Raw genomic sequence first — 72,089 nt, forward strand, 5'->3', positions numbered from 1 at the left:
AACATTGGTTTGAACCCAGTATTCAATTCAAGGGTTGGTTTTAGGTTAAGTTTTGGCCTACTGAATGGAAATACAATATATAGCTGAAACTAACCGAACTGTTCCCAGTGTTTTTTTGTTCTAGTTGATGAATATTAAACAACTATCATGTCAGATTGTAACCATGGCTTGTTTCTGTCAACGCAGGTATCTGCTGGAACAGGACGTCCCGGAGTCGTATAGGGCCGGAGCCCACCACCGACAGCTTCACCGCTATCATGCACGGAGACATGGAGGGACTCATTCCTGGAAATGCCCTGATAGTAGATCCCAACAAACCCTTCCGGAAGCTCAACCCCTTCGGAAACACCTTCCTCAACAGGTGAATAGAGTCATACAGGCAGATGTTACACTGAGCCGCTATGTACGACATGACATGAGAAATGAGGGTGGGTTGTGTGGAAGAATGTGTCGACTGATCCGTCTGCTTACTCTGGGCACGCAGGGAAGATAACAGAAACAGTGTGTTCGGTTTTGCTCTATGGAATTTCAAGCGCCCGTGCCAAATTTCTGAGGTAGGAGGGACTTTCCTTATTTGTGGAAAACTTGTGGAAGGAGCAGTATCACATGAGAGGGCAACGAGCGCTTATGTGCCTAAAGCAGAACTGCAACGTGAGATTGTTTAGAGGAGTTTGCAAAGTTTAAAGAGAATGCCGTGTTTCAAAGTTGTCTTTACATAATCAAATATTTATGAGTTTTACATTTTATGATGAAGGGATTTTTGCATTTTCTGCAGATAATGTGAATGGTCCTCCTTTACACTAGATTGTAGTGGATGGTTGCCAGAGCATTGCTATGAGGTTGCCAAAGTTTTTTATTTATTTATTTTTTTTTTAGCTTATTGCTATGCAGTTGCAAGTGTGTTGTGTTATTGCTTATTAGCTTTATGACACAAGTAGCATTCATGTAGCACACATTATATGCAACAAACGATCAGAAAGTTTTACAGATCTCAAGTGTAACAACTAATTAAAAGAGTGATAACATATTTTCCTTACAGTTTGAAACAGATTTTTGAGTATACATGTAAATCATTACTTTCTAATGTATAAATATGGTTTATATTAAGTAAATAAGGTATGGTAAATAAGTGTTTGCATGTACAAGTTGCATTTCTATTGCATTTTCTTTTTATCAAGAGATTTGGACAAAACAAAAAGAGCATTGACCCTAATATTAAGAACTAATTTCTAACCCTCTGAACATTATTAATTTGGTGAATGCGATGAGCACTGCTGGCTATTAAAATAGCAAACATTAGTCAAACAGTGGGAGGAAAGTAAGCTGTAGTTCAAGTCCAGGTCATCTGAATACCTCAGTCATCTCCTTAACCTTGCCAAGAGAGTTTCAACATAATTAGCTTTGCAGTTGTCTGTCAGCACCAGAGGCGGCGCTGTTTTCAGGACCAGGGACTCTTTATCAGATCCAGTTATACCCTGGTCTCTTCGGGTGTATTTTTTGCGAACATGTTTTGAGAACTTGTATTCTCCTACTTCCTGCCCAGGGAAGCATTCCACTCGTTAAACTCGTTTAAAGCAGGAAGAGACCGTGTTTTTCTATGCCGCAGATCATTAGTGACAAGTATTGTTTGATTTTGGCAGCGCTGGTCATTTTCCCTCAGGAAGCCCTGTGTGTTTCAAGCACCACTTCCACACAATGGCTCGGCCTGGGACGAGTGACGCTAGAAGTCTGCTTCTTAGATCACACACAGCAGCTGTGATACGATCATGGATCTTTTTTTTTATTTTTTTTTAGCTTTTCTCAGGGGGAGAGTGATTTTAACTAAAGAGCTCCTGCATGTTTGATAATTGTGCTGCGCCCTTTTAAAGAATCAAACCGCAGCTGTTTTGTGCATAACATGATTAGACATACAGTGCCTCTGAAGCATATATAGACAGTGTTGGACACTTATAACTCTTACAACATTAAGCTTTTACTTCACTTACCCATTCAACCATGAGGAATAATTAACTTAAAGCTTGGTTCGATCAGTGAATGCAATATAAAATATGTTTAAACCTCATCTCTGTCTCTGACAGATTCCAGTGTGCTCAGATGCCCAACCAGGTTCTGGAGAGCATCAGCATCATTGACACCCCGGGCATCCTCTCCGGTGCTAAACAGAGAGTGAGTCGAGGTAAGCTGACTGGAAAGTAGGTGGAGAGGGGTTTGGAAGTATTTTATACCAAATTTCAATCCATTCCTAACTTTAAATTATTATTATTTTACTTAAACTGATCCTACAATGTCTCTTTAATTCAATGTTAAACATTTATTATTAGCCTTTTTCCCAAGTCCCCTATGAAAACTCTATAATACCCCACAATATGCCTTTCAAACTTTTTCTACTGGTAAAATACTTTCGGTTTAAAGAGTTAAAACTGAATGAACCCTGTAAAGACCCTCTAAGAAACTTCAGGTATGAATCTGAGACATGTATCTGAGACATGTTTCAGCGTAAACAGCAGACGATCAGTCTCTAGGCTCTCCCACGGAGAACATCGTTGGGTAATCTTAGTTTATCAGTGTTGCACCTCTCTGGTCGATGTCTGCTTTTCCTCACAGATTTCCCAGCAGCTGAAGTGACGCACAGAATGGGAAAGTGAGCAATTAAAGTGTTATAACAGGGAGAGGAAAGGGAAGGAATGTGAAGGAATTACATGTATGTAGGAGGCTCTGTATGATTCAACTGTTGTCATAACTATTACAGCATATATTGTCAATGTTCAGATGTAAACAAGGACAGTTGCTGCCCACTCCCAAACAATCTGAATGACACAGGCTTCTCCCCATGTGCATAAACTACTTATATATTTGTTTTTGAATCATCAAATATATTGTATTTTATAACTGTAGCCAATAGTTGTATATTGTACTGTTGGTTGTAATTTGATTTTATCATTTGCAATGCTTCTTGGAGTTCATTCCCTTATTAGATAATTAAAGTAGTTTTTGTTTTTTTTAGATTTTCAAATACTTGCTTCAAATCAAATCCGAGCTGCTGGGTTTGATCACCACAAACTCTTTATTGAAGAGTTTAGTCTGTTTTTTTTTTCAGTTTATTGATTGTGTTCTACCTCTTCTCTCATTTTGTAGGATATGACTTTCCAGCAGTTCTCCGCTGGTTTGCTGAACGTGTGGACAGGATCATCCTTCTCTTTGATGCTCACAAGTTGGAGATCTCGGATGAATTCTCTGAGGCCATCGGGGCTCTCAAGGGCAATGAAGACAAACTCCGTGTTGTGCTGAACAAGGCTGATATGATTGACACCCAGCAGCTCATGCGGGTGTATGGAGCTTTAATGTGGTCTCTGGGGAAAGTGTTTGGTACTCCTGAGGTTCTGAGAGTGTACATCGGATCCTTCTGGTCTGAACCTCTTATGGTGACCGACAATCGCAAGCTGTTTGAGTTGGAGGAGGAAGACCTGTTTACTGATATCCAGAATCTGCCACGCAACGCAGCCCTACGCAAACTTAATGACTTGGTCAAGAGGGCCCGTCTTGTGAGGGTAAGTTAAAACATCACTTTGTTGACGATGTCAGAAGTTAAAACTGATCGAATGCAAACACTTGGATTGTTTCGTCCGAGGGTTTGTCACCATTTACTTAATGCATGTTGTTCCAAGCCTGTATGGCTTTCTTCTATGGAACACAAAAAATATATTTTGAATAATATGAATTGTGTGAATGCAATGAAAGTCAATAGGGACTACGTATGCTTCACTCACAGGTGCATGCCCATATCATCAGTTACTTGAAGCAAGAGATGCCGTCTGTCTTCAGGAAGGACAATAAGAAGAAGAACCTGATCTACCAGCTCCCGGTCATCTTCTCCAAGATTCAGCTACAGCATCATATCTCTCCTGGAGACTTCCCTGATTGTGCCAAGATGCAGGTTAGTACAACCACCTGGTCCTTGTTTTGAGGGTAAAACGTAATTCCCGTCGCTTGAAAGAGTCTTTCTCGACTTTCCTAGGAACAGCTAATGGCACATGACTTCACCAAGTTCAAAGCCCTGAAGCCCAACCTGATGGCTATGCTGGATGAGTTGTTGTCTACTGATATTGCCAAACTCATGCCCCTTCTTAGGCAGGAAGAAATAGAGGCTGGGGTCCAACTTGGGGTCCAAGGTGGGGCTTTCTTGGGATCCCGTGCCGGACCCTTTGTGGAAGGCGACCCCTTTGGCGAGAATGCGGCTGAAAATGGTGAAGTGGGTGAGGAGGATGAGGAATGGGTGGTGACAAAGGACAAGCCCAAGTATGATGAGATCTTCTACAACCTAGTGCCGAACGAAGGCAAACTAAGTGGCACCAAGGCCAAAGATTGGATGGTGAGCACACGGCTGCCAAACTCTGTGTTGGGCCGCATCTGGAAGCTCTCGGATGTGGATCGCGACGGCATGCTGGATGATGAGGAGTTTGCTCTGGCCAGCCATCTGATTGAAGTGAAACTGGAGGGTCACGGGCTGCCCCCTGAGCTGCCTGCCCGTCTCGTACCTCCATCCAAACGCCGACAAAAAGGCTCTGATGCTTAGACAATTCGCCCACGTGGCTTCCAATGATCCTTGTCTGCACTTCCTGCATTCTGTCCAGCTCCACAGCAGCTGCAGTGCATCTCCGTTCACTGTATTTTCGTGTCATTTTGTACTCTGGTCATTTTGTAACATGCAATTAATCTCTTACTTTGTATTCTTGGTTCAAATGCAATGATTCCCAGCTGGAAGCCAAAGAGTGTTGTGATAAACCAAAGACTGGTCTCAGTAATTTGGAAAGAATGTTGCATCTGTCACCATTCTTTTCCTGACGGTAAAATCATATGACATCGCATCCAGAAATGCTACACAATTATAATGGCTCCCAAACTAAGGGATAGCAAGACAAAAAAAAAAAAAAGACTCTTGTAGATAACTGACATTTACAGTATTTTCATCATTGTAAAAATCTATAGACTTGGCTTTTAATGTAGTCAGCTAAATCAGAATGTGAAGTCAAGGCAAGCACTTAAAACTCTGAAACTCTTTGGACAGCAGACCCAAGGAGGCAAGTGTGAAAAGCCTTTCTGAAATTTCTTTTTGGAACATTTAATTTAGTGCTGTCAAACAATTAATCGCGATTAATTGCAATCAAAATAAAAGTTTTTGTTTACAGTGTACTGTATATATTTATAAAATGTATATATATAAATACACAAATGTGCATATATATATATATATTTAAGAAAAATATGTTGTTTATATATATACAATATATTTATAAAAATATACAATTAGAAGAATATACATATATGCATGTCAATACATGTAAATATTTTCAAAATATATACATGCATGTGTGTGTGTATTTATATATACATAATAAATATACACTGTACGCAAATATATATTATATAAACAAAAACTTTTATCTTGGATGTGATTAATCGTGGTTAATCATTGATTGCACTAATTGAAATCAGTTTACTAGCATGTTGCTGTCATTGCTTTAAAATCAAAAATGAGGTATGCTTATATGTGATTGGTTTTGTTTTTTGTCTTTTTTATAGAATGAGCTTTATGCATACTATGAAAGAATGTCACTATATATATATATATATATATATATATATAATTTCATACGTTAAAGCAAAAAAGTGGAGATTTCTTACTGACTACTGTAAACAGTTCCACTAACTGCTTCATTTATCCAATGTTTTCACAGTAAATATATTGAGCTGAATAAAGACCCTTTGACTGTACCTTCTTGATTTGAGAATACATTTTTACATCAAGAACTGCACTGTAAAAGCAAAACACTGATATGTAAAATGTTGAAGAAGAAAAAAGAACAAACTGTACAAACTATAAACCAACACTTTATGCCAAACTAGCCGAACTAAGTTTGTTTTTATTTCCTTTTCATTATTATTTTATGTAATGTTTGTGTTTATGTAATGTTTATTGCTATAAAAGAACAAAATTCCACACCAAATATCAAATTTTTATCCAAAGCGACTTACAAATGAGAACAATAGAAGCAATCGGATCAACAAGAGAACAACAACAGTATACAAGTGCCATGACCGGTCTCAGTTAGTCTAGTACAGAACATGTAGCCAGGGTTTTTTTTTTTTTTTAATGAAAGACAAGAAAAGAAAAACTGAATAATATTTAATTTCACATCCCTGGGTTGACATTTCACATTTTCTCATTTCACTCAATGATAAAAACTGACTTTTTTTCAGACAGTTTAAAAAACGATTTGGTATCCTTTCAATGGAAAGATCCTTTTACTAATGTTGAATGTTTGGGAAAGAAAAGCTGCAGTCTTGTGCACACATATGCTGTGGAGTTGCTCTGTGACAGGCCTGATAAACAGTGAGTCACAGATCTCCCTGCCAAAACCCCATACCAACATTTTCCATCTTCCAGCACAACCACCCGATCCTCTCTTCTCTTATACTTTCCAGCTCTTCATCATTCCAGACGCTGCTTTATAACTTTTCTCACATCTTATAAGATAAACTCATTGCCTGTGTTGTTCCTCTTCTCTCATACAACCCCACAACCTGTGAGGGCATTGTGTGTGTGTGTGTGTGTGTGTGTGTGTGTGTGTCACTGTGACCCTTTGGGTTTGTGAAGAAAGAGAGGAAGGGTATCTCCCTGTTCCTAAATTTTTTAGTGGAAAGAAACACAAATGAGAAACAGAGGCAATCCACCCATCGCTCCATTGCTAGCTGGTTTATATTGTGACTCAGTGGTGAAGAATGTGGTGGGATGGCCTTGAAGGAGGTATTAATATCTTTTCCTCGGGTCCGTTAAGTTTCCTAAAGTCCAAGTTCAGGATTTGACGCCATCTCTTTATGGAAACCGTTAACATCTCCCTATTTGGCCTTTTCTTCAGGGCTGGTTTCAATCCTGAATCCTGAGAGTTTGTATGTGTGTGCGGTGACTGTGGCTGTGTGAACATACAGGCATTTGAGATCCACCTCATAAATTGAGCAAGTAAACATAAATCATTATAATCATCAGCAGTTTTTTTTTATACTGAAACTCCTAACAATTTTCTTTAAACAAAACCGGGTGCTTAAAGTAGTCTATATGAAAAAAAAAAGAAAAAGAATGTGCATATTTTCTAATAAAAATAGAAAAAGAAAAAGAAGCTGCATATTTAGACACTGTGTCAGTATAACAATATCCCCTTAGGAAATAATGGCATGTCATTTTCCACAAGCCTCTTACCAAGGATCTAAATGTGTTCACATTGTCTCTCTATGCGAACTATGATACATTTCGTATTTTAAGAAGGAAAAAAAGAGTTACATAAAGGCACTAAACACGTGGCAGTCTCTTGACTACATGCCATGGCAACCACAGAGACGAGAAAACATGCTCAGTGTTTGTACATGTTGTGGACACCGCCTCCACGCAGGGATTCCCTCTCACAGACCAGCACTCAGGGGTCCGCATGTGCGTCACGTGACTACATGGGGAGTTCCTCACTAGATGCCCACAAACGCGGGCGTCATCTCACACCAGCAGAGCGCGTCCTCTGGTGGATAATTACAGAGGCCGCACTGTTTTACAGCAAGAAGGAAATTTCTGCTGATGAAATGTTAACTTATTTACGTGACCCTGGGCCACAGAACCAGTCATAGGTAGCACGGGTATATTTGTAGCAATTGTATGGGTAAAAACAACAACAACAAAAAAAAAACATTATAACGAAAATCATTTCGATATTAGGTAAAGATCATGTTCCATGAAGATATTTTGTAAATTTCCTACTGTGAGTACATCCCAACCTAATTTTTGATTAGTGATATAAATTGTTAAGATGTTCATTTGGACAATATTAAAGGCGATTTTCTCAATAATTGTGAATTTTTATTTTTATTTTATTTTTTTGCACCCTCATATTTTCAATCAGTTGAATCTCGGCCAAATTTTTTCTTATCCATACAAACCATACACCAAAGGAAAGTTTAATTATTCTTGATGTATAAATCTCAATTTCAGAAAAAATTTACCCCTGTGATTGGTGGATTTGTGGCCTGATTAAGTGATTAACGGATTATTTTTCCACAACTTTTGGAAGAAAATAAAACTTTTTTTTTTTTACTAATATCTTTTCATACTAAAACAATTCAGTACCATTTATCTTACTTTCAAGAGCTTAACCTTATGAATTTCTAAAGCCTTTAAATTATTAACATCAAAACTTGAAAAAAGCCCACTTCCCTCTGATTAGCAGTTCACACTTTTTTTTTTACTAAGCAAAAGGCCTTTTAGCAGTCCCTTGGGGATGAACATAGATACAAGCTTGCGCACTTGGTCAGATTTGGCAGGCTTCTGGGTCTATATGGGACAACAAATAATGTACAAGAACAGAAGCGAACAGGGAAAATGATTCAAATGGAGCCAAAAATAAACAAACAGAAGGAGACCATTACAACAATAAAACTACAACACTTTGATCATAAAACTAAGCATATAAATATCATTATTGTGAGGAATAGAGAGACAACTGATATTTACATGGATTTATGTTCAAATGGTCTGATTTACTCCTATTAAATCTCCTTTATATACACATCTAAGCTATCAGAGTTTCAACTTAACTTTTGCCCAAATAAATAAAAAGACACAAAATTTACATGCAATAAAATCAAGAAACCATCATATTCTCAATATATTATACTGTATGAGCCATAAAAGCCTGATGTATCAGATATAATACAAAACATAAAACACACACAAACTTTAAAACAAATTATAAATATTTTGTCTGAAGTTTCATTTTGGATTTTTATTGACTATTATTTAATACGTCAGGCTTTTACTTTAACTTTCAGTTAACAAAATATCAAGTTTTTTTTTTTCTTTATACAAACAAGTTGTTTTGGATAAAAGTCATATGAATAGATAAATAAGTACAAAACTTATATAAAAGTTTTTATACAAATATATATAAATTTCATATTATTTATAGTAATTGTTGTTTCTTGCTATTATTTTCAGTATGTTTTTATTTTTGTCCAAGCGCAGCTCGACTCTTATTTTGAAACGAGGCAGCAGACGGACCGTTTCCGGACCTACACGGCCGTTTCCGCTGAGCTGTGTTGATGTGGCTGGACTCCAGAGTCTGCTGCTAAAGCTGAACTGTAAACAATACTCATGGATAACTCCGGGAAAGAAAAAGAGGCCACAGCTCTCATGGCTGAAGCCGAGAAGAAAATGAAGTCCTCGCAGTCGTTCTTTGGCTCTCTGTTTGGGTATGTTTTATAACTTTAAACACACTGCTGACAGGCCAGCCGGGGTAAACAGAAAGTTAGCATGCATGCTAGTCAGTTAGCTGTCAAACACGAACTTCATAAAAGTGATTATACGAGTGCGAAATAATGTCTAAAACAATTTCTCTTGCCAAATGAGATTGTTTGGATGTGGAGTGTGAAACCACATTTAATATTAAACGTCTGTAAGTTGAATTTCTCGTTGTTTTCCAGATGTGAGCTCTTAATGTATGTCGAGCAACGACTAGCTACTTGTAATAAACCTAACTTAAACCTTGTCATCATCATAGATCTTGTGTCTGTATAAGTCTGTACTTCTATTTTTATATTGTTAAGGTTGAGATCTAGTCATGTGATCTGGCGTAAAGCTTTCCTAAAACTGATGATGAAATAGTCATGAAATGTATCTAGACTTGGCCAGGAGTCAGCTGACATCCAGTTGAGCCAGTTACAACATCACTGGACCTCCATAAACACAGGAACCTACTCAGACTCTTGGAACCACCGTACCTGTAATAGCTGGAGAACCATAATCAGTGTTGATATAATGAAAAAATTTAATATGTGTGTTTGAGTGACCCGCCAGCTGCCAGTGGTAGGTCATGTGACCTGTCAGTAGGAATGCAAGGATACAATTTTTTTTCAGAATCAATGCCAACTCAGTTTTTTTTATGTAGATTTTCTATACTATTGTGTGTTCACCTGATCATCAGTTTTGTGTGTTAAACACAATATACTAAATATAAACAACTTAATTTTATTGAAAAATAACAAATGAAAAAAAAAAAAAAAAAAAAAAAAATATATATATATATATATATATATATATATATATATATATATATATATATATATATATACATTAGGAAAGCAACATTATTTTGTGGGCTACATATAAAAGTTAAAGGGGGGGGGGGGGGGGGTTGGGGGGGAAATGCTCGTTTTCACTCAATATCCTGTTAATCTTGAGTACCTATAGAGTAGTACTGCATCCTTCATAACTCCAAAAAGTCTTTAGTTTTATTATATTCATAAGAGCATCTAAGCATGTCGTTTCATTTTTACATAAATATATCTGTTACGCTTTCACTCCCATATTTACACATTTTTACTAGGGGCTCTTCAAAGATGGAGGATGCTTGTGACTTGTATGGAAGGGCAGCGAACATGTTCAAGATGGCAAAGAACTGGAGTGGTAAAGACATACACTCAGCTTCAACATAAAAATCAGTGTACAGATCTACTTGTCATTTGGTCCTCTTAATTTAAAGATGTGAATGGAACAACTGTGCATTTGATTTTAACCTGAAGCTTACAGGTTATGTATGTCTATTGCACATCATATTTGTATTTTATAATGTTTATGATAAGATTTTGTTGTATGTGGCTGTCAGCTGCAGGAAACGCTTTCTCCCAGGCGGCGCTCCTACACCTGCAGATGCAGAGTAAACACGACGCAGCCACGAGCTTCATTGATGCCGGCAACGCCTTTAAAAAATCAGACCCTCAAGGTATTCCTCTGAATTTCTTGCTGTTAACAAGTATGCACTGCTCTGCTTCGCATTTTTGTGGAAATCGTCAGGCAAAAACATTCGAAAGGTTGAAGTTTAAACAACAGCAACAACAAAAAAATTAAAATCAAGAAGTGCCAGTAAATGCATTTATAATTCTACTAGATTTCCATTTCAAATCAATTCTGTTCTTTTGAATTTTCTTTCTTTCTGAAACAAAAAAAATAATGAAAATCATGCTTTACACAAAAATATTAAGCTGCTTGTGAATTAAGGCTGAAGTATTGTGCAGAAAACAGTTATATGGAGGTGGTCTGGGTGTGTTTTATGCCAGTGGCTTACTTTAGATACTTGGTCACTCTTTTGAAAATCTCCATGTTCATTAACAGTATGCAGGTGTTGTGAATTATCCTGTGCATATAGATACAAATAATGCACACAGTTATTAGTGAATGAGACCCATTGTTTTTTATGCACCAACAAAAATTAAATAAAAAATGGTTGCGGTTCAGTCAGCTGTCTGTCATTCTCTCCACAGAGGCCATAAACTGCCTGAACAGGGCCATTGAGATCTATACAGACATGGTAAGAGTCTTTCTGTCATCTGCGAGGGCTGTAGATGGCGTTTTAAATAAAAGTTGAGCTGCTTTAGTTGCACAGAATCATTTTGACACTTTTCATCTGTTTCTCTTTTTGCGGTGAAAACTTGTTTTGGAAATAGTTTGACAAATTCAAAGTAATTTTTCATAAAACATGCTGCTCTTGACTTGATACACCACTAGAGGGCACTGTAACACAAGGAGAAATATTCATTCAAATAAGAGCAGTCAATCATAACTTTAGGACTTTTAGGAAAACATAGTAACTAATTAGTTTATTGATTAAGGCAAACTGAATATAATTATTATGGTGTTCCTGTGGCTCAGTGGTAGAGCATTGTATTAGCAGTGCTAAAGGTCATGGGTTCAATTCCCAGAAAACACACATACTGAAAAAAAAAATTGTATAGCCTTAATGCACTGACAATCGCTTTGGATAAAACGTCTGCTAAATGCATAAATGTAAATGTAGAATTAGCCATGGGAATGTAGCATGTGTGTGTTACTCTCTTATTTTTATGAGTTGCTCCTAAATTTCTGCATTAGGAGCAACATTTACTCTTAAGATTTTTTGTGATTGTTAATATATAGTATACGTTTTTGTTTTTCCAAATAGTTACGTATATCTCCTTCCCACTGTCTACCTGCTACACATCTCTACCGACCATAACAAAAAAAAACCATAAAAAGTGACATCACCCATAGCAATGAAGTCAACCCCACCTCTTATATTACTAGTTCCTTAAGAGTTCTATCAATAGGTTTTAATCTAAAACTCCTAGCCAAGAACTTTTAGGAGGTAAGATCAAATTCTTTGTGAATACGGCTACAGAGCTCTAAACGTTTAAGGTATTAATCACTCTGAAATAACTGTAAAATGATAAAATGATTTCCCACAATGGCCTATGAATCAACAGTCGCAAACCTTCTGACTCTCTTGAGCTGTGATGAAAGACAGAATTCATCTTTCTTTCTTTCTTAATTGGTAATTCATGATATTTCTAAAACCTTGAATAACTGATTATTAATATTATAATTATTTTGTTTTGTAAATGTAAATATTTTGATTGCAGGAATAGTTTGATCAATATAATCTGCTATTTCGGTTGGCTTTTAGTGGAGGAAAATGGGCAATTATTTTCAGCTATAACTAACCAGCTGAACTTGTCAAAGAAATCAAACCTGTCATCAATATCAGTGATTTTATCTAAACTATGCACTTAGTCATGCCTAGATTGTAAACCTGATACTTTTTGTTTGTCTTATAGGGTCGATTTACTATCGCGGCGAAACACCACATCACTATCGCTGAAATCTATGAGACCGAACTGGTTGACATTGACAAGGTCAGATTTATTTTAGATCATTATAATCATATTTATTCCGAATCAGAGAGTAAGGTTTATTCAAAGTACTTTATAACCTTTTCCTCAGGCAATAGCTCACTATGAACAGGCGGCAGACTATTATAAAGGCGAGGAGTCCACAAGGTATGGCAGTTTTAAGCTCATTTTACCCCTATTTCTCAAGACTTCTCAATCTTAAATGATTATGCAGATAAGACCAGTAGAAAATAGGTTACCTATAAAGTTGATTACAGTATCAGTACGTAATGCATAGCAAGTATGTTTGCTGAAGGTAAAACCCTTGCCCGGTCTCACATTTACGATACCATTATTGTCACCTTCAAATGCAACATATGACACATGATCCTTTTGGTCTTAATCACATTATCTTCCTTTTTTTATCACATTATCTTCCTTCTTTTTGTAATTGTAACCATGTCATGCTCTAGAACTGTTTCTAACCTGTTCGCTCTGTCTCTGATGTCAAAGTTCAGCCAACAAATGCCTGCTAAAAGTTGCCACCTACGCAGCTCAGCTGGAGCAGTACCCTAAAGCCATTGAGATCTATGAACAGGTAAAGCAATCCACGTCTGTCTGGTTTCAGTACACCCGAGCCCCTAGAGGAGATGCCATATGAGCTCCTCCGTCTGTAATCACAAATATTTCCTTAAACCGAGTTAGCCTCTGTGCAGCCAACATAGATTTTTGGATATGTAAATACAGGTAGCTGTTAAAAATATACCACTTTTTAATCCTGTTATCATTCATTTCCTCAAATGACAAATCTGAGGGTTTCATTATCTAACAAACGGATCCTGAGAATACAGTCACATTTACTCAGAACTGACTATTTGTACTTGCTTATTAAATCTTAAAGTGTGTTTTTAGCTGAAACTCACCAGATGTACTTGTGAAAAATGTAAGCAGTTTTTTAACTGTCAGGCCTTTTCACTATCAGTCAGTAAGGTCGCTCCAAACAAGAAGTCTTTGCCCCCCCCCCCCCCCCCCCACACACACACACTTTTGCATATGTAAAGATGGAATTATTAAGTTGTTTCTATATTTGTGTTGGTGGCTTTCCAGGTTGCAACACATGCGATGGACAGCACTCTGTTGAAATACAGCGCAAAGGACTATTTCTTCAAGGCAGCTCTCTGCCACTTCTGTGTGGACATGCTGAATGCTAAGGTATGAAAACACCACCACAACCATCATTTAACATGCCGATGCAAAACAGCTGTCGTTTGCCGTTCCCTTTCTTATACTTTGTCCTTCATGCTGCCTTGTAGCTTGCTGTCCAGAAGTATGAGGAAATGTTTCCAGCCTTTTCAGATTCACGTGAATGCAAATTGGTGAAGGTAAGGTTTGATGTCAGCACAAAATGTCAAATTACTGATAAAATATACAGTATTATCATCATAACCGTTATTATCATTTGTAATTGAACCCCGCCTTTTCAATGTGTCTCTCTCTGTAATGTCTTGTGTCCAGAATATTTTAAAATAAATCCTAAAAATATCTTATTAAATATATTATACATTTTGAACATTTCACTGCCCATACTGAGGAATTGAACAAACCCGTTTTTTATTATAATACTCTATAGATGTTGTTGTTTTTTATAGTAAGTTTTGATCATTGAGTCATTGAGGCTGCTGTATTTTTAGCTTGTTATAAAAACTTTGACCACTTACAAAGTAATTAAGGGTCTGTCATTTTTATGGTAGGTTTATTTTAATGTATAGAGACAGAACACCAACCAAAAAGTTAGAAATTGATTTGCATTTCAGCGAGTGAAATAAGTATTTGATCCCCGAGCAAAACATGACTTGGTACTTGTTGTAGAAACCCTTGTTGGCAAGCACAGAGGTAAGACCAGGTTCAGAAACATCTCAGGAAGGTTTTGGTCCACTCCTCTTTACAGATCCTCTCTAAATCCTCAATGTTTCTTGGCTGTCGTTTGGAGACCGCCTAGGCCTCTCCTTGACCTTAATGTGCCTCTTCTCGAGCCACTCCTTTATTGACATTAGCTGATATTAGCAGTAACTTCTTAAAGTGACAGGACTCATCTATGATCCACATGGACACATAACCTGTCTGCGTGAGCCAGAATTCTTGCTGGTTGGTAGGGGATCAAATACTTATTGCACTCACTGAAATGCAAATCAATCTCTAACCTTTTATATAATGTGTTTTTCTGGATTATTGTGGTTGGTATTTTATCTCTATCCGATAAAATAAACCTACCGTGAAAATTACAGACCCTTCATTTCCTTGCAAGTGGGCCGAACTTACAAAATCAGCAGGGGATCAAATAAATATTTTCCCCACTGTAGACCACAATCATTCTGTCAGTGAAGCGTTGGAAATATTCATTGTGCAAATTGTGTTCCTGACGGGAGATGATGGATGATTATATGTGTAACATGTTCTTTTTTTTTTTCTTACAGAAACTTTTAGATGCCTTTGAAGAACAGAATGTGGATGCATATACTGACGCTGTAAGACAAGCACTTACTCGCCCTTTCTGTTGTTTATAGAACCCCTTCTATCCAATTCAATTCTAGAGAAGCATAGTTTCACTACCACAGCTTCCTAGTTTCACAAAAAATGAGTAAAGCGACCCAGATTATGTATCATTGGCCAGATATTAGGAACAATAGCAGGGCTGTTCTTCCTTTTTACTTATTTCTCTCTTGTCTTTCAGGTAAAAGAGTATGACACCATATCACGGCTGGATCAGTGGCTGACCACCATGCTGCTTCGTATTAAGAAATCCATACAAGAAGACGAAAGTGACCTTCGCTAAGATCCTCTTCCTCCTTTCTGTCCTTTGCCGCTCGCTCTGCCTCATGCCTTTAACACCATGACTTCAGTGTGATGTTCGACTAACGCCCTGTTTTACCACCAACTCAATTCTCAGTGCCTTAATGCTCTCGCTTTACCTCTCTCTCTCTCTCTATATATGACACAGCCGAACTGCCAGACCTCAGAGAACACTAAAGAAAGGAAGGCTGGTTGTGTAAATGAGATTTGAGGGAGTGTTTTATGAGAGCTCAAACCAGCTACAGTAATATTACGGGGTGCTGTGCACACCAAGCTTCAGAAATGCCTTGAGCACCCGTATTACTGAGCACAAAAACCTTTCTTAAGTGGTGGCATATGCATTTTTATTCTTATCAGAAGTAGCATACCTTGTATCTCTGCTTATTTTTTGCTTGCTGATTCCTGTGTAGACAAATCTTAAAAAATTCTTTGAAATGTTATTTCTTGTTTTTTATTTTGATGTATGTAGAAAGAAAAGAGTAAAAAGAACTGATTCAACATATATAGTGTGGTTTTACTTCCCCCAAGGGGGAAACAAGTATTGGCTTGTTTCCTCCTTTCTGTGAAAAGCAGTTTTTATGACACATCAAAAATTTTTTAGATTAAAATGCTCAACCAATTGTTTCCTGGTGAATAATTTCTGGTAAAGGAATATTCGAATCGCAGATGTTTTAAATATGTATTTATATGGTATCTGTTGATTTGTAACATTTTAAAAACTTTTGGAGCTGCTCATCTTGGCCAGGACAATTCTGAAAAAGAGACTTTTAGTCTCATGAAGTTTGTTTCCTGAATAAATAAAAACAAATAAAATTAAGGCTTATTACCACTGTTTGGTGGATTGTGAGCTGTGAACAGGTTCGTTGAGAAAAAAAGTAAAACGTGTATTAAAACATACATTTATTGATAATCAAGATTAACATTAATATTAACATTATAATACATATATAAAATCTGGTTTAAAATATACATGCATGTAAATTGCCTTGCAAAAGCATCCTACACTCAATACACCATAATGGTAAAGCAAATAAATAAATAAATATGAAAAATAAAAATGTCCATTTCCATTGCATAACTATTCATACCCTTATCTGGGACAGTTGAAATTTAGCTCAGATATTGCTTGTAGATGTCACTACACTTTGAGTTAACCTGAGGCAAATTCAATTGAATGGGTATGATTTGGAAAGGCACACACATCTTAATTAAAGGTCTAACAGCTGAAAATGGATTGAAATGGGATTGCGCCGAGCCCCATATCTGAAGAAGAGTTCAGGAAAGAAAATCTGCTTCATTGAAGGTTCACAGAAGCATGTAGTGTCTGTTGACTTTAATGGAAGAAGTTTGAAACAACCAGAACTCTTCATAGCTGGACATCTGTTTAAACTAAGCAACTGAGGGAGAAGGGCTTTGGTTTGAGTGATGACCAAGAACCTGATGGTCACTCTAGTTGAGCTTTATGATCATATGTGGAGATGGGAGAAACTTACGGAAGGACAAACATCACTGCAACACTGCACCGATCTGGGCTTTATGGCTGTGTGGCCAAACTCAATCCTCTCTTCAGTTAAGACACATGAACATGACACACATCACACTTGCAAAAAAAGCACCTAAAGGTCCTTCAGACGGTGAGAAAACAAGATTCTCTGGTCTGATGAACCTCAATCCTAAGCATCATGTTTGAAGGAAATCAGCTCTGCTTATCAGCTGCAGAGTAGCATCCAAAAACTGCTGGTAGCAGCCTCATGCTGAGGGCCTGTTGATCAGCGGCAGATACTGAAGGACTCGTCAGAGTAGATGAAAGACTCAATGCACCAAAATATTGAGATAGCCTTCATGAAAACTCAGTCCAGAGCATTCAGAACCTCAGACTTGGAAGAAGGTTCACCTTATAACAAGACAATGACCTAAACACACAGCAAGAATGGCAGAAAAAATGCATCCAACTTGACAGAGCTTGAGAGGTGAAGAAGCGAGGATAAGAATGGCCAAAATTTGCCAAATTCTGATGTGCAAAGCTTGTGACTGTAAAGATGCTTCAGCTAAATATTTAGTTAATGGTATGGATATCCAGCCATGTACTTATTTCAAGTTGTGACAGTTCTGTTATTGTTTTGTCAATATGCTGTATGGAGTGTAGAATGATGTAGAAAAAAAAGTAATTTAAAAAAGTTTAACATAAGGCAGCAACATAACAAGATGTGACCAAAATCCACACACCCTCACAAACAAATATCTATTTGATCATCTGTAATGCCCATATATTTTGTATGTACAGTTGTGTGGTGTGCATCCTGGTTCAAATTACTCCAGTGGTAAGAGAAATTATACTCTTTGAACAGAACAGAATAAGTAAATGTATAGATTGGTTGTATGATGTATATATAATGCTAATACTCAAAATCACTAACTTAGAAATATGCACAGGGGTAAAGCAATGAAACTGCAACACCTGGTTTTAGACAGTAATTATTAGTATGGTGTAGAGATTCCTTCCACCATCAGTTCGTTGGGAATGACAGACATGAGTGGTTAACATACCAGAAGGGATTCGGAGCCATTCATCCTGTAGAACATGGCCAGGTCACTTCCTCACCGTGGCTCAGATATATTCAGATCTGGTGCAGGTCATGGGATATAAACTTCAGTTTCATGCTCCTCAAACCACTCTGCCACCAGTCGTGCTGTGTATTGGTGCGTTATCAAGCTGATACATTGCACCAGTACAATGTTTGAACCACATGGTCCTTCAGAATGGCTGGGTATTCCTTAGCATTAGCACAAGTGACCAAATGTTTGGCTATTGATTATTGACCTCGAGAAACTGAATTTGCACATAATAGACCTGCACATATAATTGTCAATTTGCATATTGTTATTTATTATTTACTTCTTCAAATTTATATCTGTCGCTGTCATTCTGTTGCACTGTGGAAGCTTCTGTCATGAAAACAAATTCTTTGTATGAATGAACATTACTGGCAATAAAGCTCATTTTGATTCTGATCTGATTCTACATGGTGGTATGCTGAAATTAGTCTGGATACTGTAGCTGTCTTTACACGTGCTGTTCAGATGCGCCACAAGACGTGCACCAACAATTGAAACTCGAATATGTTGTGTGGATTGCAGTATTTTATGCAGAACTGTGCTATTGCTCTACTGATTCAGTGAAGTTAATCAGTAAAATCAGTGAAGACTGGCCTGACAACCTCAAACCTCCATTACTACTGGCCAGTGTTTCAGTGTTATTGTAATGTTTGGGGTTTATTACTATTATTATTATTATTTAAATCTAAGGCAGTGGTTTTCAAACTTTTTTAAGAGCGACCCTTTATTTTTCTATTTAAGTTAATGCGACCCACATATTAAACAAACATTTACATACATCAAGTCAAGCATACCCTTGTGAAAAAGAATAGAATACTTTAAAAGAAGAACTTAAATGTAATATTTCCACCGTTTAAGTATTGTATTTGTGATTAATTTAAAATGTATCACATTTTATAGCTACATGAAATGCATTAAGTTGAAATTTTAAAGTTTTTTTTAAAAGTTTTTTTAAGCTACTTACGTCTGACTTTTTAGTACATCTTTAGAAGGCACTAATAGTAGTGTTTTTTAACCTAAAAAGGGCAAGACTAAAAACGTTTTACATTCTTCAAAGGATGGGGGGAATGCATACTTAAAGTAGCTAGGCTAGTAAAAGGCGAGAACTCTCAGTTTTAAAGATTAAATTATAATAGTCCTATATATATCAAAACACAATTCGCCTTAAACACTCAAGCAAAGGTTGTAAACATTCGAATGATAGAAAATCGCTTCCGTTTGAGAAAAAAAGAGCCTTCATATTCGACAATATAACCTTGATTAAGTTCTCAGGTGTGTTGTCTGATGAGCACCAATCACAGACAGACAGCTGCTGATGGAAAAAGAGACATGTCGACGTAACGCTTTTATCTACTAGAGAGAAACGGCGCTCAGTCTGTGGTGGTGGGTGACAGCGTGGTTTCCTTTAGTCAAGATGAGCAGATAGGACTAAGAATGTTAACAGACGCTCACACGGTAAGAAATGTTCTGTTTTTCCTCATTGTTTTGTACAAAATCTTGCGAAATTGTTCAACGTTAATTTCTTTTTCAATCAAACTGACAGTATAGCCCCCGTAAGAAACTTGCAATGGTAGCTATAGTGCTTAATACTACAGTAACCTCAACTATTAGCCTACTGTGAACTACATAGATAGTAGGCTTTAACCTAGATACATTCGTGTGTTCAAACCTCACGTAAATTGTTAACAGAGAACCTCTATGCTGCAATTGTGAAATTCAGATTTCTTTTTCTTTTCCAGAATTAGGCGTTTTAGCACAAACCATGCTCTATTCAAATTAACTTGTTAGTTTCTGTCCCCAATACAAAATCCGCGCAGTTTCTAAATTAGTTTCATAGTGCGATCGTTTCAGAAATCTCTGATAAAAAAAATAAAAAAACGGGCTGTCGCAAATAATGCTCTGCCTTTTGATTTGCATGAAGGCTAGTCTAAGTAGGCAGCTTACAAACCTGTGAAAAGGAGTAGCTGCTAGTAATGCTGTGTTATATGAATACTGTTTAACATAAAACGATAAACAAAGCAGCAGGCATGATTTCACATGGATGTATTTACTAAAGGAGTATCTATGGGTTAGTAAGACCATAGTGTACACTTTCTCTCAGGTGCTGTATATCATCTGTCCCTGAGCTCAACACAGTGTCCTCATGGGGCTGAAATGTGCTTCATTTTAGAACCTGTGCTGATTAATTAATCACTTGGGACCAGTTTTCCAATAAATTAAAATGGTTGTTTAATTTTAGATCCACATAATAAAAAGTCTTAATTATGCTAACAGTAAGAACAAACTACATTTGCATTGTATTGGCATTGACAAGGCTCTATCACCAATTTCAGTCAGTCAGTTTTATTGAAGGGGTATAGTTCACTCAAATTTAAATGGTCATTAATCACCCTCCTGTTGTTCCAACCTGTATGACTGACTTCTGTGGATTTTTGAAAAACGCTTTGGTTTCTTTTGTCTATATTTATGAAAGAAACAAATGCATGCAAGCTTTGGACTAAACATGAGGTTTAGTTAATGATGACTGAATTTTAACTTCGAGTGAACTGCACCTTAACCGTTAGCCAATGTTATAGCAAGTCTTGGACTGACAGCATTTCTCACCCACACATCTCACACAGGGGATTTTATTTGGTGTGCTGTGTGGTGTTTTTCATATAAATAACTTAAAGTTGTATACACCATTGTTTAATCATCACTTTCTAGTGTGCTTTACTTTCGTTACTGTTTCTTGTGTCTGCTAGGCTCACAGCTGAACTTGACATCAGTGGGAATGTGATCGAAGAAACTGAGTTCAGTTGGAAGATGAATGTTTAACACCAGTGTGTGGTGTCAGTCACCTCACCATTTCCTGTAGAGACCAACATCCTTATTTGCTTCTCTAGAGTACGCTGCTTCTAACAGAGCTGTTGTAAAATGAAAAAGAAGTATATGAAATTATTAATCATAGCACTAGCTAGTAGCTTTTGCATTGTCCTCTTTTCCAAGCTAACGGATGTGGAACACAGCCAAAAGGACTTTGCTAAGATCCACTCGGTTCCAGCTTCCACGCCTAGAAAACCCACAACTGTAGTGATGAGCACTGTGAAAAAGAAAACCAAAAGTGCCATGCTGTATGAGCTTCCCCCACTAACAATTTCTGAGACTTTCAGAAAAGACGTTCCCAAAAATGGTGCCTTCTGGAACCGGAAGCTTCATTCTTTTCTCCGGCAGTTTGACTCCATCGACAATCAAACGCTCAAAGACCCACGTGAGAAGTTTCACTGTCAGCCTGAGAGTTTTGAGTTGCTACAAACCAACATCCAAGATATTCAGTCGTACCCTCCACTTTACGGAGACTTCCTTCGAGGCATGGAGTGTCGAGACCCACTGCTTCTTATCGATCAGCCTAACAAGTGTGCATCAGAGAGCGGACTGGATAAAATTTTCCTATTTTTTGCGATCAAATCCATTCCAAAGAACTTTGAGATGCGCCAAGCAGTCCGAGAGACCTGGGGAAGAGAAGGCTTGTATGAAAACGGACTTAAGGTACGGACTGTCTTTCTGCTAGGCCGGTCATCCATGGATCATCCCAATCTCGACAAACTGGTTTCGTTTGAAGCTCAGCAGTTTCAAGATCTCCTCGTCTGGGATTTCCACGACTCCTTTTACAACCTGACTCTTAAGGAGCATGTGTTCTTCAAGTGGATGCTTGATAACTGTCCTAGTGTATCTTTTGTTTTTAAGGGTGACGATGATGTTTTTGCTAACACTCAAGCGATACTGAATCATCTGCGGTCTCTGGAGCCAGAGCAGGCAACGGCGTTGTACACCGGGCAGATAATTTCTAATGCCGGCCCATTACGGGACCCTAAAATTAAATATTATGTTCCTGAGTCTTTCTACGAAGGTCCTTACCCTCCTTATGCTGGTGGCGGTGGCTTCCTGTTTTCTGGAAACCTTCTTCCGTCTCTTTACCATGTTTCCTTTTACATACCCTTCTTCCCAATCGATGACGTCTACAATGGGATGTGCTTCAAGGCACTCGGAATCACTGCAAAGAAACACGAGGGTTTCAAGACCTTTGACATTCGGGAACAAGACCGAGAGAACCCCTGTGTACACAAAGACCTGCTCCTGGTGCACCAGCGTGACCCTCAGCAGACCATGAGACTGTGGAGAAATATGCACAGTGAAATGCTGACCTGCTGATGCTTGTAAACTATTAAACACCATTGAGTTCAGCTGTAGTGCTTGATCAAAACCCAAGTTGGAAAAGATTAACTTGGTGAAAATTTCTGGGAGGCAACATGGGGGGGGGGGGAAATGCTGAGCATTAAAGTTACTGCTTCGGAGACTCTGGATGAAGACTCATGTTTTCTTTGAATATTATACTTGAAAGAAAAGTGGTGAACAACACCATCTCCTATGTTTCTGTGCAATTGAGCAAGGCTGGCTTTAATAGGTAACTGATTTCATCATTACTCCTGTCATTCCAAACTTGTACAGAACACATTTTGAGGAATGTTTCAGAAGTTTTTATTTTTATGAAATGTAGTAGAATCCATAAAGGTAGTGTATAGTGAAGTATCGTCATGATGTTATATGCTGAATGGATTTTAATTTTAAAGTGCTCTATTTTATTTACTCTCAAATCAAAACAAAAAATAACATGCACGGAAACACAAACCAGAACATTTTAAAGGGACCGTTCACCCAGAAAGTCAAAGTCGGGTACTCTACTCCATGAAAGTCAGTGGTTACCATTCTTCAAAATGCAATCTTTTGTGGTTCACAGAAGGAAGTCTTACAGGTTTGGAGTTGCATGAGGGCATTTTGATGCAATCTCATACTGGATACATTCACACTGCAAAAATGCAGGCCAAGGTTTTTTTTTTTTTTTTGGGTGCTCACGTGACCCAGGTTGTTTTATTTCATGGCAGTATGATCTGCACATCACATGAAATCTGATCCTTTTTTTTTTATGCAACTTTCATATGTGGTTCTAAATCTATTCAGGTCAGATGTTTTGCAGTGTGACCAGAGTCTAAATAATATCGGAGGTTATGTGACTTTTACATCATTGATTCGGATTGGAATCTGATAATGCCCACATTGCACAGTGATTTTTACCTTAGGATATGTAAAACTACTAATGCTGATAGATTTATTCACACTACCTCTGTAAAGTATGCTTTATTTTGGACATATTTTAGAGTTAAACCTTGATGACTTGATGAGCATTCTTCACAATGAGTTCTGTGAGAAAGACAAATAGACTATTTAACACGTTGGAACATGTGAAATGAGTGGTGTGAGTAAAATTCAAGGGCGGGAGTATTGTTTGAAATAACTGTTCTTAGCAACCACAGTTCTTGGAACGTTAGCATTGTGCAAGACTAAATATGTTTATTTTTAAATCAGGCATAATTTCTCAGATTAGTGATCTGTGGTAACTGTTGCGTGACTACCATTGTTATCTGTGACATTTTCATACCTATACGAGTGCCTTGTCTACTAAACCTGGGATAAATGTAAAAAAAAAAAAATGCAGCAAAGTATGAGATGATAATCTAACAAAAAGTAAAAAAAAATTAAATAAAGCAAGACTATGGGTGCTCCAGAGAGGGAACAAAAAGTTAAAAACCAAAAGTGGGTCCCGTTGCAAGAAACAAAAAACAAACAAATGCACTTCCAGGCATTCACAATTTAAACTGCAGATACAGGTGTATAAATTAGGCCTCATGTTTTTAAATAATATAAATTATTTTTAAATAATTGAAAACACGAAAAAAAAGGTCAATGTGAAATTTAAACCCGCCGGTGACAGCAAGTGAACGTTAATGAGTGAGTCGTTGAGATTCAACAGATTCATTCAAACGGCTGATTCATTGAGAAATAAAGCATTTGACTGTGGTAATGAGTGAATCACTGAATCATTTATGCAACAGATTAATTCAAAAAGCTCATTAATTCAATAAGTAGACATCTATCGCTCAGAGACGCAAAAAAGGGCTGTGATCTTTGTTTGGAACTACTTTTGTTGGCAAAATTGAAAAAAAAAACAAGCAATATTATGTCTAAAATGGAAGTAATTTATTGCTTTATTGAACTTTCATAAAATTATTTAATCTGTTCATGCATCTTCAGAAAAACGGTACTATTTGTATGATATAGATTAAAGGGTTAGTTCACCCAGATAGCAAAATTATGTAATTAATAACTTACCCTCATGTTGTTTCAAACCCGTGAGACCTCAGTTTATCTTTGTAACACAGTTTAAGATATTTTGGATTTAGTCCAAGAGCTCTCAGTCCCTCCATTGAAGCTGTGTGTACGATATACTGTCCATGTCCAGAAAGGTAAGAAAAACATCATCAGAGTAGTCCATGTGACATCAGAGGGTCCGTTAGAATTTTTTGAAGCATCGAAAATTTTGGTCCAAAAATAGCAAAAACGACGACTTTATTCAGCATTGTCTTCTCTTCCGTGTCTGTTGTGAGAGAGAGTTCAAATCAAAGCAGTCTGGATATCCGGTTCGCGAACGAATCATTCAGTTCACCAAATCAAACTGAATCGTTTTAAACGGTTCATGTGTCCAATACGCATTAATGCACAAATGACTTAAGCTGTTAAATTTTTTAATGTGGCTGACACTCCCTCTGAGTTCAAACAAACCAATATCCCGGAGTAATTCATTTACTCAAACAGTACACTGACTGAACTGCTGTGAAGAGAGAGATGAAGATGAACACTGTGTTCCAAAGATAAACGGAGGTTTTACGGGTTTGAAACAACATGAGGGTAAGTTATTAATTACATAATTTTGCTATCTGGGTGAACTAATCCTTTAAGTTAACTAGGCCAACATTAAATTATATAAATATAAAAAGTATACAGAACGTTTTACCGTTTACAATTTAGAATGCCTGGAATTTTGAGTTTTAATAGACTAATGAATCAATGTGCATGCACTCTGTGTGGTTGGTGATATTTGGTGGCACATCATTACAGCAACATTGTACCAATAACTTACCATATTATCGCAGACGATGCTGTACCCCTGTCTTGACTTGAGTGGGAAATGAAGTCATCCGCGGTTGGTTTGCACGTGAGCAAAGGTGTTTTTATGAGTCTAACTTTCAAACGCTAAACCTGCTTTCCTGCAGTCTGTGTTCTTCTGACTATTTTGTAGTAACAAATATACTTTATTTATCGGATTTAAAGTATACATTTTAATAAGGAAATGTAGTGGAGTAAAAGTTGCCTGAAATATAAAACTCAAGTAAAGTACAGATACTCCAAAAAATACTTAAGTACTGTAACAAAGTATTTTTACTTAATTGCATTACAGCACTGCACTGTATTCTTCTTGCTTTCTAAAGGGATCGTATGATGCGATTTCAAGTTTTCCTTTCTCTTTGGAGTGTTACAAGTTGTTCATGAATACAATCCCTAAAAGTAGCAAAGACCTTAGAGATGTTCTTTATAAAAGTTAAGACTCATCCAAGCCCTCCTAAAATGCTAATTTAAACACGCCCCCACATGTCTACATCACTGTGTGGGAAGATTTGGATAGCACCGCCCATATGAAGATTTTTGATAGTGGGCGATAAAAATGTCTCCATGATCTGCTTTTAAAGAAATATCATTGTATTGTGCTGCAGTGCACGAGACAATGCACTTATTCACAATTTTATTTTTAGTTTTTTGCATCTGCTTTAAAGCCTTAGTGGTTATTTACATTTTAAATTTGTGTGATGTTCTAACATGCGTTTTTTTCTGAACAAAGCGCGGCACAAAAACGAAAAAGCCCTTCAAACTGTACCTGATTACTTAACTAAGTTATGATTTGTGCTAATACTGTCAAATCACACAAGGTTTTATGTATAGACTCAATATGCATGTCTGTATATTAGATGCGTGCAGGTCTTAAAGGGACAGTGGGCTTCATGCTGCCGAAAGGTAGAGTGATAGTTCACAATAAAATGTAATTTCTCTCATTGTTTATTCACTCACATGTTGTCCCGAATCTATATTAACTTCTTTCTTGTGCTGAACACAATAAAAAAAAAAGTTGCTGGTTCACATTGACTTTGATAGTTGGAAAAAATAGTGTTCATGTTTAGCAGAAGGAAACTCAGGTTTAAAAAACTTTTGATTGAATACATGAAGGTATAAAAAATATAACACTATTTTAATTTTAGCGTGATTTATTCCTTGATGTTAATAAAACAACAAACACAAAGAGAAAAATCACTCCGTACTCTTGACTGAAAAACATTAATACAGTTGCTTTAATAGGAATCAATGTATATAGTGTTTTATTTTTATATTTGTTTATTAAATTTTTGTAATGCTCCTGCTAAATACACCTGTAGGCTACCTGAAAATAAAGCACTTTATTTTACTTGTATAATATTCAATTAAATTAATTCAAGTTTATTTGTATAGCGCTTTTTACGATACAAATCATTGCAAAGCAACATTACAGAAAATAAAGTTTCTGCAATATTTAGTAATAGCTTATCAGTGGTGACCGTCAGTTTATGTGCGTATGACAGGAATTTTCAGAAAAAAGACATAGTCAACCAGACAATGAACATTATTAACAGCAATTATTATATGATGCAATCACAAGTGTTGCAATATTCATTAGTTCTGTATGTTGTTTCAGGTTAGCATCATCTGAGGTCCCCTTAGGGGTCAGCATCATCTCCTCTGAGGTGTTTCTGGATCCAAACTGGAACTTGTGCAAAACAGAGAAACATAGAGACATAATTAGCTGCTGTTCCAACCAAGTTAAATAAATTAGTTTAACACAAGCTAAAGAATAATATTGCGGATTTTGATAAAATAAAACTGCAGTCACAAACTAGAATTAAAAGTTAGTGAACTAACTTTGATGTTGGCTTGGCCATCTTGGCCATGGAGCAAAAGAGCCAAAGTACTTGTGTGCCCAACATTGAGTTGCCCCGCTGCAAAATTAATACACATAATAATGCCATAAAAAAATACACCTGCAACAGTCTTTTTCCATGCTCCCTTGCTGTTTTCTTTTTTTTAATAAAAAGCCTGGGCTATGATAACAGCTATGACAGGGTTGTCTAGCTGGATGTGAAATAAGTCATGCCTATTTTTCTCGTGTATGTATTTCACAGTCCTGCCACCGTTGCGTTGTGGGCAACGACACACAAGATTACTGAAACAATGCATTTTAAATCAAGGAGATCATAAGGGGTCCAAGCACAATGGTTTGTATAGATGATACAGTTACACACTGTTTAAAATTGTTTAATTTGTACTGTATGTTCATTCTATTTATTTATTTGTGCTATTTACATAATGTTTACTTTTTTAAGTTTGTTTTTGTTAATGTAAAATAGCACTGCATAGTCTTCACTGTAAGATAAAATACACAATCAAACCAAAATGTATTCAGACACCTTCAACATTTCTCACATAATCACAGTTTATTTGCTGTAGTTTAGAAACTGGTAATAATATATGACAATAACTCAGAACAAATTCATCTTGATAATTTCGGATAACTTTGATAAAAAGATATGTAATGGAATCAACCAAAACTTCAGACTGTCAGTATGACAATATTTACACAACTATCAATACTTTGTTGAACAGTTACCAAGCAAGAAATGCTTAATTTGGTTCAGTCTGTGGTGTGAAAAGGTTGCATTAACAATTAAAGAAAGAAACACTTAAGCAAAACATGGGCAGGTCCTTAATTATTATTTTTTTAAATCAATTTCACTGGTAGCCTACTGTATGAAGAATTTGTGGGTATAATATTTCACAGATCACTATTTTGCCATACTCACTTACATAAATGAACTAGTGGCCTGCACCCACTAGTAAAACAATTCTATCTTATTTTTGGATTGACTTTGGATAAATTCTTGTACTACAAGGTAATTCAGTCAAGAGCAGTGAGTGATTTACTTTCATTTTCATACATTAAAGACTCTGACAGCAGAGCTAGTAAATTAGGCGCGGTCCCTTTAAGAGACAAACGCATCCATTATGAGGATACACATCCGATTTTTTTTTTGCAAATCTTTACTTTCACTTAAGACATAACCACATACTTATTCGAACACACTTTCCAACACGGGTATTTCGACATATTTTGTATGTATTTGTTGTCGGTACAAAAGCAAGAAGACTTTGAGACGCGTCTCTGCTTGCTCCCTGAACAACACCGCGCTGCTGAATTGAGCTCTTTTGCTTTTCGCTCTTTTTTCTGTTTATTTAAACTGCGATTTGAATTTGTTCGTTCAGGTCCAGGAGGAAGTGAACGTCCTGAACTACAGCTCTGTTCAGTGTTGCTGTCCCTGTCCGCGATACGCGCGGCTCTCTCTCGTGCACACGCGCCATCAGCTGTTCAGTTCAGTTTCCCGCAGCGCGGGGCTGAAGCGCGAGCTCACTGTGACGTTCCGCCTGATGATTCAGTTAGAAACCAGCTAAGACCAGCGTGACAGTGGCCAAAACTACTTTAAAACCATTTAATATATTATTCTAATTGTTTTGTGCCGTTTCGCTGCAGTGTTTTAATGTGAAAGGCTGTAAATTCTCTGTGGACTTCAAGTGTTCAGAGAAATACATTGCCAGCTCGCGAGCAGTTGGCTGCCGCGAATATATAATGTTATTACTTTAAACAGTTCAGAAACATCTGAATTTAGCTCTTGGTGTGTTCTAAGGTGTGGATTGCGTGCAATCGCGTTTTTAAAAGGTCTTAAATAAGAATGAATTCGCTCGTTGTGAGCTCCTTGTAGACAGCCTGGGCTGAGCAGCAGTATTTTTAACCAGTTTAAAAGTGAAACGAAACCCGACTCCGCCCCTAAATGTCATTGCAACTGTAGGGGCGCAATTTTTTTATTTTTTTTTTACATTTAAAAATTAATTAAAAAAAAACTTTAAGTCTCATCACTCTGAAAAGATATAGCACACACCACCGCTCTATCCCGCAGGTGTCTGCCAAGTTTGGGGCTTGTGGCTTTAAAGCCCTAGGAGGAGTAGCGTTCAGAATTTTTTTCTCAGAAGAATAATAATAATAAAAATAAAAATAAGTTTAAATAGCATAACAGTATGTTGGCTTGTTGCCAAGCCAACATAATTATGAGATGCATTATTCGAATGCTTGGGGAAAGAGATGTTTTTAATCTACATGTTTTATAGCTTGGCAATGTTTCTAAAATGGAATAATGCTGTTTTTCTGTTTTTGTAACATGGGAAATATGGTTTTCAAAAGTTGCTGTCTAATATAACACCCAGATTTTTGATCGTAGAGAATGTAACAGTACATCCGTCTAGTTGCAAACTGTAGTCTACTAGATTCTGTGTACTGTTTTTTTGGTCCAGTAAGTAATATCTCTGTCTGTCTTATCCGAATTTAATAGGAGAAAATTATTGGTCATCCAATCTTTTACATTTTTAACACACTCTGTTAGCTTAGATAATTGGGAAGTTTCATCTGGTCTCGTTGAGATATATAGCTGAGTATCATCAGCATAACAGTGGAAACTAATCCCGTATTTTCTAATAATATTACCAAGGGGCAACATGTATATTGATAATATTAGAGGACCTAGGACAGATCCCTGTTGCACTCCATATTCTACTGGCAATAAATGAGATGACTCCCCATTTAAATAAATAAAATGGTAGCGATCGGACAGGTAGGATCTAAACCATCTTAGAGCCTGCCCTTGAATACCCGTATAGTTTTGTAATTGATCTATGAGTATGTCATGATCTATGGTGTCGAACGCAGCACTAAGATCAAGTAAAACAAGCAATGAGATGCAGCCTTGATTTGACGAAAGAAGCAAGTCATTCGTAATTTTAACAAGTGCAGTTTCTTTGCTATGGTGGGGCCTAAAACCTGACTGAAATTCTCCATACAGATAATTTTTTTGCAGGAAGGAGCACAATTGTGCAGACACAACTTTTTCAAAAATTTTAGACATAAATGAAAGATTTGAAATGGGTCTATAATTTTCCAGTTCACAAGGATCGAGTTGTGGTTTCTTAATAAGAGGCTTAATAACCACCAGCTTGAATGGTTTTGGAACATGACCTAAAGATAAGTTAATGATATTGAGAAGCAGTTCTTCGGCTACAGGTAACAGCTCTTTCAGTAATTTAGTGGGTACAGGATCTAATAAACATGTTGTTGGTTTAGATACAGTGATAAGTTTATTTAGCTCTTCCTGTCCTATGGTTGTAAAGCACTGCAGTTTATCTTTGGGTGTGATGGATGAAACTGAAGTGTTAGACGCTGTAGAATCTACATTCGCTATTGTATTTCTGATGTTATCAGTTTTATCAGTGAAGAAATTCATAAAGTCATTACATTATTAAATGTTGATGGAATATTTGAATCAGGTGGAGTATGGTTATTTGTTAATCTTGCCACTGTGCTAAATAAAAACTTTTTTTTTTGGATTGTTTCTGGATTGTTTTGTTTTGTTCAATGAGTTTGTGGATATGCCCTGGCAGTTTTTAGAGCCTGTCTATAGCTGGACATACTGTTTTTCCCTTCCAAGTTAGTTTTTCTCCATTTGCACTCAAGACTATGAGTTTCTTTCTTGAGAGAGTAAGTATTACTGTTTTTACCATGGAACAGGTACGTTTTTCTCTAACCTTTTTCAATTTGGGCAACAGCTTCTAATGCATTAGAGAAGATAGTGCCCATGTTGTCAGTCATTTCGTCTAATTCCTGTGTATTTTTGGGTACAAATAGCAGTTGAGATAGAACAGGCAGGTTATTTGCATTGGTCTTTGGTGACTGGAACAATAGTTCTGCCCAGACGGTAACGCTGAGACATATAGTTAATATCAGTGATACGCAGCATGCACGATACAAGGAAATGGTCTGTAACATCATCAACAAGATCGATTCTATGCGATATAATTAAAATTAGTGTATGATTAAAATGATGAGTGGGCCCAGTGACGTTTTGTTTGACTCCAAAAGAGTTTATTATGTCAGTAAATGCAGGATTTAATGCATCATTTGTATTATCAGTGTGAAAATTAAAATCTCGATTAGTGCCTTTTCAACTGTAATCAAAAGGTCTGAGGAAATCTGCAAATTCTTTTAGGAATTCTGTATACGGCCCTGTATACATTCGATTTATTTTGCATGTCTGACAGTGTAACATTAAGCAGAAGTGTTTCGAATGAGTTAAACCTGGCTGTATCCTGTTTTCTGGGTAACATTGAGAATATCACTATATATTGTAACAACACCTCCCCCATGACCAGTCTGACGGGGCTCATGCTTATAACAGTAGTTTGGTGGAGTCGACTCATTTAGACCAATATAATCATTTGGTTTTAGCCAGGTTTCAGTCAAGCAGAGTACTTCAAAATTATTATTTGTGATCATTTCATTTACAATACCTGCTTGGGATGTGATTGATTTAATGTTTATGAGGCCAAACTTTTTTATTTTTGGTTCATTTATTTTACATTTTTCAGTTTTTTTTTTCTTTTTCTAGATCCTACATTAAATGTATATTTTGACCCCACTATTCGGGGAACAGACACAGTCTTAATGGAGAATAATAATAATATCTGTATTTATAATGTGTATCTGTGTTCCCATTTTTTTAAATAACAAAGATAAATTAATGGCAAAGCTTTTTCTCTTCACCCATGCACTTTGGCCTAAATATCCTCCATACTTTTTCATATTAACTTAAAAGGCTTTATCTTTATAATAGGGAAATTAGTTTTGGAAAAGGCTGTCATGCTCAAACAGCTTGCAAAAAAAAAAAAAAAATTATTTATCCATTCAAGCATGTTTAGATGCAAAAGAGGACTTAAGTAATAGTGCACTATCTGAGGTGCCGGTCTATAAATTGAAGTAATTTTTGCATCTTCTTGCTCAGTTTAACGGTTATAAATCGCTTGAATGCTAAACCTGACAATACTTGAAAACAGTTTTCCAAATGTGGAAGGTTCTTAACACTGATGTTTGCATTACCATTCCATATCATTCTGTACTTGCTTCAGTCCCTCCCCCTTCTGACCCAGGGGACGGTGTCAGGTATTCCCATAAGACTCATTATTGGCAGCGATGTGCAGAGGTTCCTCTGAGACAGAGACTCAAACAGCCGCGGCTCGTCGGTATGGACAGTGCTCCGACAATATACATAGACCTCTATATACAGGTAAACTACACCAATAATACATCGAAAACATGTTCCACATTCTGTAGCAAATATTTTTTCTGAAATCTAGACTATTTTAAGTAGAAGGTAAAGAGAAAAGAGAATATATCAATATTTAACACATGGCTTTGGCAGACAAATTCTCAAATGTGGTCTTTGCATTTGACCCGTTGTCTACTCATGTGATGTATTTCCTGTGTTTGGATCAAGTGTTCAATTGAGCATGAAGACCACAAGTGTTTTTGTCTCACAATTTATTTCCTGAACATGATGCATGATGGGAGCATAGGTTTAGTGTGCATGAAGGTCAATTTTAAGGCCTCTCTCTCTCTATCTCTCTCTCTATCTCTCTTTCTCTCTCTCTCTCGTCATGAATAGCTGATGCAACTCAGTTCATGAAGAATATGCCATGGCACAAATGACATTTGCACTTCTGTTTGGTTCTTTAACTTGCATATACAAAATCAAGAAAACGTTTTTATTTATCGCATTTAATGTATAAAATACGTTATATCATATTTTAAACCTAGCAAGATCCTACCTTCTGTAAGTCATAAGAAAAAGAATTGCAAAAAGTGCAAATTTAAGCAATAACACAACTGCCAAAGTACAGTTTTCCTCACACACCTTGGCTCATTTTTATTTTTTTTAATGTTTAACATTTAAACTATAAGTGCAATTGTCACAGCTGTTTTGTGGGACATCACTTTTTTTGTCATGTCATCATGTGATCTGTATTTATTCCACCAACCCTGGAAATTATTTGTTATACAAAAATCTATTTTATCCCCCAATTTGGAATATATTCTATTATATAGTATTACTGGATTTCTATAGAAATTTAACAAATTGGTGTCTTCTTCAGTAAAGTGCTGTATTAAGTTAAAAAAGTAAACGTGCCCCTTCGCTCATAGTTACATGGAGTTTTGCTGGTGATTGTGTCTTAGAGAGAAAAGAATGGGATATTTGAAGTAGTACTGAATGTATTTTGTGCCAAAGCAATGGGTAATTATCCACAGTTTGGCCCACATGCTGTTGTGCTTCTCTAAAGTATTGAGAAATGGGTCCAAGCAGTCAATTAAAAAGAAATCTTGAGATAAAGTATTATTCTAGAACTGAGCCAAAATTATTTAGTATAACTGAAGAGTAACAATAAATGATGGTGAATAAATAATATTTTTTTATATGCAAAAAGCAGAAGTAAAATGTGATTCTCGTTTATTTCAAACAAGCTGTTGAATATATTTTATGCAAAGTTTTACTGATTACAACTTCTCAAGTTATTTATTGTTATGCTTTTTTAAATGGATCTTTATTATCCATTTTAGTTTGCATTTTTAATTTTAAACTGTTTTCATCTAAAATTTTTAGCATTTTAGGCTCATTTTGACTACATCATTTTTTTACTTCAAACCGCTGCTTCCTCTTTCCATAATATTGTTTTCTCCAGTAAAACATACGTGTTGTCTTGATTATGCCATGCTTAATGACGTGCAAAACCTTGTAAATGTTACTTAAATCAACAGAGAAAGCAGAGATATAATTTGATTTTATGTTTAGTAATGGCACCTGGTGGCCGAGGTTGGTACTGAACGCTGATGCTAGCCATCCGTTTGTCCTCTATTGTGATGCTTCTTGGGAGGAAAAATGTTTTTGCTGACAGGAAAAAAAAAAAATGCAGAGAGAGAAAAGGCTAATCATAGGATTTAGGAAACCCTTTCACAAAGAAAATATATTTCCTTGTGATTATGGTTTTGTGTATGGTGTCCACAGGTCAATTTTAAAAGGCTTAAAATGTTATTAAATTACGTTTTCCTAATATAAGGCCTTAAAATTTCTTAAATTCGGATTCGATGGGTCTGAAATATTTTTGGTCACGCTTCCGCTAAAATATATTCAGGACGGACCTAAAAACAGTTTACAATCATTGGACAGTATGAAGATTTTTTTTCTTCCTTTTTGCTTGTTTTAATTCTGATGGTTATGACTTGCAGATTAGGAAAATAAAAAAATCAGTATCTCCAAAAATTTGAATATTTCCTTAAAGATCAATCAAAAACAGTTTTACAAAACAGAAACATTAGAGATCTCCAAAGCAGCTATAATTATGCACTCAGTACTTTGTTGGGGCTCTTTTTGCAGGAATGACAGCTTCAGTTCGGCGTGGGATGAGGGTGATCAGCCTGTGGCACTCCTGAGCCATCATTGAAGCCCAGGTTGCTTTGATAGCGGTCTTCAGCTCCTCTGTATTTTTTGTCAGATGTTACTTATCTTCGTCTTCACAGTACCCAATAGATTCTCTGTGAAGTTCAGGTCAGGTGAGTTGGCTGGCCAATCAAGCACAGTAATTTCATGTCAGCAAACCATTTGGAAGTGGTATGGAACTGTGTACAGTGGACACATATGTGGGCCCCATGTGGGTATTTGATGGGCTTTCAGTTGGGCCCAGCATGGGCAACCCAAATGGGACCCGTACATTTTTGTCTATCGGCTCCACATGGGCCCCCAAGTGGGTCCCAAATGGGTTTTAATAACTGGGGCCAAGGTGGGCCACATACAAAACCTTTATGGGGCCCAGATGGGTGATTACACTAGACCCACAAATTGCCCTAATATGGGGTTTTAGTGGGACCACTGTGGGTCAGAACTGGGCCCCATTTATATTTCGTTATTAATTCCTCTGGTTAAACTTAATGTGCTAATATCCAATAAAACTCTACATTAAAATGTTTTATTTACCTAAAAAATTGGTTCTTAATACATTTTAAATTACATGTTAAAATATTTCAAATGTGAAGAAAATGACTCAGAATCTCTAAATCAAATGTTTTATTAGGTAAAACAAAATAAAACAAAACTGGATAAAAACTGGATAAAAATACTGTAACACTTCCTATGAAGTACATACACATAGAAATATATTGAATTATATATATTTCTTAAATTTTGTAATTATTTACATTAAACATATTTCATATAAGCTATAGCTAGTCAAATTAGCACAAGCACACCTCCATGTACAAGAAACTATCACTGTGCTGAAGAGTTCACATTCACCTCTTTTTTACATGAAGTAACATACGTTTCAGTCTTAAAGGTTTTCAGCAAATCGTCAACCTAACCACAGTCTCTACTCTTCAGTACTCAACTCTTCATAAAATATTTTGTTATGGTTGAACTTGATTTTGTTTACAAAATAAATGCTAAAAGATATAAAGTATGCATCATATATGTGATATGTTACGAGAGAGAGAGAGAGAGAGAGAGAGAGAAAGGGGGAGAGTAGAGCCCCAGCAAAGAGAGATTGCCAGGCAAGAAAAGAGACAGAGCAACAGTTACTAGGCCTATCACTTCTTGACCATGTGACTAAAACCTCAATGTGAGACATTCAAACTGATCGATCAGCATAGCACAGCTTCACCCACTGAAGATGTGACAATTAACAGACCCCCTGTGTCACACGTTGGCTTACAGTCCTTGATCAAATCAACAATCAGTTCTTCTGATCCTTTAAAAATTCCAAATATCCCTTTTGTTACAGATGTTTGAGACAGGAAAGCAGAAGTCCCTCAGTGATGAGGTATTGGAGAATTCCCATTCTTTGAAAAGAGAAAGGAAGTAGCAAGGATATGGTTCTGAACATATATATAAATATATACTTCATGAAAAACATATGGCAGAAAATATACTTACACTTCTGACTGGTTCTTTATATCTGCATAAACCAAGACAAGAAAACATTATCTCAATGTATAAAATATGTAAGAAAAAAAATCTAGCAAGATCCTACCTTCGGTAAATAATAAGAATAAGAAGTGCAAATATAAGCAATAATACAACTGCCAAAATGGAGAGGAAGCCAGTGAAGGATATGCCTGCAAAAACAAAGAAGCAGCATTAAAAATTGTTGCTGGAACTCCTGTGCCAAAAAAAAAAAAAAAAATCTCAAATATTATGTTCTTGCCAAAAATAATTTGCTGTTGCCTCTAGTTTGTACAGTATAACAACCTTATACCCCTTCAGTAAAGTGTTCATAAACTTCTCTGTACAGAAATTGCCTTGGTCAAAGTTACCAAAGACTTGCTGATGGCATCTGATTATGGCTCAATTTCTAATCTCATTTTTGTTATCTCCACGCCACTTTCAATACTTTTGATCATAGTCTTTTACTTGTCTTGATAGTGAGATTTGGTGACAGCCTTTAACTGGTTCAAATCTTATTTTACTGACCACCGCCAGTTCATTTGGGTGGTTACAGGTCTGAGGTCAGTTTCACATTTACTGGTGTTCCTTCTTTAATATTTATTTATGACCACCTGGGCATATCTTACCTCTATAATTTTTACATTGATCTGTATACACTCAAAATCTGCTGAAAATCTTGATGCTTGCTTATTTTCTTTTCTATGTTTCATGGGTCTGGGAACATTTCTGTTGTGTTGCATGTAATTAATGACAGAATTTTCAGTTTGGGGTGAACCAACCCTTTAAGTTTTGAGAAATGGATCCTAGATCAAAGTTTGGTTTGAACAAGAAACTAACTGTTAAGAAATCTAAACTTGTTGAAAAAGTGTTCTGATTCGAGACATGGGCCAAAGTGAAGTGTAACTGATGAAACTCTTCAGTCTCAAGCTCAGACACACCTGGGACAGTGATCTGCTGGTTTGTGGAGTTCATTGCACCGTATCGATTATGTGCCTCACAAATGTATTCCCCAGTGTTATTTTGTGCCGCAGTGAAGGAAAACACATGTGAGACGTTCAGTTCTTCTTCTACACCTGCTCTCTTCAGGAACCACCTGTGGACCGCAGGAGGGTTGGCATTACTTTGACAGGTGAGGGTCACATTATTACCAAGCCAGACCGACCCTGAGACAGAGATCCATGTTTTCTTTGGAGGATCTGTGGGCAAAAAATGAAAGAAAATGTGTATTTTCAAACAAAACAAAAAAAGCTACAAACTTTGTTGGGTTAAAATCTCACACTCCACACTGAGGATGACGGTCTTGTGGCTGAGCAGGGGTCTGTCATCTCTGTGTAGAGGATGAATGGAAACACAGTTCACTTTCAGCTCATGATGGTGGAACGACGGGATGAATTTCAAGATGGCAGAAAGACTCTGAGTCCCATCAGCGTTCATCTGTGTCCTCTGTGTTACATCACCACCTAATGCAGGAGCCCAGTTTACATTTGGAGGCTGACTGGGGCAGGGAGCTGGAGCAGTGCAGGTCAGATTCACCTCCTCACCCTCCCTGAGCACCGGCACAGTTACATCCGGCTCAGCCAAGGAATCTGTTTGAGAGGAGAATGTAATGGTATTCTTTTATAGAAGTCTTATTTCCAAACAGTCTTGATATTCTCTAAACTGTAAGTGAAGTTCCCACAGCTGTTTAATAGTAACTTTATTGAATATCTGCATTAAAACTAATTAAAAAGGTTTTAGTTATTGTTTAAGTTGTACTGGTTGAAATGACTTATGCATTATGAGATATAAAGTAAAAAAAAAAAAAATTACATTCAGTTTATATTCAGCATTTCAGTTTCACAGAAGCAGTTTGCATTGGAAAGCCAAAATTCTGGGCTACATCTTTCAGCTACTCACCTAAACTACTGTAACATGTTAACATACTGTATCATAATAAATGTACAATTAACTCTTGAATAGACAAAATCAAATGCTGCAACTGACCCCAGTTGGTTGCAACAATCATTAAAATACGCCTATATCTCCTTGGAAATTAATTTAAATTTTTTCCTTTACTATAGAGCCACACACACACACACATATCCGGTATTGTCAGTAATTCACACATCCAGCGTGTCACTACACAGAGAAGTACACCTATCCACCACATTTGCCTATTTAAGTCTCCGTGTGAGGATTACAACAAGTTCAATCATCTGTTTGCACCTATCCTCTTTTCAAGTAGACATTTCCCTGAAACTATTGGGACTTATCCGAACTGAGAACTATCATTGCACGATTTAAGTATCTCTGTATCATTGAATCCTGTCTGTGCATATTTTATTTTGATGGTTTATTGTTGCGCAGGCCTGCAGTTTGTTTTATTTATATGAATGTGTAATTTTATATATGGGATATACAAGTGTGAATAATCAGTACAGTCTTGTGAAAACAATACATTGAGTGAATCCTAATATTTGACTGGCCTTTTACTCTTTCAGTTACTGGGCATTAATAGCTATTCAGCCTTCTAAAGTGATTGGTCTCGCAGTAGTAATCAGTGCAACATACAGTCGCTATTACAGTTAACTTTTGTAAAAAGTTACTAAACTAACTTAGCCAGTTGCAACATAGTCACTATGTTAAGACTGTCTTTAAGAACTAGTTTGGCTAACTAGCAGTGAACCAATATTGTAATCAAGAAAAAATCAAGAAAAATCAAGAAAAAAAAAAAAATCAACAATCAAGTCTTATTTTTCAGATACAAATTAGAAATTTATGAAACTGACTTTATAAGTGTACGTGTGTGTGTGTGTGTGGATGCCAGTGTGCATGTGAAATATACGTGTGTGACAGAGAAGGTGTGAGAGAAAGAAATTAGTCCATTTCTGACTGATTGTTTAATGCAGCCGTTGTTAGACCATGAAGTCCTTAGTGCTCGACTTGAACGGTTGATTTGTAGTACTGTATAAATTGGTTTAAGTCCTATCTAACCAATAGAAGCTTTTCAGTTCCCCTGGGGGAATTTTCATCATCGTCTTACATGTGGGATCCCTCATGGATACAGGCCAGTTTGCATGTTAACACAACCTCTTCACTTAACCGCAAAACAGGCGAGGGGGGAAGCATGCCGTTGCGCTCATGCACCTCCGCGGACATCGTACACTGCTACCAGGAATATTTCTTTCCACTTAGGGTTCACTGTGCAACAAAATGGACGAACTTCAGCTTCTGGTAGGAAAAAAAAAAGACTTTTCTTAGTCTTTTTTTAACCAAAAAAACAAAAGTGACCTCCCCAAATACAGACAATCTATCAAATGTCCTACCAGAGAGCAGAACTTTCTGGATGACTGCTACGCTACAGTAAGCAGTGCCTATCACGCCATCTCACAAGCTTCACTGCGTCACTCTGACCATGCCATGGTCCATCTGATTCCTGCATACAAGCAGAAATGAAAGCTTTCCAAACCCGTTGTGAGGATATCAAAGCAGCAGACAAGAGAAGCGGTGGGGAATCTTCAGGCATGCTTGGACAGTACTGACTGGGATGTATTCAGGACTGATACCAGCAACCTGGATGTGTATACAGAGACTGTGATATCGTAAATGAAGGTGGTACAGACAGAAGTCTGTTGAAATGTTACGAGATCATTCCCAATCATTCTAATACGCGAGTGTTTTCATAACAACAAATGATTAACGTTATCAATGCTTTGTTTACGTTTCATATATCTGCATTTATCTCATATATCTTTGTTTCGGTTTGATCTTTTGAATGATGAATATAGGCCTATACCATTAATAGCTGCTGATATAAACAGTTAATTCCTCTCACACATGCGCAGAACGTCGGCTGTTGTCTGTGCGGTGTGACTCAGCGCAGCTTTTTGGTCTGATGCTGCTGATATGAGGCGACAACGCTATCTGCTTTCGTCACTGCTAGTTCGTGTAATGTGTAACAGTAAGCCTTTAAAGGGCTAAGTCTATTTCCTTCCCAGGTCAAAGGGCCATGTCAAAGAGGACAGGATGACCAACTATTTACATGAGACACGAGAGATTGAACAACACACTGTGATATTAATATATCTGCTTGATATTAAGAAATCCTTTTTAGCTTATATTTTTACTCTCTAAGATGAAACTTGCACAGTGTGTGTGTAACAATCCATACTGATAAAATTCTAGCTAGGGCTAAGCAGCCTTGAAGTTCTGATAAGTTCTCTGCATATGTGTGTTAGCATCTGTCTGTACAGGGACAAGCTCAGACAGTCCCAGGACAAACGTTCAACTGCCAATGTCCAGCGTATCAGATATACGTCTTTGGAGAGACGTATTGCGTCTGACCTCGGATCACTTGTCACCAAAATAGTTGTCGGAAGATATGTTTGAATCGTTTACGTCCATACGTCCTGCTGATGAAACTGCAAACCATGTTCTCGAGTAAATTTTTCTTTAGTTGAACAAATCTCTGACTCCTGGTCTTCATTCATCATATCTGGTCCTTGGGTTTTAACTGTACATTCCCCTTACAGACTACAGCTCTGCGTTCAATACAATCATACCAGCTCTGCTACAGGACAAGCTCTGCCAGATGAATGTGCCTGATTGCACTTGTAGGTGGATCACAGACTTCCTGTCTGACAGGAAGCAGCATGTGAGAATAGGAAAACATGTTTCTGACCTCTGAACCATTAGTACTGGCTCCTGTCAAGGCTGTGTTCTTTCTCCTTCTCCTCTTCTCCCTGTACACCAACAGCTGTACCTCCAGTCACGAGTCTGTAAAACTACTGAAGTTTGTGGATGACACTACACTCAGTGGGCTCATCTCTGATGGGGAAACTGAGGACTCTGTACACTTCCAGGACACCATCATCACCCAGGACCTCAAGTGAGAGTTCAACATCAGCTCTCGAATTAAAAAATAAAACACAGCAGAGGATGTACTTCCTGAGGCAGCTGAAGTTTAACCTGTTTAAGACAATGACAGTTCACTTCTACACTTTCTTCACTGAGTCCATTCTCAACACCTCCATCATCATCTGGTATGCTGCGGTCACTGCCAAGGAGAAATGACGACTACAACGTGTCACCTGTTTTGCTGAGAAAGTAATCAGATTTAACCTCCCATCTCTTCAGGACCTGTACACTTCCAGGACCCTGAAGCTGGTGGTTAAGAGAGTGTTTTCTATACTTCCTGTTGTCCTTCTGTAGCTAATCGTAGCTCCGTGTAGCTGTTTTTATTTTATTTTTTCTCTTACTATCACTGTCTCTTACTATATGTTTTTTTTTTTTTAAGTTGTAAAATATAACTTAATTCACACCATATTTCTGATATTATCGATCAATCTTTATCAGATTAACTTTGATCGTTCACTTTTCCGTGAGTGCAGTACACCTGCAAAGCGTTAGCACTCGTTAGCTTGTCATTAGCGTTCTCTTTTCTCCTCTTCTCTCTCTCGCTCTGCAGTAAGAATATTTCATCAAGCTCGGTGAGTAATGGCTTCTCCTGCTATTGTTATTTGCACCTCTTGCCACATGTACAGTTTATCTATCTCTGTCGCTGATGAGGGATTCACATGTGATAAATGCAGGGAAATAGTTAAGCTGACAGAGAAGATTTCAGAATTAGAGACACGCATCCAAACTTTAATTGAGGACAGTAAGAATGTTAGGGGTCTAGATACGGCTTTGGATGCATCTAGCTCAGGGATTCCTGTACATTGTTTGGTTCCAGAAACAGAGCCCCTGCAGCAGGGCAACTGGGTGACGGTGAGGCAGCATAATCGTGGGTCAAAACACTGCTCTTCTGTTCCGATCAAAACATTAAACAGGTTCTCCCCACTCAGTGATGCACCCACTGAGAAACCTGATGAAAGTGCTCTAGTCATTGGCGATTCTATTGTACGGAACGTGAATATAGAGACACCAGCCACCATAGTCAAATGTTTACCGGGAGCCAGAGCACCTGACATCTTGGCAAATTTAAAAGTGCTGGCTAATGCTAAACGTAAATACAGTGAGATTGTTATTCATGCCGGCGCTAATGATGTTCGACTTCGCCAGTCGGAGATCACTAAAAATAACTTTAAAGAGGTGTGTGAACTTGCAAGCACAATGTCAGACACTGTAATATGCTCTGGTCCCCTCCCTGCTTACCGTGGTGACGAGATGCATAGCAGATTGTCATCACTCAATGGCTGGATGTCTAAGTGGTGCCCACAGAATAAAATAGGTTTCATAGACAATTGGACGAGCTTTTGGGGCAGACCTGACCTGTTTAAAAGAGATGGTCTTCATCCCTCCTGGGGTGGTGCCACTCTTCTCTCTAGAAATATGGCAAATAGTCTTAGAGTTTATACTTGACTAACTGGGGCCCAGGTCAGGAAGCAGACAGTCTGGCTAAACCGACTGTCTGCTAGCTGCCTACTGTCACAGAGGTCAGTTAATTCTCAGCACATAGAGACTCTTTCACCTAGATATCACACTATAGAGACTGTGTCTGTTCCCCGAACTAGAAAATACAAAAAACGTCCAAACCAAGTTAAGGTTAACAATTTAATTGAGGTTCAACAAATAAAAAACAAATGCAATATGGATAAACAAATGATAAAGATTGGCTTATTGAATATCAGATCCATTTCTACGAAAACACTTTTTGTAAATAATATGATAACTGATAATATAGATGTGCTCTGTTTGACAGAAACCTGAGTCCACCCCCCAAGATTACTGTTATAAACATGAGCCGCGTCTAAAAGGCTAAGGGGGAGGAGTTGCTTCAATTTATAACAACGTTTTCAGGATTTCTCAGAGGGCAGGCTTCAAGTATAACTCGTTTGAAGTAATGGTGCTACATATAACATTATCCATGAAACCAATGTTAATGATAAATCCCCTGTTATGTTTGTACTGGCTACTGTATAAAGGCCACCAGGGCACCATACAGACTTTATTAAAGAGTTTGGTGATTTTACATCCGAGTTAGTTCTGGCTGCAGATAACGTTCTCACATCTCAGACTGTAAGCATTTGCACTGCCCCACTTTACATATTCTGCACAAATGTAGAATTAATGTTTATAAAATGTATTTTATATTTATATTTTTTAATCTTTGTAATTTTTTTCTACTCTTATTGTATAGCTATTACTTGTTTTATTTTAAAATGGTTTATCTCGTTGTTCTATTGTTTGTTCTTTTTCTGTTGTTTCTGTCAAACACCAATTTACCAAGACAAATTCCTTGTACATGTACCCATACAGTACTTGGCAATAAATGTGATTCTGATATCTGTACAAAATGGGAATCATACTGTAATGCAAACATGGACCATGTAAAATATACTGAAGTGAATTTTGAAGTATAAAGAGCTGTTATTCTTATTTTGTTAAGAAATTTTAAAGAAAATTGTTCAATGTTTCTTGTTAGTGTTGTTTAGTGAGTGCTAAAGTGTGCATTCTGAATGAGAAATGAACTGCTGAGCTAAATGATGTTAGGAAAACTGTGGGAAATGTTTTGAAAAAGTGAGCTAATATTGAGAAATAACTAAGTTTATTGCATTTTTGTAGTTATACTACTTTTATATCTACTAATTGTATCTTGTCATACCTCTTGACATTTTTCAAAGTTTTGAGGCCATGAACAACAATTGGTGCTGATAATGTCTTGGTTTATTATCGAAACATTTGCTCTGTCCTACCTGACACATTTATATTCACAGCTGTTGTTTCAGTCGTGTTGAAGGTGGTAGTTTGAATCCTGAAGAAGTAGCGATCTGAATGCTGGCTGCTGAGGTTTCTCAGGACAGAAGTGCAGTTCTTCTTTCGTAGGTCACCCAGCACTTCCACCACAGGTTCCTTCTGACGGTGAGCGTTGGTGAAATTAACTGTATCATAGAGATTCCACAGAGATGCTCGTCTCCATGTAACTACTGGTGAACTCTCAAGAATGTTTTCTTTCTCCTTTGAAATGTTGAATAGGCAGGGAATCAGAAGACAAGAGCCACTGGTGCTGTTCAGGGTTTTGGGGTACGATACTTTCAGACCTGACTGACACCAGGCAGCTGGAATACAAATGTGCTATAATTAGACTTAATAATAACTGAAAAAATATATAACACAGAGACATATAATTTATAAGTTTGGGGTAAGTTTTTATAAGTATGTTCTACATTTCATAAAGTCCACAACTCCACATGGACAAAAACAAATAAATAAAAGTAATACGAGTGATATGACAGGAAGGTCATTATCGAATTTAAAAATTAAACATATAATTACAAAACAAACGCTTTCTGTTGCCTCAGTCTTGAACAGTGCTTCACAATGATGAACCGAAACTCTAATAATATATATATATATATATATATATATATATATATATATATATATATATATTACAGTTTCGATAATATAAAGTTAATTAACTTAAGTTCAACGGCATAACTCTCGCGTTCAGTTTGCGCATTGCTTACTTGTGTTGCTTGACCCCTCCCCACTAATATTTATTGTTTATAGGCCACATATTAGAAGTTTTTTTTTTTAAGGTTTTTAATGATTATTTTTTCAATGTTAATGAACGTGACATCAAAAAACAGGAACTTCATTAGGAAATCCAAAATCCAAAACGTTTTTATTAGTGGGTTTACAAAGAAAATACGAATATTGGTTAATAAGCTAAAGTGGAAAAATAACGAAAAAAGAGTCCTCTCATGCCCTTTCCAGTTGAGAACCATTCACTACTTGTGAAGATGTGGGCCTTAAATAATTTAGCCCAAAACTTACTTATTCTAATCCCTAATTAATAAGAGAAAATAAATAAGAAAATGTTAATTCTTTAATTTTTTATATTCATTGCTAAGACAAAATCATTATTGGCTTTCATTGTGTGTGTGTACATGTGTGTGTGTGTGTAAAATGAATATATAAAATGTACTTTCTGTTTGTCAAACTTTGATATGCAAACAAGAAATGTACCAACCTGATAGAATAGAGCTGAATACAAGAAGATCTGCAGCAAACATTCTGAGAGTCATCTGAAGTGAGCTGTGTTTTTAGAAACAAGTTTAAATAGCCTACATGATATAAGCATAATTATTTTGTCTGTCTCGACAGTTGAAACAATTTACAATGAAATAATTTCTAATTCAAAACAAATTAAATGGTTTACCTTAAGTAGTTTTTCATGAGACTAAACTGCAACCCAAGAGTAAGAGTGACCTGTGCACAAAAAACAAAATCATATGAGTTTGAAATGAAAGAAAAGTCATTACCTAATAAATAAATGTAAAATATAAATAATTAATTAAACTGTTTTTTTTTCTTTTTGAGAGTAATATCCTTTTAAAGCTGCTCATGAGACTGAACAGCAAATCAGACAAGTGAGTCTTTTCTTCATTGGTGTAAATCTCTAGGAAACTAGGGGCATCATGATAAAAAAAAAAAAAAACATTATTTTAACAATGAAATTATCCATGAAAATATTTTTCCATGATCTTTTAAGGTTATGTTTAATTTACATGCCTAAAATGACTACTTAAATTAAAAGATTTCGTTTCTGTGGGAAAATTTCCAAGTGTAGCTACATTTGAAATGACATAGACTGAAAGTTGGGATGGAAGGAGTAAGGTGAGTTTGGAATGTGATACAGTGTTGCACACATATTCATTTAGTTGGTATTATTTTGTAGGTCTATACCTCATTCATTAGACACCGTGTCTACAGCGAACACAATCGTTGTCGCGTCGCGTTTGAAGTCAACGCAGGATGCGACAATCCAGTTGTTCTTCGTTTCAGAAGTAACGTGAGCGCAGAAACAAAACGGGGCATCAGTTTACCGTCGGGAAATTGTGTGTCGCGTCCAGCAGACAGCAGCACTGATTTTGAGTCCGTCGCGCGCTAGCGTCTGTTAAACACGCGGTGCGTCCGAGATGTATGAATACTACATTTAAATGTAACCATACATGTAAGGGTTAAAAGGTAGGCTATGTTCTACAAATAATGAATGAGGGTAGTATAAATTAAATTCGTATACGCCACCGTGTTGTTACTATGACGTTAGGCTACCTACCAGTTGTCGCTTCAGCGCCTTTCACAAAAACTCTCCCGTGGTCTCAAGAAATTGTAAAGTGCCCGTTGAATGCGCACTTCAGAACTAAAGAATCTCGGTGGAAGAATTAGATCATCGGATACATTTGAACACTGTCCACTAGATGTCCTTTTTGTACCCAATGAGTTTGGGATGGCCTTTCAGAGTGGGTTTATTGGCAGACATCCTGTTTTCACTGCACTTTCGTTTTCTTGTATTATTTGTCTCTTTCACGTATAAGCTATTCCAGACTTTAATTTTCAGGAGGGAAAAGCAAGCAAAAACTTTGCTCAGTAATCACCGGCCCCCTCAGGTGCCCCCCTACCAGATGTCTTGCGATCGGCTGGTTTCTAACTGCATCTGACAGCTTTCTTCTCCTCTTTATACTTAATCTTAGGCGGTTCTATAGAGTCAAATATCGCGATCGAATCTCTCCACTCCCAAGCGGATTTCCTTCACTGACACAAAACAGGATTCGTGCTTTTTAACACATTGTTATTTTATGAATGGTCTCTGCTCTCGCTCAGATATTGCGTGTACCGCTCAAACGTTGTCTTCGCATCGTTGAAGACCATGAAGACCTTTTTTTCTTATTCAGGTGAAGAGTAGGTTTATCATTAAAAGGAAGCAGGCTGATTATAGTCAGCCTTCTATTTATTTTATTAATAGCCTAATTATTTAAGTGCTTAAATTGTATATATGCATTAATTCAATTACTTTATTTAATGCATTTGTATTTTGTTGTTTTTGTAGTCTTGCAATAAAAGCGTATCAACGTTCAGAAATAATCAAAGAGGGTGATTCTAAAATTAGTGAGGGTGTCTTAATGCCCATTTTCACATATTTTGTCTCATATATTGCTATGCTTATCACTAAATAAGGAGTGCTCAAACTCTAAAAAGCGGTCACTCTTTAAGCAACCCCCCCCCCCATTATTATTTCTTGTCACTCACCTTTCAGGCGGACAAAAATCTAGCAAAAACTTTCCTCAGTAATGCCATTTTCACAATGGATTGATCAAATAGTAACAAACAAATATAAACTCTGATTTCTACAGTGGCCGAGGTAGCTCAAGGCACTGCAATTTAAGAAAACACATGCAAATTGAAAAAACACCAGCAAAAAAAAAAAAAAAAAAAAAAAAAAAATCATCAATTTGACAACACAAGTGTTGCAAATCATGACAACAAATGCATATAACGAAACCCGCTGCAAAATCATGACAACACATGCATATAACGAAACTCGCTGCAAATCCTTCACAACACATGCATACAGTATAACGAAACACGCTGCAAATAATCACAACACATGCATATAACGAAACGCGCTACAAATACTTTACACCACATGCAAATTAAGAAATGCTGCAGATCCTGCTACAAATAGCACTGGTCACATTGGAAATCTTTAAAGGAGACCCCAGAAAAATGTCGGACCCAGCTGGGATTTGCTTATCCTGTAGTGGCTACTGGTCAGTGGTGTTGGTGAACTGAAAGGTGAGGAGTTTTGATGGGTTTGATGATGGCTAACTTTATTATCCTCAGCTCAATGTAATTTCAAGGTTAATGAAAATAAATTTGCAATGCTTCATTAATTGTTTCTTAATGTGCATGTGCTGTAAGGCTGATAACGAATATTCTAAATTCGAATATGTATTCGAATAGTTAAAAAAAAAAACGAATTTCGAAGGTGAAAATTAATATTCGAATAAAAAAAAGAAATGTGGAAAAAAAATGCCCGCGGTAGTAGAGGCATGGTTGTCTTTTTTAGCGAGTGTGCGCGCTAGCGCGCCTGAGGGTTCAGGTACAGGTCACAGGAGTCGCACTGTCTGGCACAGCATCACTGCTGAAAGTTGACGCGTCTTCATGAAAAATGGCAGCAAGTGCAGAGCCCAACTCGACCGCAGCAGAGAAAGTGAGGTAAAATTGTTGACCTGCGAGACAAAGTTGTAGGCCTATGCAAGCTATTTAAGATTCAGTTAGCATACCACTCAACCACTAGCAACATGTCAGACATGTCAGAAATGTGCACCCAAATGAGCATGGCATAATGTGTGGAACTCCAGCTAAACAGTCACATCTTGACACTTAACGTTACTTTGCATCTCCCGCCGCAAGCTCTTTGTCTGCAACACGACAAGAGGCCATAACGGATAACATAATTTCGTTCATTTGTAAGGACATGAGACCGATCAGTATCGCGGATGGGGCAGGCTTCGGGTAGTTCTGTCAAGCAATGGATCCGAGGTTTGATTATTTTATGTCTCTTTGTATTATTTTGTTCTGTTATTGATGTAATGCACATCATTGACAATATGCGCAACCAGATGTTCGAATAGTTTGAATATTCGTGTTTTTTAGAGGGAATATTCGAACGTCATTTTTAAGCAATTTTTACAGCCCTATTGTGCTGTGACGATTTGCAGCGCGTTTCGTTATGCATGTGATGTGTTGATTTGTAGCGCGTTTTGTTATATGCATGTGTTGAGATGATTTGCAGCGTTTCTTAATGTGCATGTCTTGTGGTGATTTGCAGCGCGTTTCGTTAAATGCATGTGTTGTGAGGATTTGCAACACTTGCTGGTGTTTTTTCAGTTTGCATGTGTTTTCTTAAACTGCAGCGTATTGAGCTTTCTCGGCCACCGTAGGTAGATTTCTCTGTTAATTTGAAAATGAATAAACTTGCAACATTTTATTTGATAAAATTATCTTCTAGATAGTTTGAAATAAGACTATTTTCTTTCATTATCTAACAGTTTAATGTATGTATTTTCATGTGGTTTTCTGCTATTTTATCTTCACAAATCTTTTTTTTTTGTCACTATTCATTTGTAACATGCGTAAAAGCATGTGTGAGCTGTGTGGTTCTTTATCGTGAGGGCACATCACAACCATATACAGCTCTTTAACAGCAACAGAAAATATTTAGAAGAAGTGAAGGATGTTGTAATTTATGTCAGATTGTTAATAAATTAAGAAGTCTTAAATGTAATTTTGTATTTACCATGCCAGAAGATGTATATTTTCCAAGATTTTGTTAATGAGAACATAGATTATGATGTGGATGAGAACCTGTGGCCAAATCCACAAGCAGTGAGGAACACTCCAGCTGACATTTTACTGTATGCCAACTGTAGTATTTTTTTCTTTATCTATTTTAAAATTTTTTGAAAACTTTTTTTTTTGTGTGTAATTTTCACATTTTGTTTAATGATTCAACTCTGTACTTTTCTCTGTAGTCTATTACAATGAACCATAATGAAAGCTACATCATGTGTTTTGAACAAGAATATTTCATGATTGTACTAACAACTACACAGTGAAACTATCTTGTGTTTGGGTGATCTTAAATAATGTTCATACGATATTTCATAATAAATTATATATATATATATATATATATATATATATATATATATATATATATATATATATATATTTTTTTTTTTTTTTTTTTTTTTTAAACAAAAAAACAATGCTTCTGCAAATGCAAGACTTCTTCAAAGATATGAATGCAATATGCAAAGTTTTGAACACTGGATGGCCTGTGTTATAAATTATGACTGTTTTGAGTTTTGTGTCTAGAGTTTTGAAAAATTACATCAAGGTTCTGTTGTTAGTGCAAAAATTATTTTGAAAAAACTATAAATGCAAAAGCCATAATTGGTAATTGGAAATCGTGGTCTAATGGTTAGATAGTCGGACTCACAATCAAAGGGTTGTGAGTTCAAGTCTCGGGCCGGCAGGAATTGTAGGTGGGGGTCGTGCATGTATAGTTCTCTTTCCACCTTCAATATAATGACTGAGGTGCCCTTGAGCAAGGCATCGAACCCCCCAACTGCTCCCTGGGCACCGCAGCATAAATGGCTGCCCACTGCTCCGGGGTTAAATGCAGGGCACGAATTCTGAGTATGGGTCACCATCCTTGACTGAATGTCACGTCACTTTTCACTTTAATGCTCCACAGCTTCCGAATTATGGTAAAAGCCCCTGCTCACACAGGATGCTGCTGTTGTTACTGTGATGATAGTTCTGTTTTGTGTGTTTTGTATCTAATATGTTTGTGCTTTCACGCAACATTACAAATATGATAAAGAGTAGAGAATGCAGCAGATTCAACCAAGATTTGGTGAAGATAAAATAGCAGAAAGACATGAATGTCCAAAATTTAAACACCTTTAGGTAATGAAAGAAAATATTCTTGTTTATTTCAAACCACCTAGAAGATCATTTTATATTTTATACTTTTATTTTTGAGATCAATAACTTCCACCAAAATACACAGTAAATCAGACAAAAAAGTAAAGCCTTCACAAATTGTGATAAACTTCACTGCTTTGGTTTACAAACCTTCCACAGGAAACAGCAGCTGACTGATTAACACACACAACATTAACTTTTTTTTTTACAAACCACAGTTTTTCTCGTAGTTATCAGGTTACTTATGTTACCATGGTTCCCTGAGTAGGGAACAAGACACTGCGTCCTCTAGGGGTCGCTATGGGGAACAGTATACCCATGCCACCATGCTGAGGGGCGTGCAGGCCAGAATCATGGCGAGCACTAAGTACAGACTTTACCATTTCTATAGGAGATGCTCTCAAATGAGTGGGGAGCTTGACCTACCACATGTTCTAATGCTAGAACAGCTAGCAGTAATTTACTAAGCTGAGGGAGCAATACACCCAGTTCTCAATGAGACGGGGCTCAACCTACAGCATGATCGTTAGAATCAGAAGGGTAAGTGTACTGCAAGCTAGCCAAAAACTCAGCAAGAGAGGCGGAGGGAGGGTCCAGTTCACCTGATGCTGCTGAGAGAGCAGGGCAGCTTCTCTTCAACAGGTGGCATCTTCTCATAACCATTCTCATGCATCCCATCGATGTTGGCATAGCTATTTATGCTGGAATCTGTGGATGTGGGATGAGAATGGATTTTATTTTTTATTTAAAAAAAATTCAGCTGGAGTGCAGCAAAATGTGGTTATCTGACATCTGTCAAAAAACTGCAGACATACCCACACTATACATTTCTTATATAAACAAAAGGAAATTATTAATCGGGAGAAATTTCATGTCAGATCCTTTCCATGTTCTCACCACGGCGCAATGCACAGCATACATTCAGCTCCCTCGGCTCAGGAGCAAAACACACTCCGCCCAATCGCTAGATTAAACGTTGCATGCAAAAAATTTGTAAGTGAGATAGAGGCTAAAGCCGAAAGTTTGGTTTAAGCTGGTTTAAGCTGGAAGTGCCTGGTCTCCCAGCCTGACCAGCTAAGACCAGCCATCCAGCTTAGGCTGGTTTTCTTAAGTTCTTTTATTCTATTTTATTTAATAAAAATGTTTATCAGGGGTTTTGAAGCATTTAAAATGTTGCACGCTGGTGATGCCTGTAGACTAAATTTCTGAAAACAAAACCAGGGACATTTCTTAGTTTATTGGTCAAACATCTCACTTGTGATCATTTACCAATTAAAAAACAGGGACAATATATTTCTCTATGTTTTATTTTTTTAATTGTTGTGGTTTCCATATATTAATATCATAATGAATAATTACAATGATGTTTGAGGATCAGATGTACCCCAGTTTATTAATATTCAAAATTGACCAAAAATCACACTTTGAAAAATAAATAGTAAATATTGCAATTAGTAAACAGACTTTACCAAAAAAGCATTAAAAATAGCAATATATTTAATGAAAATAAAATAAATACACAATAAAAAGAACAATTATTAATTAAAACTGTATTTTACATTTTCATGGACTGAGTATAAAGTAATTACAAACTTTCAAGTTATGTTTATGCTTTTGGAAATAGATCTTGATTTTCCCTAATCAGGTTTATTGTTTTGCATTTTAGGCCCATTTTGACCACATAATTTATAACTTCAAACCCCTGCTTCTTCTATCCATAATGTTGTCTTCTACGGTGAAAAATATGTAACATAAATTTACGATGTGCAAAACCTGCTTTTAAATGTTACTCAAATCAAAAGAGAAAGCAGAGCAATCATTTGATTTCATGCTTATTGATGGCACCTGGTGGCAGAGGCTGGTACTGCACGATGACGCTAGCCTTCCTTTTGTCCTCTCGTGATGCCTCTTGGGAGAATTTTTTTTTTTTGAAGACTTAAAAAACCTTTTTGAAGAGACAAAATGCCAATCGTAGCCCTTACACAGAAAATGTATTTCCTAATCAATATATTAAATAATTTAACGGTATATATTGAAAATATACAGAATAAAATAATGTTAATATAAAAATATGTAGCAATATATTTACTTATCATATTGTATTTAATTTTATATCCAGCAAGAAACTTCATAACATGTAGATATAAATGGGATAAGAGATGGTACAGTGTGTGTACAAATATACTTGGGAAGTAGTGGCCTATTGGTTAGAGAGTTTGACTCCTAAGGTTGTGGGTTCGAGCCACAGGCTGGCAATAACATGACTGAGGTGCCCTTGAGCAAGGCACTGCTCCCCAGGTGCCGCAGCATGTCTGCCCACTGCTTTGGGTGTGTGTTGTACATTACATTACATTATACATATTTCATAGATAGCTAAGATAGCACAAGCACACCTGCATGTACTTGAAACTATCACTGTGATGAAGAGTTCAAATTCATCACTTTAAACTTGAATTGATTACAAAATAGATTAAGGATGATAAAACATTTTAAGTTAATGTACACAGCATATATGTGAAACCAGAGAGAGAGGAAGAGAAAGGGAGAGAGCAGAGCCCCAGCGAAGAGAGATCGCTAGACAAGAAAATAAACTGTTACAATCTTCTTTTATCCGTTCCATGTGACTAAAACCCAAAAGTGGACATGAAACTGACTGATCAGCATAGCAAAGCTTTAACCGGTGTGACAATTAACAGACCCCCCGATGTCACATGTTGGCTTACCGTCCTAGATCAAATCAACAATCAACACTTCTGTGCATTTAGAAATTCTAAATGATTCTTTTGTTACAGAAGATAGGTTTGAGACAGGAAAGCAGAAGTTTTTGATCATTTCCAATCTTACACTGTACTATAGTACTTACAGTATTAATGCATTATGAATGCAAAAAGTACCCATTTTTTAATTATTTGAGGGGATTTTTCTCACATAAAAATAAAAAAATAGAGAAAAATGTAGTTGTTGTTGTACAGGTAGTATTGGAGAATTTCCATTCTTTGTAAAGAGAGAGGAAGTGGCAAGAATATGGTTCTGAACATCATACTTTTTGGGAAGTGTACATATGTTAAAACTGATTAAAATGATCAAGACTAATTGTTCATTGGTAATGCACAAACGGGTGTTTAAAACATGCTAATTTTCACTTCAATAGTTTGCGTAGATGCTTTCATCGGGGAGATCCTGTTTGAATGTGTATACAGGGTTAATGATGCAGGTATTCTCAGGCTTTGACTGAAGCTGCTGGCTTTTCACTGCAATTGCAGACACATTGGCATAAATGTCCTGATCTTGGCTTGTTACCTGAAATGCATTGATTAATGAGCTGTGAACTTACTCTTCTCTTACTTATCTCACAACAGGCACAATACAAACAGAAATGAAACCCTTTTTTTAATCAAATAATTTGAATAATATATACAGGTGTATCTCAATAAATTAGAATGTCATGGAAAAGTTCATTTCAGTAATACAACTCAAACTGTGAAACTCATGTATTAAATTCAATGCACACAGACTGAAGTAGTTTAAATCTTTGGTTCATTTAATTCTGATGATTCTGGTTCACATTTAACAAAAACCCACCAATTCATCTCAACAAAGACAATAAAAAACATTTTTAGTAAATTGTTGGCCTTCTGGAAAGTATGTTAATGTACTATACATGTACTCGATACTGGGTAGGGGCTCCTTTTGCTTAAATTACTGCCTCAATTCGGCGTGGCATGGAGATGATCAGTTTGTGGCACTGCTGAGGTGGTGTGGAAGCCCAGGTTTCTCTGACAGTGACCTTCAGCTCATCTGCATTTTTTTGGTCTCTTGTTTCTCATCTTCCTCTTGACAATAGCCCAAAAATTCTCTCTGGGGTTCAGGTCTGGTGAGTTTTCTGGCCAGTCAAGCACACCAACACCATGGTCATTCAACCAACTTTTGGTGCTTTGTGGCAATGTGGGCAGGTGCCAAATCCTGGTGGAAAATGAAATCAGCATCTTCAAAAACCTGGTCAGCTGAAGGAAGCATGAAGTCCTTCAACATTTCTTGGTAAACGGGTGCAGTGACTTTGGTTTTCAAAAAACACAATGGACCAACACCAGCAGATGACATGGCACCCCAAATCATCACAGACTGTGGAAACATAACACTGGACTTCAAGCTACTTGGGCTATGAGCTTCTCCACCCTTCCACCTGACCCTTGGTTTCCAAATGAAATACAAATCTTGCTCTCATCTGAAAAGAGGATTTTGGACCACTGGGCAACAGTCCAGTTCTTCTTCTCCTTAGCCCAGGTAAGACACCTCTGACGTTGTCTGTGGTTCAGGAGTGGCTTAACAAGAGGAATACCACAACTGTAGCCAAATTCCTTAACACGTCTGTATGCCTTGACTACATTCTCAGTCTATTACTTGTGAAGTTCACTCAAATTCTTGAATACATTTTCCTTGACAATCCTCACAAGGCTGCAGTTCTTTCTGTTCGTTGTGCATCTTTTTCTTTCACAGGTTCCCTTCCACTCAACTTTCTGTTAACATGCTTGGATACAGCACTCTGTGAACAGCCAGTTTCTTTGGCAATGAATGTTTGTGGCTTACCCTCCTTGTGAAGGGTGTCAATGATTGTCTTCTGGTCAGATCAGGAGTCTTCCCCATGATTGTATAGCCTAATGAACCAAACTGAGACCATTTTGAAGCCTCAGGAAACCTTTGCTGGTGTTTTCAGTTGATTGGCGTGTCACCACATTCTAATTTGTTGACTTTTTTTTTTTTAATGTGAGCCAGAATCATGACAATTAAAAGAACAAAAGACTTAAACTACTTCAATATGTGTACATTGAATTTATTTAATACATAAATTTCACAATTTGAGTTGAATTACTGAAATAAATGAACTTTTCCACAACATTCTTATTTATTGACATGCAACTGTACACACACACACACACACACACACACACATTTCATGAAAATAATATGGCAGAAAAACATACTTACACTTTTGATTGGTTCTTTATACCTGCATAAACCAAGACAAGAAAACTTTATCTCAAATAATGTATAAAATATTTAAATTAAAAAATGTAGCAAGATCCTACCTTCTGTAAAACATAATAATAAGAAGTGCAAATATAAGCAACAATAAAAAGGCCAAAAGTGAGAGGAAAGCAGTGAAGGTTATGCCTGCAAAAACAAAGACACAGCATTAAAAGTTGTTACTGTTACTGTTAAAAAGTTTATAAAATGTAACTTAAATATTGAGGAATGGGTCATAATGAATGTAATCAACAACAACAAAAACCTAAAAGATTCAAATTTGGTGTGAACAAGAAACTAACTGTTAAGAAATCTAAACTTGTTGAAAAAGTGTTCTAATTTGAGACATGGGCCAAAGTGAAGTGTAACTGATGAAACTCTTCAGTCTCAAGCTCAGACTGACCTGGGACAGTGATCTGCTGGTTTGTGGAGTTCATTGCACCGTATCGATTATGTGCCTCACAAATGTATTCCCCAGTGTTATTTTGTGCCGCAGTGAAGGAAAACACATGTGAGACGTTCAGTTCTTCTTCTACACCTGCTCTCTTCAGGAACCACCTGTGGATCGCAGGAGGGTTGGCATTACTTTGACAGGTGAGGGTCACATTATTACCAAGCCAGACCGAGCCTGAGACAGAGATCCATGTTTTCTTTGGTGGATCTGTGGGCAAAAAATGAAAGAGAGTGTGTAATTTCAAACAAAACAAAAAAAAGCTACAAACTTTGTTGGGTTAAAATCTCACACTCCACACTGAGGATGACGGTCTTGTGGCTGAGCAGGGGTCTGTCATCTCTGTGTAGAGGATGAATGGAAACACAGTTCACTTTCAGCTCATGATGGTGGAACGACGGGATGAATTTCAAGATGGCAGAAACATTCCGAGTCCCATCAGCGTTCATCTGTGTCCTCTGTGTTACATCACCACCTAATGCAGGAGCCCAGTTTACATTTGGAGGCTGACTGGGACAGGGAGCTGGAGCAGTGCAGGTCAGATTCACCTCCTCACCCTCCCTAAGCACTGGCACAGTTACATCCGGCTCAGCCAAGGAATCTATTTGAAAGGAGAATGTAATGGTATTCATTCATAGAAATATTATTTCCAAGCTTGACGTTGACTAGTCGCCGGTCCTAATCAAAGATAAATCTTTGAAGGACTTCCACATTTACGCACCATTTCCGAACTGTTAAAATAGCTAGAATAAAATAGCTTAAAAAGTGAAAAGTTCAAGCTTATATGGGTCATTATACGAAAACATGCCATTTTGTGTCCCTCATAAGAAAAGCTCTGTAAATCTTAATAAACCATAAAAAAAAAAGAATTATAATTTACTTTCCATAATACGTCTCATAATATAAGAATAAATACATTTCTGTTTCTTTTGTTTTTAAAGGATTTTAATCACATTTTTGTGCAAAGCATCTTGCAGAAATGTTGAAAATGGCCTGTCCCTCAGTATGATTTTTCTACTTTTACTTGCTATCGAGGTCAAAAAAGCAAACTGTTCTAAAAAAAAAAAACATATACAAAAAAAGAACAAAAAAAACATATACTTGTATAAAGCCTTAAGTGTCAGTTCAGTAGTCATGAATGTATTTTATTCTTAATGTGTCAAGAAAAAAAAAAAATAATAATTTAGTCGGGTCACTAGGGTCTCATCAACCCTGTTACTTTTTATGAAAACACCTCTTTAAAGATAATGGACTGTTCCAAAAGTTGCATCAGGTCCAGGAAGTGACATCATATGCCTGTCATGAAGTTGATGGTAGAAGACAAGTAAGTGTTCTCTTCTTTTTAATGAATTTTCTTTGAGTTTATGTTATGTCTGTAAGACAGGGACACGCTCATTGTGTCAGCCCTGTTACCAGAAAAGCATACGATAAAAAGTTATTAGTACATATTTAAAAATATACATATATAACAACATTTAAGCCTCTCATTAAGGCACGTAATATGGTGTCATTACCTATTGCTCATGGTTAGTAATGGCCGCCAATAACCTTTTTCGTCAACCCTTGTCAATCCTGTTACCGCCTGGAATGGTAACAGGGTTGATGCAAGTATGTTTTTGTGTGTCTTACCCATGTTGTATACCCAAGAAGGGTTGAATCAAGGGCAACTGGACTTGGTACCTCCATATTTGAAGATATTTCCTCTCATCCAAGGGGTTTCTTCAGTTCTAAATGACTGATGTGGAGTGCCAGGTATTTAACCTCTGTGGGGTTGTCACCCCTGAGCCAACCCTTCTTGGATAACTATGACCTGGATGACTGAGCATTTTAACACAGGTGCATTGGGTTTTATAAATGTGCTTTATAAACCAAAAGTCATTATTATTTTTACTATGAGAAGTCAATAAATTAACAAGGTTGCTGTTTTATGTATTTTTATTTGATTTTGTTAGGATGCCTCTTTCTGCATCTGAGAAACAGCGCAGATACAGACAACGTAGAGATGCTGATCCTGAGAGAAGAGAAGCATATTTAGGAAAAGAGAGGGCAAAATGGAGAAAGGACAGTGACACGGGAAAAAGCAGTCAGTTAGTGAACTAAATGACAGAGAAAGGAGAGCCAAGCGGCGGAACTAGAGAGCAGCACAAGTGAAAAGCAGAACAACCAAAACAGCAAGTGCAGCAATCATAGATCAGTGCATGATGCCACCTCTAAATCCAGAACCAGGTGTAGAGCCAGCACCAGGTCCCTCAAGGTTAGAGATAGAGTAAATAGCCCTAACCTTTTGTTCAATGTTTAAACAAAAGATCCTTTGCCTGTGCCTCAATAAAAAAGTATTTACTGTTATTTCAGCATCTTGTCCTGGTTTGCCGTAACAGAAGACCGGACCAAGACCGATCGGCACAAGCATGAGCCTCACAGACCCCTTCCAGGACCTGGTTGACGCTTTGCATCGCACCTTCACCACTCCTCCGGCATCCCCATCACCTGCGAGCACTTCCGCTGACAACACCACCACTTCCTCACCAGCTGTGCATGCCATTCCCATGGCCAAGCCGGCGCCCTTCTCTGGTTCGGCAGAGGATTGCAGCGGATTCCTGCTCCAATGCTCACTGGTCCTGGAGATGCAACCGCACTTGTACCCCACTGAACAATCGAAAGTGGCCTTTCTGATGTCTCAATGAGACAGTCAGCTCCCCAGAACCAGCTAGCGAGTCGATGATCATCGACTCACTGCTGCTGAACGGCAAAAACAGCTGGCCCAGAATCTCTGCCTCTACTGTGCATCTCCAGGGCATATCAACTCTGTATGCCCCGTCCGTCCTCCTTGTCGCATGGTGAGTGCCATTCTCCCTTCGAAGTATCAAATTAAACCACTCACCTCTATATTGATACTTACTGCCGCTGACAAATCTCTTCCAGTTTCCGCCCTCCTCGATTCTGGGTCAACCGGCAACTTCATTTCCGGTGACCTCTGCTGTCAGCTCAAACTCATTACCACGGCAATGCCGTCAGCCTACCAGGTCCATAAAATAACAGGTAAACCAGTGAGTCGAAGATGTATTCGTCACAGTGTTGGTCCAATAACCCTCCAAACCAAGCTACTTCATAAGGAGGAGATCCATCTGCTGGTTCTGAAGGAATCCACTACTGATGTCATCCTAGGGCGCCCGTGGTTGGAGCAGCATAACCCAGTCAGCTCGCGGAAGACGGGCAAAGTCCTGGAGTTGGGCGAATCCTGTTTCCAGGACTGTATTACTGGATTCCCTGTTCCAGCCAAATTCTCCCCAGAACCTCTACCCGTCTGTACCACATCCATCGAGAGCCCTGTAGAAAAGCAATCCATTACCATTTCAACCTGTTACGCCCCCTTCAGTGATGTATTCTGCCCCAAACGGGCCTCCAAGCTGGCTCCACACCGGCCATGGGATTATGCCATCGATCTGCATCCGGGTGTGTCAGTGCCTAAAGGAAGGATCTACACCCTTTCCATCCCAGAAGAGATGGCCATGGAGGACTACATCAAGGAGGCTCTGGTGCAAGGCTACATCCGTCCATCTACCTCCCCTGCTGCCTCAAGCCTTTTCTTCGTGGACAAGAAGGATGGAGGCTTGCGGCCCTGCATTGAATACCATGCCCTCAACAACATCACTGTAAAATTCTGCTATACTCTTCCTCTCGTCCCAGCTGCCATGGAACATCTACGTGGTGCCACTGCATTTGCCGAGTTGGACCTCCGCAGCACTTACAACCTCATCAGGATACGTGAGGGGGACGAGTGGAAGATAGCTTTTATCACCCCTACTGGATACTATGAATACCTGGTGATGCCGTATGGACTAGTCAACGCCCCCTCCGTATTCCAGGATTTCTTTCATGAGCTGCTCCTGGACTTCCTCCACAAGTTCGTCCTCGTCTACATTGATGACATCCTCATTTACTCGCGGAGCTTAGCGGAACATCATTGCAACGTTGCGGTGGTCCTGCAATGCCTGAGGGCCTTCCACCTATACCTCAAGGCCAAGAAATGCTCCTTCCATCAGCCCAGTGCAGTTCCTTGGGTAAACAATGACAGCAGGGGCATCCGGATGGACAAGGGGAAGGTGGGCACTGTCAGGAACTGGCCCACTCCTACCACCATCAAAGAACTCCAACGATTCCTCGGCTTTGCTAATTTCTACCGGTGTTTCATCCAGAACTACAGCTCCATCACCAACCCACTCACCAGTCTCCTCCGTAATAAGCCCAAGTCTCTGTCCTGGACCCCTGCTGCCACGGAGGCCTTCAACTCTCTCAAAGAGGCTTTCACGCACAGAACTCCCTACGACAGCCTACCACCGGACACACTCCAATCCAGTGCGTGCTTGGCTACCAACCACCGCTCTTCCCTTGGTCAGGAGAGCCCTCGGACATCCCATCAATTGACTACTGATTCCGAGAGCGCGAGAGGGTCTGGGACGTGGCCCACCACCAACTGCAACGGGCCCTACGTAGGGGCAGGATGACAGCCGACCTTCGCCGCTCTGACGCTCCTGCATACCAACCTGGACAAAAGATCTGGCTGTCAACCCGTGACATCCGCCTGCGCCTACCATGCCACAAGCTAAGTCCCAGGTTCATTGGCCCGTTCACCATCACCGAGCAGATCAATCCCGTCACCTTCAAACTCCACCCGTCACCTGAGTACCGATACTGTAACAGACATGCCAAGTTCCATCACCAACCAATCACAGTGCACTCCCTCACCTGAGTACAAATCACTCCCACCTGCTCCTCATCCACCTGCAATCACCAATTCACATAAATACCACACATATGCACCCAGTCAGTGTCCGGTCTCGTTTGCAACAAGGTCTAAGATGCATGCTTACTCTAAGGACTACACTATCTCTCTACTTACCCCTCTCCAGCGATCTCCAGTGTCTCCAAGTCTCCATTGTGCGTGTGTGTGTGTGTCCACTACCTCCAGTGTCTTGAGTTCTCCACCAACGGATCCCATCATCACCACTACCTCCAGCACCATCACCTCACAGTGCACTACCTGCTCCTCTGCTTGTGCCTCAATTAAAACGTGTTTACTGTTATTTCAGCATCCTGTCCTGGTTTGCCGTAACATATGCAGCGTTGTGGCATATGCCATAGCTGTGCATGAGGTGTTTTTCACAGCTCTAGACTTATTTGTTCATCAATGACGTCATCAGCAACTAGCTGACTTCGACTCGACTTTAATCACATAAAAGTCCACTTTAAAAAATCAGTAGTCGTTCAACCCCTAATATTGATATTCTCTAAACTGTAAGAGCAGTTGTGACAGATGTTTAATAGTAACTTTATTGCATGTTTGCATTAAAACCTAAATTAAAGGTTTTAATTATTGTTTAAGTTGTACTGGTCAAAATGACTAGAAATTTTAAGAAAGTTTTTTTTTTGTATTATTACAATATTATATGTTTTTTATCCCATGGTGAGAACAAGCTTCTATACTTTTTAGATACAGATTCAGCAGTAGTTAAAAATATAGTGGACAGTAGTGATGATTGCAACACATTGCATTTCAGTTTCTCAGAGGCAGTTTGCATTGGAAAGCCAAAATTTGAATATCCTGATCTACATCTTCCAGCTACTCACCCAAACTACTGTAACTTGTTAACATATTGTAACATAATAAATGAACAATTAACTCTTGAATAGACAAAATCAAATGCTGCAACTGACCCCATAACAGTTAATGCTTGTGACAATTATTAAAATATAATTAAAATCATTCTTAAATATAATTTAGCATTTTTGTGTTGTTCAAAGACAGGGTCTTCAATAAGTGAAACTGGCTGTATAAAAACAAAGTATACTAAATAATAATAATAATAAATAATTGGTGACATGTATTAGAATACATTTGAACTAGAAAATATTAACTGAATCAAAACCAAGACACTAAAATGTAATAATAGCCTATGACTGTTAACTTTTGTAAAAGTTTACTAAACTAAGGCCAGCTGCATAAACATAGCCACTGTGAAAATACTGTGTCTTTAAGAACTAGTTTGACTTACTAAAAGTGAACCAATATTGTAATCAGTCTTATTTTTCAGATACAAATTAGACAATTATGAAACTGACTTTATAAGTGTGTGTGTGTGTGCCGGTGTGCATGACGCATGTATGCGTGTGTGAAAAAGAGAAGCCGTGAGATAAAGAAATAAGTCAATTTCTGACTGATTGTTTAGTGTAGCCTTTGACACTGTAGACCATGAAGTCCTTATTGTTCAACTTGAACGGTTGATTTGTAGTATGTACAGTAGTACCTATGTAACCAATAGGAGCTTTCGGTTCCCCTGGGGGAATTTTCATCTTCGTCTGCCTCTCTTACATGTGGGATCCCTCATGGATACAGGCCAGTTTGCATGTTAACACAATCTCTTAATTTACATTTATATTTACATTTAGTCTTTTAGCAGATGCTTTAATCCAAAGCAACTTACAAATGAGGACAATGGAAGCAATCAAAATCAACAAAAGAGCAATGATAAACAAGAGCTATAACAAGACTCTTAAATGCAGTACATGTAGCAAGGGCTTTTAAATAGTATATATATATATATATATATATATATATATATATAATAAATAAAAAGAAAACAGAATAGAAAAACAATAGAGCAAGCTAGGGTTATAGGTCTTTTTTTTGCTTTGGTAATAATAAATGAAAATAAAACAGAATACAAAAAGATTAGAAAGCTAGTGAATTTTCTTTTTTTTAAGAAAACAAGCAACAGACTTTGCTTCTTTGGGATGGCACAATCAAGCGATGTTCACTTGCAGAACGCATGCTTCTAAAGGGAACTTAAAAGGATGCTCCACCCCAAAATTCTAGACTGCCAAGTAAATAAAACTGTCAAGGTCCAAAAAATTATGAAAAGCTTAATCAGAATAGTTCATTTGCCATCAGTGGTTCAACCGTAACATTATGAAGTGGCCAGAATCCTACGTGAAGAAATCAAAAATAATGACTTTATTCAACAATTCGTCTTCTCTGTGTCTCTTTTCATCAGCAACATTTTGGAGAATATGAGCTGAACGCAGGCAGTGTACACTCTTCTGTGTAAGCCGCAAGGATCACAAACTGTAAACCTAAAGCCGCCCACTCTTTAATGACCAACAACTGGTCAACAACCTGAATTAGTTTTACTGCTGCTTTGAAAGACAATGGGGCAGTCCTGATACCCCTGTAACAACAGCCTTCAGCTTGAATATTTAACACCTCATTGGAGATATGCCGTGTGCCAGACTGCTTCAAGACCTCCACCTAAAAAATCAGGATGACAGGTCTTCATGACTACAGATCTGTCACCCTGACATCTAATGAAGTGCTTGGATCGCCTTGTGTTGTCCCGCATCAAATCCATCACAGACCTTCTCCTGGACCCCCTGCAGTTTGTCTACAGAGCCAACAGGTCTGTAGATGACGCAGTTAACATGGCCCTCCACTTTATCCTCCAGCACCTGGGCTCCTGAGGAACCTATGCCAGGATCCTGTTTGTGGACTTCAGCTCTGCGTTCAATACAATCATACCAGCTCTGCTACAGGACAAGCTCTGCCAGATGAATGTGCCTGATTGCACTTGTAGGTGGATCACAGACTTCCTGTCTGACAGGAAGCAGCATATGAGAATAGGAAAACATGTTTCTGACCTCTGAACCATTAGTACTGGCTCCTGTCAAGGCTGTGTTCTTTCTCCTTCTCCTGTTCTCCCTGTACACCAACAGCTGTACCTCCAGTCACGAGTCTGTAAAACTACTGAAGTTTGTGGATGACACTACACTCAGTGGGCTCATCTCTGATGGGGAAACTGAGGACTCTGTAAACTTCCAGGACACCATCATCACCCAGGACCTCAAGTGGGAGTTCAACATCAGCTCTCGAATTAAAAAATAAAACACAGCAGAGGATGTACTTCCTGAGGCAGCTGAAGTTTAACCTGTTAAAGACAATGACAGTTTACTTCTACACTTTCTTCATTGAGTCCATTCTCAACACCTCCATCATCATCTGGTATGCTGCGGTCACTGCCAAGGAGAAATGACGACTACAACGTGTCACCTGTTTTGCTGAGAAAGTAATCAGATTTAACCTCCCATCTCTTCAGGACCTGTACACTTTCAGGACCCTGAAGCTGGTGGTTAAGATTAGGGCTGACACTTCTCACCCTGGACACAATCTTTCTGAAGCACTCCCATCTGCCAGAAGACTGCGGTCCATCAGGACCAGGACCTCACAGCACAGGACCTCACGTTTCTTTCCATCCGCAACTGTCCTTATCAACAATCCCCATGACCCATCAGGGCTTCTTACTCACGCCCGTGGACATTACATTTCACATGAAAATAAATAAATACAAATAAACACCTTACAAACATACAAGTTGTTTCACACGTGTTACATTAACACACAACTCAGGCTGCTAAATTCTCACACCTCAGACTGTAAGCATCTGCACTTTACATATTCTGCACAAATGTAGAGTTAAAGCTGCAGTGTGTAGATTTTCTCACTCACCCCTCCCTTTAGAGAAGTTAAAGTGGCTGACACAATTAAATATGTCATTGGTAAAGAAAGCAGAGAGCATTGAGATTTCTTTACAAATGTAAATTAAGGAATTATATTTACTTTATTTAATAAATCTATGTTATTGCTAATGTTAATGTACTTGTTCATCATTGTGTCAGTGTTTTATTCGCAAGAACAACAAAATGATGAAACGCGGTCTGTAAAGCCATTTGCCCGTTTAAGACTACTGTAAAAACATAGTGGCGACTTCAATGTAAGGGGACCCGCGGTGTTTGTAGATATAAATTGCTCAATCTAAGATAATAAAAACATAATGGCTCATTAAGTAAGGTCTTTATATACCTCAGAAAACATAGTTATGTATATTATATTGCATTTCTGTAAATAGATATCGGTACAATATGGGAATACATTTGTACTCTAATGTAAAGATGGACCATGTAATATAGACTGAAGTGAATTCTGGAGGATAAAGAGCTGCTATTCTTATTTTGTTGAGAAATTTTACAGAAGATTGTTTAATTCTTCTTCTTAGTGTTGTGTAATGAGTGATACAGTGTGCTTGCTGGCTGACAGCTTTGCTAGTCTTAAATAATAATGATTTGACTGAAGAATGGGTGTTTTGGTAGTTTTAGTGAATTCTGAATGTGAAATTTACTGTTTAGCTAAAAGTTGTTTAGGAGAACTGTGAGAAATGTTTTAAAAAGTAAGTTAATATTGAGCAATGGGTCCTAGAGACTGTAAAAAAAACAAAAAAAACCTTGATTGAATTTTTGTAGACCTACTTGTATATCTAGCTTATCAATTGTGCCTTGTCATAGCTCTTGACATTTTTCTAAGTTTTGAGGCCATGAACAACAATTGGTGCTGATAATGTCTTGGTTTATTATCGAAACATTTGCTCTGTCTTACCTGACACATTTATATTCACAGCTGTTGTTTCAGTCGTGTTGAAGGTGGTAGATTGAATCCTGAAGAAGTAGCGATCTGAATGCTGGCTGTTGAGGTTTCTCAGGACAGAAGTGCAGTTCTTCTTTCGTAGGTCACCCAGCACCTTCACCACGGGTTCCTTCTGACGGTGAGCGTTGGTGAAATTAACTGTATCATAGAGAAACCACAGAGATGCTCGTCTCCATGTAACTGTCGAACTCTCAAGAATGCTTTCTTTCTCCTTTGAAATGTTGAATAGGCAGGGAATCAGAAGACAAGAGCCACTGGTGCTGTTCAGAGTTTTGGGGTACGATACTTTCAGAACTGACTGACACCAAGCACCTGGAATACAAATGTGCTATAATTAGACTTAATAATAACTAAAAAAAATATAACACATACACACACACACACTCATATGAATTTACTGTATGTTTGTGTGTTTAAAATTAATATATAAAATTAACTTTCTGGTTGTCAAACTTTGATATGTAAATAAGAAATAAATGTACCAACCTGATAGAATAGAGCTGAATACAAGAAGATCTGCAGCAAACATTCTGAGAGTCATCTGAATTGAGCTGTGTTTTTAGAAACAAATTTAAATGTACATGATATAAGCATAATTTGTTGTCTGTCCTGACAATTGCAACAATTTACAATTAAATAATTTCTGATTCAAAACAAATGTAATGGTTTACCTCAAGAAGTTTTTCATGAGCAGCCCAGATACACCAAGAGTGACCTGTTGTTTCAGTTGAGGTGGAGTCACAGTGTCTCACCGGAAACTGTAGTTCAACTTCTGCCCATTACAACCAATACAGTTCACTTTTACAGCAACAGAACATTTTACGAAGAAGTGAAAGAAATTGAGGTCATTGTTAGATTGAGATTAGATTACATGTTGCAACAGTCCTGATATTCTGTGAAACTTCCCCTTTTGCAATACACAGAAAAAAAGGTCAAGTTTGGAATGACACAAAGGTCATAACCTAATAAATGAATAAAACATAAATAATAAATTAAACCGATTTTTTTTTTTTTTTTTTTTTTTTGAGGTTAATCCTTTTAAAGCTGTCCAGGAGTCTGAACAGCAAATCAGACAAAAGTGAGCAGCCTTTTCTTCATTGGTATACAATTCTGCACAGGAAACAACAGTTCTTAACATGCTGAGGCAACAAACTTGAAAACAGGCAAAAACAGAGACAGTACACAAACTGCAGTTTCTCTCATAGCTACCACTAAACATCTAACACATTCACGAGTTCACACTAACATATAATATGGTAGAGCAATTAGTAGCATTTTTAGCATTTTGTCCACAGGAAGGGCTCTTAGCTCAAGATAGAACCCAGAGAACCCAGAGATCCCCCCCCCCCCAAATTATATATGTATACCCAAATTGTGCTTGTTAAGGTGATTAGCTGACAAGCTCCAGCTGGGCCAGACTGATTGATTATCTGATCGTGCTCCTCCTGAACCTTGTTAATAAAACATCATTTACTGAGCTGAGTGAAATTTAGCAAAAAGAAGTGAAATTTAAAGAGGTCTTATAATGCTTTTTAAACTTTTTCTTTCTCTTTGGAGTGTTACAAGCTCTTGGTGCATAAAGATGATATGTAAAGTTGCAAAGACCAAAGTCTCAAATCCAAAGGGATATTCTTTAAAAGTATAGAATTGTCCACACCCCCTAAAACAAGCCCCCACACCTCTGCATCACAATGTGGGAAGATTTGCAAAACGCCCCCCAAATGTCCAGCAAAGAAAGAAGGCATAACTTTTATTCTCGCTGTTGCCTCCGGTACCTTTTCGTGGAGAAGCTGTGTGTTTCATTGTGAAAGTGAAACTACTTTGTTTGGCCTTCCAAATGAGAACAATATCCGTTTTGTCATGCCTAGAGCAGATCTGTGCTGGGCGCTGAGGAAATACATCAACTTCACACTGTGGACCACCCAGATCGGCCTTCACTGTGGATGAAGTGGAGTCCAGCCCGGTGTCATCACATGTGGTTGCCACAACCACTGGCCACTCCTTTATTCTTTTTTATTTATTTTTATATATCTGAGGAACAGACCATCTTTGAAGACCTCTTTATACTGTAGCTAAGGATGGAGATGTGACCAGATTTGTGGACTATGGACATTCACAAGACATCAAAACATTTACAATTGCAGGTGATAAGACAATATATAGGACTACAACTACCTCCCACTGAAGAGTTTGTTTAGGAGAGTCTTATTTTAATCAAGCATTTTCCATATTATAGGTCAGTGGAAGAGGTGTTTGTGGAGGGGAGTGGTCAGCAGCAAGGGAGACCTACTAAAGATCAGCCAGCAAGGTAGACGAGGAGGGATTGTGTGTGCATATATGTCTATATGTGTTTGTGTGTGTGCATATGTGTCTGTGTGTGCGTGTGTGCATATGTGTCTGTATGTGTGTGTGTGCATATGTGTCTGTATGTGTGTATATTTGTTTGTGTGTGTGCATGTGCATATGTGTCTGTATGTGTATATGTGTCTGTATGTGTTTGTGGCTTATTTGGATGGAAATTAAGATTGGATGCACCAGTTTCTAACGGAAATGTACATTTCAGTTGAAAAGAAAATCATAATTTAATAGAAGAACTACTTTTTTTTCCATTTTCCATTGTGGTACACTAGCTGTTGCCATATGGCAACAATTTCCTAAATACCCCCCAAAAATCTGTTTTGATTTGTATAATTGAAGTTATTTCATGTAGGCTACTATAAACGTATTTAAAAATATATTTAACGTTTAGAATATAATACATTCAATAAAAGCCCCTTTCCTCAAATCTTGCCCTGGAGGTCCAATGCACTGCAGAGTTTAGCTCCAACCCTGATGAAAGTCTCCTGCCTGTGATTTTCTAATCACAAAGACATTGATTGGCTTTGATTAGCATGGTCAGGTGTGTTTGATTAGGGTTAGAGCTATACTCTGCAGGAAAGTGGGTATTAATAGCAAAGGCAATTTATTCCATGCAAGTGTAAAGTCAATTCTAAATGTATGGGGAAATATTGTACAGTAATTCCTATTGAGGTATTCTGATCTTTAACATAAAAATTATTAAAAACTTATTTGGCCTAAAAAAAAATATCAATGTTTAAATGTACTGACAGGCTTAAAAAATCAACTGACAGGCTTAAACTTTCACAATTTAAATAGAAGCGAGGATAAAAATTATAAGTTCTGCAATTAAGCATATCCCCATTATCTGTGTGTGAAAAAAAACAAACAAACAAACCAATTACAATCAAACAAATGAATGAAATATAAATGTGAATCAAAACTTTAATTTATGTAGGTAGGTTATAATCTTTATATTATCTAGCATGTCTCGTCTGTAGTGTCAGTAGATGTCGCTCAACAACAGACTGGGAGCTGAACCAGCGCTGGAGCAGTGACTAAAATAAGCTAATGTGAGTGATTTATTTATTACGGTACAGTAATATAACGTAAGATGTAAAGGTTAACGGTTATTTAAAAGGGTTGAGCCTTTCATTATGTCCTGTCCCGACGACGTCCTGTTTTAAAAGTAACTTATAAAGGAAATCATGTCGAGACAATCCAAGGGTAGTCGATACACGAAGTGTCCATGTTACGGACTATTTTGATAATATTTATATGAACGTGCCTTCCTATTGACTCTTATGTGCTTTTTTGAGTTTGTTCTGTCCACATTAGCAAATGATCACCAATCGAAACAGTTTCTGTAAGTCAAGTAGCCTGCAGAAGAACAGACAGAAGTTGTGAATGATTTACAGTGGTGACGAATTGTGCTTTCTTGCAGTTTTCATTCCAGAAATAAAATTGAGAATTTTGCGTGATGTTGCTTTTGTCAAAATAAGGGAATTTATGATTTTTAGGCAAACAAACCATTTTTGCTTTGTTTGTTAAAGAACTGGAACTGTGAACGTTGAGTGGTGTTTTTGTATGGAATGGTTTACACCACAGGGTGGCAGTATGTGGTCAATGGGGCAAAAGCCATTTTGCTTAAAGAGTTGAATAAATAATTAAATAACGTAAAAAAACAACACATTTAAGAAATAAAATAAATTTAATTCACAATCACATATATAATAAGATATGGTAGCCTATATACTAGAAAATATGATTATATTTAGTCCTCCACCCAAACCACAACAACAGCAGTCTATATGTTTGTTTGCTCCTCTAAACAAAGCCTGCCTTGTTCTCTTTGTATCAGTGTATTCTGGACTTTGCTTCATTGATTTCCCTTGATCCAGCTGGTACAGTGGCACAGCTTCGATTAGTGCTCCTCTCTGAACAACTGCCAGTGTAACAGTGTTGTAGGTAAGACTCAATAATACTGCTAATATATCAATTACACAGCTTGGTTTTTATGTATAGTGTATGTTATTTTGAATTGGACCCATTTGATACATTAGATTCAGTTTGCTCAGTGTTCTAACAAGTTTAGTTCTGTTGCTAACCCTTGTGAAAAATAATTACACTTTAACATAATTTTAAAAAGTACTTTTTATATAAATAATACTTTAAAAGAATGCACTTAAATGTTAACTGAATGCCATGCTTTATAATTAATTAATTAATTTACAGTTAAGTAAAAATGCATTATAGTGTAAGTTTAAATTAAATGCAGTTCCTTGAAATTTAAATATTTTTTGACCCATTTAAATACATATTTGTAATTTCATAATTCTACTGTCCTTTAAATGTGGTTAAAGTGCCAAATGTACTGACAAACATTTATGATAACTAAAATATATGCATTCCTACTGAAACTTTCTAAAATAAATGTAAAACTACTGTTAAAATTAAAATTAAGTACTTTACGCATACTTTGCTATTTTAGTTAACACATCAAAATAAGTGTACTTCAAAGTCTTAAAAAAGATGATTAAACCTGAGGTTAATAATGTTCTTTAAAATACATTTTTAAAGTGCCCCTATTATGGGTAATGAAAGGTTCATATTTTGGTTTTGCGAGTCCCCAACAACAGGTCGGCATGCATGCAAGGTCAAAAACACTTTTATTGTTTTATAATATGCATTTATTTTTACCTTACTTGTTCAACGACTCCCAAATGTTTAATCAAATTTTTCCAAACTCCTCCTTTGCATGATGCAAATCTGAGATGATTGGTCCATTGGTCTCATTTTAAGTTCATCATGTCTGTAATGACTAATAAAGCAGTGTTTGTGAGCAGTGCTACTTTTTGTACAGTGTTAATGGGGAAACATATATTTTTACCGCTTCAAAAGCGGCACTTAGTGGCAAAGAATGAATTGACATTTTCATTCAGACCAGGCCCGGCTGCAGGATGAAATGACTGAGGGGGCATGTGAAATTGTTAAGGGGGCTTAACTTTATTACACCATCAATGATTAATACACACTGAGATCTCACTTTTGCAACGACAGATTTTTAAATACAGCGCTCCCTAAAACACTCCATATGCAACTGCAGGTAACCAGAGCTGAAACTGAATTGCTGATAAGAACACGTTCAGATATTTGCTCGATGGACACCGAATGGCGCGGGGTTGGATAAAACCACGCCCCTTGCTTTAAATTTAAACAACTGTATTTTCCATGTGACTTAATACCCACATCAGGAGATCACACAGTCGACAAAAGATAAGCCAGCGTCATTTATTATGAATAATTAACCCTCTCACACTTAAGTTAAAAATATTCTAACTGACTCCCGAGAGTAAGATTTTTCAAACTTACTTACCATGTCATCAACTATCCTATATTCCGATTCTCAAATATGTGTAAGTGAGTGTGTTTGGTCATTTAAAAATCTTTATAACAATAGAGTAAACTTTATAGTTAGCATACTTCCACTGTGTTTATCTGATATGAAAAACACACGTCGGCAAATTATATTTGAATATTTTAGATAGTTTTTGCTGCTTTCACATACTCCAAATGTAGGCTATTGTTTTACCAGTGCTTATGTGTAGCCTATTTAAACGTATGCAATCTAAAATAAACAATATTAGGTTGAAAACACTGCATAGTTGTGATATGACAGCGCTGAGCTCGTCCGTCTCGGGCTCAGTGCCAACCAACGCGAAAGACGTTTGAATCTGGCAGTAACGAGTCACAACACTGAACATTCTAAATCCCATGGGGATAAGGTTAAATTATTATTTAACTCAAAAGGTTGAACATTTTATTTTTAACCATGAATACAAAAATGAAACAGAGGGGGCACAAGTCAGATCTGAGGGGGCATTGCCTACTTTTGCCCCCTTGTGACGCCGGGCCTGATTCAGACCAACACGAAACATATACTAATGTTTCATGTTGACGTCAACATGAAACGGCTTGGGATTCGTTTTAAAAAACGTCTGGTTTCAATGATTCAGAGTCGACTCTTTCTTTTTAGAGACAATATCTTTATACACAGTGCACTTTCAGATTTAAAACTTTGCAGGCTGTTTTCATTCACTTAGAGCTGTGTTACACACTGCATGAAAAGTAATTTTCAAAAATCCATAATAGGGGCACTTTAAATTGACGTCATTACAAAGTGCACTTTTTAAAATTGTCTACTTGTGTTAAATATAGTCATAAATTTGCACTCTCTTTATGCACTTAAACTGCCTTTTATTTAACTAATATCATATTGTCTGCATGTTTATTAAGTGCACAGTCACTACAATTGAGCACACTTCTTTTTAGCATGTGTGTGAGCATAAATACAACATTTCATATCAAATACTCTGTCATTTTTAATAGTGTTGTT

The 72,089-nt window shown here is 37.4% G+C and overlaps 6 protein-coding genes across 6 annotated transcripts in view; 4 read left to right on the top strand and 2 right to left on the bottom strand.

Moving 5' to 3' along the window:
• The first annotated feature begins 216 nt into the window (after nt 1-216).
• Nucleotides 217-4,938, top strand: LOC113073208 (EH domain-containing protein 2-like). Its single transcript, XM_026246090.1, has 5 exons — nt 217-361; nt 2,079-2,176; nt 3,136-3,548; nt 3,770-3,934; nt 4,016-4,938. The coding sequence occupies exons 1-5, from the start codon at nt 258-260 to the stop codon at nt 4,571-4,573; spliced, it is 1,338 nt and encodes a 445-aa protein (XP_026101875.1). The 5' UTR covers nt 217-257; the 3' UTR covers nt 4,574-4,938.
• Nucleotides 4,939-9,101: 4,163 nt separating this feature from the next.
• LOC113073209 (alpha-soluble NSF attachment protein) lies at nt 9,102-16,208 on the top strand. The gene is made up of 11 exons (XM_026246091.1): nt 9,102-9,288; nt 10,422-10,501; nt 10,701-10,817; nt 11,356-11,402; nt 12,685-12,762; nt 12,851-12,906; nt 13,252-13,336; nt 13,846-13,950; nt 14,052-14,120; nt 15,213-15,263; nt 15,470-16,208. Exons 1-11 carry the CDS (start codon nt 9,191-9,193, stop codon nt 15,569-15,571), a joined length of 888 nt encoding a protein of 295 aa, XP_026101876.1. The 5' UTR covers nt 9,102-9,190; the 3' UTR covers nt 15,572-16,208.
• Nucleotides 16,209-19,500: 3,292 nt separating this feature from the next.
• On the top strand, nt 19,501-23,732 carry LOC113073210 (N-acetyllactosaminide beta-1,3-N-acetylglucosaminyltransferase 2-like). Its single transcript, XM_026246092.1, has 2 exons — nt 19,501-19,659; nt 20,949-23,732. The coding sequence occupies exon 2, from the start codon at nt 21,121-21,123 to the stop codon at nt 22,393-22,395; it is 1,275 nt and encodes a 424-aa protein (XP_026101877.1). The 5' UTR covers nt 19,501-19,659; nt 20,949-21,120; the 3' UTR covers nt 22,396-23,732.
• Nucleotides 23,733-35,195: 11,463 nt separating this feature from the next.
• Nucleotides 35,196-46,530, bottom strand: LOC113073213 (myelin-associated glycoprotein-like). The gene is made up of 9 exons (XM_026246094.1): nt 46,132-46,530; nt 45,232-45,281; nt 45,043-45,107; nt 43,763-44,125; nt 37,364-37,672; nt 37,025-37,282; nt 36,172-36,256; nt 36,075-36,096; nt 35,196-35,980 (listed from the first exon to the last, which is right to left on the bottom strand). The coding sequence occupies exons 2-9, from the start codon at nt 45,246-45,248 to the stop codon at nt 35,951-35,953; spliced, it is 1,149 nt and encodes a 382-aa protein (XP_026101879.1). The 5' UTR covers nt 45,249-45,281; nt 46,132-46,530; the 3' UTR covers nt 35,196-35,950.
• Nucleotides 46,531-52,457: 5,927 nt separating this feature from the next.
• LOC113073211 (sialic acid-binding Ig-like lectin 13) lies at nt 52,458-66,263 on the bottom strand. The gene is made up of 8 exons (XM_026246093.1): nt 66,028-66,263; nt 65,843-65,907; nt 65,309-65,668; nt 56,120-56,428; nt 55,780-56,037; nt 55,439-55,523; nt 55,338-55,359; nt 52,458-53,651 (listed from the first exon to the last, which is right to left on the bottom strand). Exons 1-8 carry the CDS (start codon nt 66,042-66,044, stop codon nt 53,496-53,498), a joined length of 1,272 nt encoding a protein of 423 aa, XP_026101878.1. The 5' UTR covers nt 66,045-66,263; the 3' UTR covers nt 52,458-53,495.
• A 2,430-nt stretch (nt 66,264-68,693) lies between these two features.
• The window catches only part of LOC113073207 (beta-galactosidase-1-like protein 2), a gene marked incomplete at its 3' end in the record, with an annotated part of 6,136 nt that continues 2,740 nt past the window's right edge, over nt 68,694-72,089 (top strand). The window contains exons 1-2 of the mRNA XM_026246089.1: nt 68,694-68,766; nt 69,555-69,661. The remainder of the gene's footprint in view (nt 68,767-69,554; nt 69,662-72,089) is intronic.

This window comes from Carassius auratus, unplaced genomic scaffold (genome assembly GCF_003368295.1).
Source record: "Carassius auratus strain Wakin unplaced genomic scaffold, ASM336829v1 scaf_tig00011616, whole genome shotgun sequence".
In the NCBI taxonomy this organism is placed as follows: Eukaryota; Metazoa; Chordata; class Actinopteri; order Cypriniformes; family Cyprinidae; genus Carassius; species Carassius auratus.

Bases quoted from the DNA above. Each gene is read 5' to 3' on its own strand.
- LOC113073213 (XM_026246094.1), bottom strand. The intron at 37,283-37,363 runs GTGAGATTTTAA...TTTTGCCCACAG, and splicing joins CGTCATCCTCAGTGTGGAGT to ATCCTCCAAAGAAAACATGG. The intron at 36,097-36,171 runs GTAGGATCTTGC...TGGTTTATGCAG, and splicing joins ATTCTTATTATTTACCGAAG to ATATAAAGAACCAGTCAGAA.
- LOC113073210 (XM_026246092.1), top strand. From the start codon at position 21,121: ATGAAAAAGAAGTATATGAAATTATTAATCATAGCACTAGCTAGTAGC.
- LOC113073208 (XM_026246090.1), top strand. From the start codon at position 258: ATGCACGGAGACATGGAGGGACTCATTCCTGGAAATGCCCTGATAGTA. The intron at 362-2,078 runs GTGAATAGAGTC...TGTCTCTGACAG, and splicing joins GGAAACACCTTCCTCAACAG to ATTCCAGTGTGCTCAGATGC. The intron at 3,935-4,015 runs GTTAGTACAACC...CGACTTTCCTAG, and splicing joins CTGATTGTGCCAAGATGCAG to GAACAGCTAATGGCACATGA.
- LOC113073209 (XM_026246091.1), top strand. From the start codon at position 9,191: ATGGATAACTCCGGGAAAGAAAAAGAGGCCACAGCTCTCATGGCTGAA. The intron at 12,763-12,850 runs GTCAGATTTATT...CCTTTTCCTCAG, and splicing joins AACTGGTTGACATTGACAAG to GCAATAGCTCACTATGAACA. The intron at 13,951-14,051 runs GTATGAAAACAC...GCTGCCTTGTAG, and splicing joins TGGACATGCTGAATGCTAAG to CTTGCTGTCCAGAAGTATGA.
- LOC113073211 (XM_026246093.1), bottom strand. The intron at 65,669-65,842 runs GTTGGTACATTT...TTTGTATTCCAG, and splicing joins ATTCAGCTCTATTCTATCAG to GTGCTTGGTGTCAGTCAGTT. The intron at 55,524-55,779 runs GTCAGTCTGAGC...TTGTTTTTGCAG, and splicing joins CCAGCAGATCACTGTCCCAG to GCATAACCTTCACTGCTTTC.